The 72089-nt window shown below is 33.1% G+C and overlaps 2 protein-coding genes and 1 pseudogene across 2 annotated transcripts; 1 reads left to right on the top strand and 2 right to left on the bottom strand.

Annotated features, from left to right (window-relative positions):
- Nucleotides 1-41751: 41751 nt before the first annotated feature.
- LOC114170134 (agamous-like MADS-box protein AGL61) lies at nt 41752-42285 on the bottom strand. Its single transcript, XM_028055617.1, has one exon. The coding sequence runs from the start codon at nt 42283-42285 to the stop codon at nt 41752-41754; it is 534 nt and encodes a 177-aa protein (XP_027911418.1).
- Nucleotides 42286-49445: 7160 nt separating this feature from the next.
- MSRB1 (methionine sulfoxide reductase B 1) lies at nt 49446-57058 on the top strand. Its single transcript, XM_028053405.2, has 5 exons — nt 49446-49754; nt 50362-50473; nt 56268-56333; nt 56421-56618; nt 56710-57058. Exons 1-5 carry the CDS (start codon nt 49556-49558, stop codon nt 56738-56740), a joined length of 606 nt encoding a protein of 201 aa, XP_027909206.1. The 5' UTR covers nt 49446-49555; the 3' UTR covers nt 56741-57058.
- An 8314-nt stretch (nt 57059-65372) lies between these two features.
- On the bottom strand, nt 65373-71531 carry LOC146880935 (uncharacterized; annotated as a pseudogene).
- Between the last annotated feature and the right edge of the window lie 558 nt (nt 71532-72089).

Raw genomic sequence — 72089 nt, 5'->3', positions numbered from 1 at the left:
TCATGTGATCTCCAATAAGAAGCTACATGAATCCTAGATTTTTAAAGAAAAACTGTGACTGTTATGATTTAAAAAATAAAAACTGTGACAGTATGATTTGAATCCGTATAGGGCAGAGAATTGTGTTGCATGTCCTTGAATCGCGCCTAAAGCACATGGTATCTCTACGTAGAAATGGTATCTGTCACAAGCTAAACCATCACGTTCTCAAAGAACAAGTCATATTCATAATCTTTTCTTCGTCGGAACATGGATTGCAAGTATAAAATTTTCAAACCAGAATATATTTTTAAGAATGCTGTTTGTCCTTTTCTCTGCATTATTTTCCTCAACAATGATTGCAGAGCGAAGAAAAGTAGCTAAACTCCATGCGCAAGGAAAAAGAAGCTAAAGCAATTAGTGCTCTCTGATACGATTCACATGACAGCATTTATTTTTCTGTGATATTAATGATTGTATCATCTTCTGTTAGTTTTGATTATATTTGCTCCTTTTTCTTCACTTCTCAGTCAACAATACGCACAATAGTGGAAGATGTTATTTATTGCAAAAATGGGAACTCACATGCCACATGCTAAGTTTCTCTTTTGCAGATCCTACAACTAGTCTCTTTCTTTCTATCTATATCTCTCTATGTGTCTATGTGTATGAATGAGATCAATCTTATTAAAATATAGAGTTGAATAATTTGAGCAATAATTTTTCTCTCTCTGAATATTTATAATTATGAGTTAACTAGAATCTAGTAGTTAAACTGAAACAGTTTCACATTTATTAGCTCATTTATTTGTGTTGACTGTTAACTTTATGTAATGACTCACAACTACCTAATTAATATGTATTGGAAGGGTTTGAATAAAAGTCTATGTTGTTGTGTAGAAATTTTCACTGTTATTTATTTTATAAATTAATTCAAATTATGACCTCGTTTCATGTTGTTTTTTTCATCCCCATTAAATTTTGACATGATTAACAAGAGTTTATTAGCCACATTGTAAAGAACTAGAAATTTTGTGAGTGTTTTTGCATATAAATTGTTTTGTTTTATGTATGTCATTCATATAGGTGGTTTTTGTGCTAATGGGTTGTACTTTGTTCACCGTACATAAAAAAAAAAAAAAACTGGTAAGAATGTGTAGTTTATGTGAAGGGTGAGTGACTCAATATGAAAATGAAGTTTGGGCTTTGACTATCTTACAGAAAGAGTGAAAAATAAATTTTTAAGGGCATAAAAAATTAAGTCACTATTTTTTTTTTTAAATTTTATGATTAGTATATAAAAGTAGGGTTAAATATGTTTTTGATCCCTTAATTTTTAGTGAATTTTGGAATTAGTCCATTTTGAAATTTTGAACCAATTTAGTCCTTCATCTTTCGAAATACGTGGATTTAGTCCTTTTAATCAAATTTTGTCAGGTTTATTTGATGTTTCGTACGCATTTTAAGATTGTACTTGAGTTGTTTATACTGTTTGACACATTTTTATTTTAATGTTAAGTCAAATACTATTATGAAACACACTTAAAATGTCAAATAAACTTAACAAAATTTGATTAAAAAGACTGAATCCACGTATTTCGAAAGATGAATGATTAAATTGGTCCAAAGTTTTGAAATGGACTAATTCTAAAATTCACTGAAAGTTAAGGGATCAAAAACATATTTAACCCATAAAAGTATGTGTTGTTTGGATTTATGCGAGTAAATTGTCTTAACAAAATATAGATTGAATTGACATCATCAACATACATTTTATCCAAATATAAAAATAGAATAATTTGTGTAACGACCTATTTCCAAGCAGAACTTAAGACCTAATCATTTTCAGAAAGTAGTCAGGTCAGAAGACGAGCTGCTCATCAAGTAACAAGGCCATGAGACAAGCTACTCATAAACTTCATATAACCAATGCCCGTGTATAATCACAACACACCTTACATCAATATTAGCCAATGTTCGTGCATAAAATTATCACTAGAGAAACTCATCCTAGCAATCACAATCTACCCAACCAGGAGCTACAATGTGTCACAATCATCCACTTTCAAATTTGACAAACCAGGAGCTTTCACGTCATCTTCTTCTTTCTCAAGCAAACATGCAAACACAACAGCCTTCACTGCACAACCACCAAAATAATGCAGTCACAAATTGTGACTAAAATAGCCACCAATTTCAATTGATCTCAATTAGCCACCGAAACAGCGACCAAATGTCTTCTTAGTGAAATTAGTTCGTATAACGACTGAAATAACGACTGAAAACATTAGTGACAAAGATTCAATCGCTAAATCGATGGCTATGAAAAGTAAAATAAATTGTTCGATTTAATCGCTGAATTAGAATGATTTTGTAGCAACTGAATTTGTTTTGTTGGCTGAATAACGACTGAGGAAATTTCGATGGCAAATTAGCGACCGAATAAGTTTCGGTAGCTATATTATTTTTGAATGCAAAAAACTAAAACTTCTCTCTATGAAAATAGAAAGACACTAAAACACAAAGACTTAAAAATGCAACATTTCACTTCCCTCCTTTATAAAGAGAAACATAACATTTCATTTCCCTCCTTCGAAAACTTAAGTGCAGAAAACACAAAGGCTCAACATCGTCCCTCTTCTTGGTCGCCATCACAGTGGTCGCTATCAACATGGTTGTCGTCACCATGGTCGCTTCTTCATCGTGGTCCCCCTCTCATCGTCATTAGGCTTCTTCGAGACAACTATTCATTGCCTCTTTTTGGTTGCCTTCTTCACTATAGTGTTCCACTCGTCGTCGTTGGCACACTTCTCGTTATGGTCAGGCTTTGATAAGTAACACTCTACCTGGTTATCACCATCGTTGGTATTGACATGTAACTTAAATTTTCGTTTTTGAATGGTTAATTTGGTTGAATTTTGATTTAATTTTGTTTTTTGTTTTTGGTTAGTTGCTTTTCGTTTTTTGTGTCTATAATCTAAGGTTAATTTTACTTGATCCCTGTAACATCCCATCAGGATATTACGGATTTATAAATAAAATAAAAGAAATAATTAAATACAGCGCATTTAATAATACATCATTTTCCCAAAACGCGGGAAAATTTAAAATTTATTAAAGGAACAAGTAAAGTTCATAATCATCCGTTCCAAAACTAAAAGAACAATGTTATAAAATCACCCATCAGGGTTTACAACTGTTTTCAAAAGCAATAAATAAACATAAGAAATTCCCCAAGTCGAACCCCTCTCCGCGACTAAGCTTCACTTGAGCCACCTGCATCAACAACATCTGCTCCCGTGTACCGCATACACAATCATCGCCAAACACACGCAGATAGGGTGAGCCTAACAGATAAAACATATACATAAAGTTACAGATATATATATATATATATATATATATATATATATATATATATATATATATATATGCATATAACCATATGTAACTATACATAACTTAAACATCTCACATTGTTCCATTCTTTAATTCTTACCATCTGACCCCCAATCAGATTATTCGTGTTCTACATCGTCTAATGAATTACTTCAAGGTGACTTGCTGCCATACCTATTAGCCACAACCAATAGAGCACATGCGGGAAAACATGCTACGGATCATACATCGTAACGCCAGGTAGAGTTCCCATATACGAACATAGTCTGTATCGTCCCAAGACTACCAAACTCGTCAGCCAACAACTGAGGAGGACAATCTATCTGGACCCATCCGTACTGGTCTCACACTAGCAACACTCACCAACCCGAGCCACAACTCAAGGGTTCCTCGTGTTCATCCGCCATCCCGAGCCACAACTCAAGGGATGTTATTCCGAGCCACAACTCAAGGAATACCACGTGCTTAACCCTTATCCTGAGCCACAACTCAAGGAACACTAGCAATCCCACCTTTAAAGCACCACTAGACGCCTTGTAGATCACAAGGACGAAACCACAATTCCAAGCTGCAGCAGTATAAATCGCCTGGCGGGGGACATGTGTCGCTAGGCACTGCCAGCTCCCAGACCGCCTGGCGAGTGTCGCGTACCGCCAAGTGCACAGCGCCTTAAAAATTCATCTCGCTGTAGGTACCGCCTGGCGGTATTAACCTCACCGCCAGGCACCCACATAACAGTGGCTCACTGTTGGATAGATATCGCCTGGCGCCACAGACCCGACCGCCAGGCGCTGCGCTATCAGGTACTCTCTGATTCCCTCTCTACCGCCTGGCGGAGCCGTTCCCTCTCGCCGGGCGCTGTATCAGTACAACAATCACTTCTGGTTTATGTTCTCTATCTCAGATTTTTCTCAAATACTAATAGGTTTCTGGTACTAAATGTAAAGCTTACGATATAATCATACTATATTATTTCTCAATAATTCAGCCAACAACAATGTACGTTAACCATCTATGTCCTCAATCCCAACAATCCCTATTCTAAAACTTTATTATGAGTCGTACCTGAAACCCCAAGCTTAACAGAGTTGCTAATACCGATTTAAGTATTCTGTTCATCACTCTAAGCACTAACAGTTCACTACTTAATACCTTGCTCACAGGTTCTCTTTTCAAGGCTTACATATATGTTATACCAACGCATCCTCCCATGCCCCTAACATATTAAATTCTTATACTTGCTATAACAATCAACTCAGCCATCAAAACCATACCTTCTGATTAACCCAGACTTAAGCTTTCTCCTGGTTATTGACAATTCTTGTGTTCAAATATTCATATGACCTATCCCAACATGCTTGACCGCAATGTAAATAGAACAACTCATGACCTATTAGTTTCACGACCCCAATTTCCTCCCAATGAACTAATTCTTTCCAAATCAACTACCCAACCCCTCCACATTCATTTCGTCAACGCAGCATGGTAACTTCCGCGTCGGCGCCTGGCGGCAAGCTACGTGCCGCCAAGCGGTACACTCCATCTGCCAACTCCAGGTTATTTTCCAGAACCCGTGCCCCTACCACTTATCCTACTTTGCTAATTCTCTTCATTCTCCATTCAGATTCCAACCACATTCAGAGTAACCCCAAAACCTAGCCACATTAATCATCAATTTCTACTGCAATTCATAACATTTCGCATTGAATCATACCACAGGATACCACAACGTTCAATCAAACAGGGATTTCATAGCACTTCATCATATTGGCACTCGACCCTATGGATTTCTACAATATAATGACTCAATTCATCAATCATTCGGTGGAACTACATTTTTCCCCGATCAGAATCATTCCAAAACACACAGAACACCAAAATCGAGCCAATTCCACTCGCGTCGCTTGGCGGGTATTCATCACCGCCAGACAGTTCATCGAAAAACCCAGGAACTGGGTTGCAGGTTTATGGCGCCTGGCGGTACCGGGATTCACTGCCAGGCGGTTCCTCAGGGAACCTAGAATTTCACTACACTGCCACATATGCCGCCTGGTGGCTATGAACAGCCCGCCAGGCGGTTTCTGGAAATTTTCCAGAAACGTGCAATTCCACAAAAATTTAACATATATACACTCCCAATGGTTCATGCTTCCATACAGAATAAGTAAATACATAAAAAGAAGCTGGTTCAGCTCCCCTAACCTGGTTTTCCTTCGCTTAAAGCTTGATGATTAGAATTTCTCCCTACGCCAATGGTCTCCTTAGCCTTCTCACAATTCAGTCCCAAAAATCCCTCTCAAACCTCACTAACTCTCAGATTTTCGTGCTCTCTCTCTGGGTATATTTTCCAGCTTGCCAAACCTTAGCTATTAACCTAGTTTTACCTTTTAAAGTGTGCCTAAAAACTAGCTAAATGCCTTAGAACGAAAATTTACTATTAAGTGGTGTTTAATGTCATTTACCAATTCATTATGGCTATTTTCCAGCCACCCCTCTGCCATACCACTAGGGTTTCCTTTCAACCTTTTTATATTCAAGCCAAATCCAAAAATGCCAAAAATAATGTTTAATGTAAGTTCTCTAAGGCTTGAACCCATAACCATGTAATTTCCAAATCAATATCAAACCATTTAACCAATTCATATTTCATGCTAGCAATCATAATTCAATTATCATATTATACCAAAACATGATTACATAGATTTAAATAATAAAACAATAACATCCAAAAGTTAGCATACATAGGACTCAAACGCAAGTCCTCTCACACAATCAAAGTACTCTCAACCACATGAGCTAGCACTTTTCCACATCATACCAACCATAATTTAATGTCATAATTATTTCCCCACCCGCAATTTATTAATTAATTATTTATTTAATTAATTAAATCCTACGGGTCTTACAATCCCTAAAACATTAGCATGCCTTTCAAAACAATAAGGAAAGGGAAATGATTATTGTTGGAACGCGCATACAACATACACTATGCCATAATTGTCAATAGATAGCATTTTTTTTTTGCTAATAGATAGTGCTTTTCAAGCGTTGTCTATTGGAGCGATGTCTATTAGTAGACAACGCTTATAAAAAAGCGCTATCTAATGACACTTTATAGACAACATTTGGCTCAACAAGCACTGTCTATGTATCCTCAAGAAGGTGTTATCTATCAATGCTCTTATAGATATCATTTGATTCAACAAGCGTTATCTATGTGTCTCTTATAATTTATTTATTTTTTCGTTTATTCTTGCCTATTTTATGGAGGTTTGAAACCTCCTTTATTTGCATTTTTTTTTATAATTACCCACCTGCATTTATAATTTCTTAATTTAATTAAGAAAAATTATAATAAAAAATAAATAAAATATATAAATTAGTACACAAAAATTAACCATAAATTAGTACACAAAAATTAACCATAATTAATTTTATTGATGATTTAAGATAAAATACATCAATTACAAACTACAATGTAAATATATAAAAAATACATAATGTTGAAAATATATAACTATAATCATTGTTCTACACACTCCTTAAATGATCCTAAACATGTCTTCATCAAACCTATCATCTCTTATGCACAAATCAAAATCATCGGCCCACCCAATGACATGGTGATCATCTCAAACATGTCTTCATTAGACCTATCATCTCCTATGCACATAATAAAATCAAGGTACATTTCCTTTTAAACTCGCATGGCAGAAAGTATTCGTTTGGCCATTGGTCCCTTGCTCACACCTTACATGCATCACCATATGTACTTGTTAGAGGCTACAAGTAAAACAGTAAAATGATACAAAACACTTGGAATTTCTCAAAAACAGAACCACAAAGCGAAAAGTGAACCAAGAGTGGATCTACATTCACTATGTTTCCTTTTATGTTACTTAACAATAATAGGTGAAACAAATTCAATAGACTAACTAGTATATGAAGTTGTATGGAAATAATAAAATGCAAGAGACCAACAATATCTTCTATAATAATTAAGGACATAAGAGAGTATAATTAAACCAAAACTCATAGAAAAAATGACAAGATTAATTCAAATTATAGCCTCTTTCATGTTGTTTTTTTCATCCCCATTGAATTTTGACATGATTAACAAGAGTTTATTAGCCACATTGTAAAGAAATAGAAATTTTTGGAGTGTTTTTGCATATAAATTGTTTTGTTTTATGTATGTAATTCATATAGGTGGTTTTTGTTCTAATGGGTTGTACTTTGTTCACCGTACATAAAAAAAATGGTAAGAATGTGTAGTTTATGTGAAGGGTGAGTGACTCAATATGAAAATGAAGTTTGGGCTTTGACTATCTTACAGAAAGAGTGAAAAATAAAATTTTAAGGGCATAAAAAATTAAGTCACTATATTTTTTAAAAAAATAATTATGATTAGTATATAAAAGTATGTATTTTTTAATTTTATGATTCGTATATAAAAGTATGTATTGTTTGGATTTATGCAAGTAAATTGACATCATGAACATACATTTTATCTAAATATAAAAATAGAATAATTTGTGTATCAGCCTATTTTCAAGCATAACTTAAGACCTAATCATTTTCAGAAAGCAGTCAGGTCAGAAGACGAGCTGCTCATCAAGTAACAAGGCCAGGAGACGAGCTACTTATAAACTTCATATACCCTGCACCAATACTAACCAATGCCTGTGTATGATCATAACACACTTTACATCAATATTAGCCAATGTTCGTGTATGAAATTATCGCTAGAGAAACTTATCCTAGCAACAACAGTCTACCCAACCAGGAGCTACAATGTGTCACAATCATCCACTTTCAAATTTGACAAACCAGGAGCTTTCACATCATCTTCTTCTTTCTCAAGCATATCTGCACACACAACAGCTTCATCGTGCAACCACCAAAATAATGCAGTCACAAATTGTGACTAAAATAGTCACCAATTTCAATCGATCTCAATTAGCCACCGAAACAACAACCAAATGTCTTGTTAGTGAAATTAGTTTGTATAGCGATTGAAATAATGACCGAAAACATTAGTGACAAAGATTCAGTCGCTAAATCGGTGGCTATGAAAAGTAAAATAAATTGTTCGATTTAACTGCTGAATTAAAATGATTTTGTAGCAACTGAATTTGTTTTGTTGGTTCAATAACGACTGAAGAAATTTTGGTGGCTAATTAGCGATCGAATATGTTTCGGTAACTATATTATTTTTGAATGCAAAAAACTAAAACCTATCTCTATGAAAATAGAAAGACACTAAAACGCAAAAACTTAAAAATGCAACATTTCACTTCCCTCTTTTATAAAAACGCAAAACCCCCTCTCATTGTCATTAGGCTTCTTCGAGGCAACTATTCATTACCTCTTTATGGTTGCCTTCTTCATTGTAGTGTTCTGCTCGTCGTTGTTGGCGCACTTCTCGTTATGGTCAGGCTTTGATAAGTAACACTTTACCTAGTTATCGTCATCGTTACATGTAACTTAAATTTTGCTTTTTGAATGGTTAATTTGGTTGAATTTCGATTTAATTTTGTATTTTGTTTTTGGTTAGTTTCTTTCCCCTTTTTGTGTCTATAATCTAAGGTTAATTTTACTTTATCCCTACAACATTAACATGCCTTTCAAAACAATAAGGAAAGGAAAATGGTTGTTGCTGGAACGCGCATACAACATAGTTTCCGTTCAAACAAGACCCTAAGAGAATCTCTTAACATTCGTCACCAATCTATTGACGTTCAAGTAAAAAAACACTTTTCCTTAATTGATTACTTAGATTAGACAAAATATCAAGATGCAAATACATGCAACTTGCTAGTTTGAGTAATAATAGATTATTCAATTATACTTTATGTTGATATAAATGGCATAGATTTTAGATTGATGTGGTTGTCTTAGAGTTTAGTTTAGACGTTCTCTATTTTTTTTTTTGCCTCTTGATTTACACGTGCTAGCTTTTCCTTGTGCCTTAAGTTGAGTTATCTTTTCCATTTCTTTATCTTTGCTCTTATATAAAGGAGTTTTATCTCCCATTTGTATTAATCCAACTTTAATCAATACAATACCTTTTCACCTTTATAGATTCTCTTTATGTTCTCTGTTGCTTCCATCTATTATCATCTTCTTTTTCTCCTGTTCGAATATCATTATGGAAGATCATGATCCCGAACATGGTATAAGAGCTCTTCAATTGAAGAGCTCTATTGTACCTAGTTCACTCTGATCTTTTATCTTGGCTCTTGTTCTTTTATTGTTTCTTTCTTTGTTCGTTTTTTTTTCTTCCCCTTTTTTTCTTTCTTTCTTTATCTTGGCTAAAGAATAAAAGAACGAGAAAGCTTTTTTATTAAGTGATAGTTTTCTTTACTTACATCTTGGGAAGAGTTATGTTGTTGTTCTCGTATCTCCCGTGTTGGATCCCAACAATTATCATTCTTGGAACAGATTTGTACTCACTACGTTAAGCGCTAAGAACAAATTACAGTTCGTTGATGTATCTGCCATTGAACTTGAGAAGACTGATCCCACGTATGATGCCTAGAAAAGATGCAATAATATGGTCGTATAATGGATTATGCATATGATTTCTCCACAGATCAGACAAAGCATTTGATGGATGGAGAATGCTGAATATATTTGGAAGAATATAAGAACATGCTTCTTTCAAGGAGATCTTCTTCGTATATCAGATCTTCAAGTGGATGCGGCATAGTTAAGGCAAGGAGATAGCACTGTAAGGGAGTATTTTACAAAATTAAGAATCATTTGGGATGACTGGAAAACTTTCAACCAAATCCCATTTGTAGTTGTAAAGGTTCTTGCAAAGTTTCTAATTCAATTGTTCACAGAAAAACTAAAGATCGTGCAATATAATTTTTGAGGGGATTGAATGATCAATATGGAAATATTAAGTCGCATGTGTTGTTAATGGATCCCTTCCCATCTATTTTGGAAAAAAAATTGTACATTATGCAACAAGAGAGGCAACTAATAGGGAGTAATGTGGTGCTAACCAATATTGATACCAAAATTGTTGTCATTGTTAACACCACTACCTCAACCTACAATTCTTGTGGAAAGAATGGTCATGTTGAATCAACGTGCTACAAAAAGAATGAATTTCCAAATAACAAAGGGAGTAAGCGCATGTGTACTCAATAAGGAAGAGTTGGTCATACTATGGATGTGTGCTACAAGAAGCACGAATTTCCTCTGGTTCATAGGTTGTTCAACGCTAAAACCAAAAGTAATGATCTCAAGAATGATGAAGAAGATCAAGAGGTTAGGCTTACACGACAACAATATCAAATTTTAATGTCGCTAATCAAACTTGGAAATGAAGTTGACGTTTCTAAAAAAACTATTCACATTGGCAATATTTCATCAAATATTATTTGTCCAGGTAATAATTTTCCTAATAGCATATTTAGGCATACCAATAGTTGGATTTCGAAATCAGGGGCCACTGATCATGTTAGTGTAAGCCTTAAGCATTTTGATTCATATGAGAAAATAATTAACATTAAAGTCAACCTACCCAGTGTTTTATGTGTGGCTGCTACCCACAAAGGAATTGTAAAACTAATAAGTGAAATTACTCTGCATAATATTCTCCTCATACGTGATTTTCATTATAATCTGATCTCTAATTCCAAGCTCATTCATGATTTGAAGTTGCATGTTATTTTTACTAATGCTGGTTGTTTTATTCAGGATCAAATGAATAACAAGATTGGTTCAGTTAGATTTCATGAAGGCTTATACGTTCTTTCTAATTGTAAAAATTTTGTTAGTTTTGTTTCAAGTGATAAGGATAATAATGTTTGGCATAAAAGACTTGGCCAGTTGTCTGATAAGAGGCTTGATATCCTGCAAAGTCAATACAATTACATAGATTCTAGAAAAGAACATTGTGGTGTTTGCCACATGTGAAAGCAAAAGAAACTTTCATTCTCGAATAATGAATCTTTTGCAGATAAATGTTTTGATATCATTCATGTGGATATCTCAGTCCATCACCCACACCTTCTTTTCATGGTCATCGCTATTTTTTAACTATCGTAAATGATTCAAGTAGATTCACTTAGGTTTATCTTATGTGTAACAAATTTGAAACAAGAATGCACTTAATCAATTTTGTTAACTATGCTAAGAACCAGTTTTAGACCAAAATCAAAATCATTACAAGTGATAATGGTCATGAATTTAAGATGAATGATTTCTTTAACTTTAAAGGAATAGTTTGCCAGACTAGTTGTGCGGAAACCCTAGAACAAAATGGAATAGCTGAAAGAAAACACCAACACTTATTAAATGTCACTAGAGCTTTAATTTTCCAATCAAAGATTTCTACGTGTTTTTGGTCATATGCGATTGTTCATGTTGTTTTTCTTATCAATGTTACCCTTACTCATTTTCTCAAAAATTGTATTCCTTACGAAAAGCTATACAATAATTCATTTAATTTTAGAAGTCTTAAAGATTTTGGCTGCTTGTGTTACAAGCAAACTATATATCTGGTAAGAGATCTAACTTTGAGCCACATGCCAGATCTGGAATCTGCCTTTGTTTTCCTCCTCACACAAAAGGTTATATTGTTTTTTTATCTGAAAATCCATGCTATTAAAGTTTCTCGTAATGTTTTATTCTATGAGGATGTATTTCCTAATTGTTACAACATTAATCATACCACCACTAATGCTAATATTTGTCTCTCTATTAATGAGCCATGTAATTCTGTTTTTGATTCTGGTGATCATATTGAAAATTATGACAAATATGAACAACCTAATAACAATATTTCTACTAAACAAACCATCTATTCTGAAATACCTCAAAGGAAGTTCACTAGAACTAAGAACATTCCTACACATCTTAAGGATTACCATACAAATTTAGCTTGTATAAAGACAACTAAATACCCTATCCAATCATATATATCTTTGTCTACACTGTCAACTCGTTTTAAGAATGTTACTATTAGCATTGACAACAATCATAAGCCTAAAACATACAAAGAATTTGTTCAAGATATCAACCGGAAGAATGCCATGGATGAAGAACTAACAGCCGTTAACCATAACAAAACATGAACCATTGTTGATCTTCCAGCTAATAACAATATTGTGGGATGCAAATGAATTTACAAATTAAAGCACAAAGTTGACGGATCTATAAAAAGATAAAAAGCGCGCTTGGTAGCAAAGGGATTCACACAACTTGAAGGTTTAGATTTCCATGACACATTTGCACCAATTGCGAAGATTGCCACAATACGTTTTATTCTTGCCATTACTATTATTAGAAATTGGAAGTTGACTGAATTGGATGTCAAACAATGCTTTTCTACACGAGGAGCTAAATGAAACCATTGTTATAGATATTCCCCTTGGACTACCCAATACAAAGCCCATACAAGTTTGTCTTTTGTATAAATCTCTATGGTTTGTGCCAAGCTAGCCCTCAATGGTATGCTCAACTTACCTCATTCCTTCTAAAACATAATTTCAAATCATCTTTTGTTGATCATTCATTATTTATACACAATATGGAAGGCAAAATTGCTGACTCAAAAGGTTGCATAGACACCTATAGGTCTATCAAGGGTATTTTGAAATCGCTGAGCAAAAATATGACTCGTCCAACGAGTTACAAGTCTATGAGCGTCGATTCAAAAACTTGTTAGTGAAAAACCAACACGGCAAGTGCACCGGTCACACATAGCAAGTATTAAGTATTTCATTGTTCTCTCCCAAGGGACATGTGCAACATATGACAACTCTCGCAATTCACGACTCAATTAGACACAAAGTTCACAAAAACACTAAGAAACTCTTTTTGTATTTTATCAAATAATTGGTGTGCAACAAGAAATTAACAGTGTATTTACAATTTGTAAAGATTAGACTTCAACCACTTCATTCTCATACATTCTAAATGATCCCAATTCCATATTCATGTTAAAATCAATTCACAAGAAAACTCAAATCTTATTCCTAGAGCTTGTGAGCCTATGATCACTTATCAAGTTTCAATTCCTTGAATCCTCAACAAGTGAAATCATGCATTAGTTTCAAGAGTCTAAGATTACTAATGAACCAAGTTCTGTTCCTAGATACAAGCATCCATTAGGTATTTATAAGGTCTAGATTCTAAAGATTTTTTCCAACACCTCAAGAATCATAAATCAAGCATGGGAACAATCCACATCAAGCGCACACACACACACACACACAAACACACACACACACACACACATATATACATATATTATATATATATATATATATATATATATATATATATATTAACAATGTAGTTTTACATAAGAATTTAATGTTTTACATCTAATCTCAACAAATAGAAATTGCTCTGCATGGTGGAGAACCTAGGGTTTTACAAAATTGAAGAATATGGAAGAAATTAGAACCATAAAGTAGAAACAATCCATCTCCCAAGGTTCTTGAATACTGCTCTATGCTCCAATTGCGCCTCTCATTCGCATCTCCATCTCCAATTTTGTAGCCCATCATCCTCTCCAACCTAAAAGGGGTAAAACCTCCATGGATGAAGAAGGAAACCTAAGAAGGATAAGGGATAGTTTCCCAACACCCCTAATAGCCTCCTAGAGCCTCTCCCAAGCACCCAAGGTGTTTTTATTCGTGAAAAATGAGGAATCCCCAAAAACACTCGTAGAAACATGATTAAATAACCATATTCACGTATAGGGGTTGATATTCTCGGCCAGCGAGGCCTAAAATCGACGCTCTCCGACATGTAACTTGTTGGGCGAGCCATATTTTCGCCCAACGACTCAAATACTGCAATTTTGGTTTGTCATTTTAGCCTAGCGAGCCACCAACTTACCCAACGAGTCATCCTGGTGCCCAATTGTCGTTTTTTGGCCTTCCAGGGGTGGTTCAAGGAAGTATATACCTATAGGTGAGTCATTTCTCCATGTGTTGCAGTGTTGTGCTTGATTTTAGCGCCCCTCGATATGGGTATTTGTCTAAAAGTCAATCTTTCTTGTCCAATCATGCTTCCTTGAGTTTCAGCTTATTTTCCTCCACCAGAATAGCTTCCTATTGTTTTATTTGACACACTCATAATAGAGATTAGAAGTAAAAAAGCATAAAACAACTAAAATACAAAACAATGCAAAAATAACATAAACTTGAGGATTAAACAAGATAAAAACTATGGATGAGTTGATTTTATTCGTGAAACTTAACACCAATAAAAGGTAGAAAACAACGTTATCACTTGGAAACATCAATTGGAGATCAAAGAAGCAGAATACCATATCCAGAAGTTCTTTTGAATCTGGGTATCGGGCCTTATCTCAAACTGTTTGTGAGTTCTAGTGGTTTGTCTATCTTATGCTATGATTTTCTGTGACAATGCTTCAACAATAAAAATAGCTAACAATTTATTTTCCATGAGCATACAAAGTACTTGGAGATAGATTGTCACACCATTAGAGAGAAGATTCAACAAGGATTAGTGAATCTACTTCCGGTCAAGACCAATCACCAACCTTCTAACATCCTTACAAAGGTTCTCCCTCCTGGTTTATTCTTAAAACTCAACTCCAAGCTTGGCATATACAACTTGTATTGCCAGCTTACAAGGATTTTAATTAGAGTTTAGTGTAGAAGTTCTCTGTTTTTTTCTTTGCCTCTTGCTTTACACGTGCCACCTTTTCCTTGTGTATGACGTAGAGTTAATTTTTTTGTTTCTTTATCTTTGCTCTTATATAAAGGAGTTTTATCTCCCCTCTGTATCAATTCAACTTTAATCAATACAATACATTTTCACCTTCACAGATTCTCTTTTTGTTCTCTGTTGCTTCCATATGTTATCATCATCTTGTTCTTCTATTCGAATATCATCATGGAAGATCATGATCCCTAACAGGATGTGAAATTATTTTACGGATTTATTCATTCCTCACTAATTAAGTTATGCCATGTACTACATTTCCTTCTCCTTTTTCTTGGTCTATACTCTATAGGAGGCAAGCTATGTGAACTTCTCTAGATATCAACAATTTTTTACACTATGCTTACTACATTATCTAGTTATAGAGCCAATCTAATTTTCTAATTTGAAGAACGATAGTATTCTGCAATTGCTACAGAGGCACATATATTTTGGCTTTAAGAATTAGAGGGCGTCCTTATTTGAAAAATAGAAATCATGATTAAGTAGAATAACAAATAACAAAGTGGGAGCAAGCTATTTAGTAATGAGTACTACGAATAAAACAGTACCAAATTATTGATGGGAAGGAAATGATTCTATGTATTTTGGATCTGTGATATGCTTTTGAACATTGTTAACGATCTCTTTGTTTGACCAAGGGTATTGTTATCAATTATTTTAATTTGTAGGTTTTGTATTGTTATCAGTTTTTATATGCTTGCCCTGTTTTATAGTCATAAATAGAAGTGGTTTTTCAATAGGATATGAGGAGATATCGTTAATGTTGTGACTTTTCTGTTTCATCCTTTAATCATATGAATGGTTGGTACTAGGGGTAGGCAAAAAATCTAATTTTTTTCATCCGATCTACTTTTGCTCTGATCCAATCCATTTAAAATCCATTTTAATGGATCTGAATTTTAATCTAATCTACATTTTATATATTTTATGGATTGATATCCATTATCTAAATGAAGATTTTCAAATATGGATAATCCAAAAAATCCAAACTAAACTTTCAATTTAAATTTTTAGTTGGGTTAGGCTAAAGGTTGAGATGGACTAGACTAAATCTAGACTCGGACCGGTTGTGCCTGACGACATGTACGGACCGGGTAGCCCCGACAACCCTAAAAGGCTGGGCGGGCCCAAAGACATGAACGGGCTAGGCAAGTCCGATGACTCAGACGAGTCGGTCAGGCCTGACGACCCTAATGGGTCGAGCGAGCCCGACTACTTGGACGAAGCTGATGACTTAGACACACTAAGCCAACCCGATGATGCAGACAGGCGGAGTCGGCCTAACGACTTGGACGGGCCGTGCCCGACGACCCAGACAGGTTGAGTCGGCCCGACGACCCTGATGAGCCAGGCGAGTCTTGTAACATCCCAGTCGGATATTACTAATTTAAATAATTAAAATAGGGATATAAGTATAAAATCGCATTTATGATAATTCCTTTTCCTAAAACGCGGGAAATTTTAAAACTTTATTTCAACGTGCCAATTATAAAATCCATACGGCGTTCAATTATTACAAAGATTAATTGTTCATAATATTCATTACAAAATAGTTCATGAAGAAAACTAGTAAAAACTCCCATAGCTAACCCCACTCTGAATCTAAGCACCCACGTGCTCACATGCATCCACAATTTGCTCCCATGTAACAAGTTACATGATCATCACGAAACACACACAAATAGAATGAGCTCAAATACAAGAAAGATAAATACAACATAAGTAATAAAGCAATTCAAACTATGACCCAGGTTAGCACCCCAATCCTCAATCCTCAACTCCCAAACCTTATGTTGGACGCATCTTGATTCTACACCCTTTGATGAGTACACTGATCGATCTTTGTTGCACGAGTGTCTACTCGCCCCTCCGACTACAGGTCACCACCTAATAGTCCACATGTGGGAATAAATTGCCACGGCCATAATCCGTGACACCAAGTGGGGTTCCCCAAAACAAACTGCAGTCTGTAGTTGTCCCCAAACTACCAAACTCAATCAGTTACACTGAAGAAGGCAATCTTCCGGAACCTCGACGTACGAGTCATGATCTCGCACAGTCCACTGGACTTCCAAAATCATCAGGCTACAACCTCGAGTGGCCACGTGTTACCCTAATACAAGTAGCACTCGTAACTAGGCCCCCAGCAAAGCATCGTCTCATGACCTCCATCCAAAACGGTACAGGAATCCTCCTCGCGATCCAACTCTGCACCCAAAACTGCCTGGTGCACCTTTCACATGGCTAGGCGGAACTTGGATCCAGACCGCTTGGCAGACACCTCACGCTACTAGGCGCCATACGCTTTCCAAAGCCTCTACCAGATGTTTTCTGCTTGGCGGGATCACATTTTTTGCTAAGCGCTATCCGTTCCAAGCTTCTCTGGTTTTCGGCACACTAGCGTCACTGCTACTGGTTTTTTGGCACTTTGAAGCAAGTTCCAAAGAACCCCAAGCACTATACATACAATCCATAACATGAAATATGCTTATCCAATCATAATCACATGACTGGATCATAGTCCAACACAATCCTAAACAACCAAACAATATACAAAAGCAGAAAGAATATATCATCATTGATCCAAAATATTGCACGGACAATAAAACAATAATAATGATAATAATAAAAATAACAACAATAGCAACAACAACAACAACAATAATAATAATAATAATAATAATAATAAAACAAAACAATAAAAATAAAAAACAAATAATGAAAACAATAATAAAATAAAATAAAATGAAATAATAATAATAAAACAATAATATTAATAAGTTAAAACAATAATAACAAAATAATAATAATAATAAAATAAAGCAATAATAATAAAACAATAATACTAATAAGATAAAATAAATAATAATAAAATAAAGAAATGATAATGATAATAAAATCATAAATAAAATAAAACCAATGATAATAATAACAATAATAATAAAATAATAGTAAAATAAAAAAATAAAATAAAAGAATAATATTAATAAAGATAATTATAAATTAAGTTAAATGAAAATAATAATAATAATAGTAAAAATAATAAAAAATAAAAATAGTAATAAAAATAATAATAATATAAATAATTATAATAATTATAATAATAATAAAAAAAATTTAAAAATAAAAATAATAATAATAAAATAAGATGAAACAATAATAATAAAACAGTAATATTAATAAAATAATAATAATAAAATAATAACAATGATAAAATAACACAATAATAATAAAACAATAATGATAATAAAATCATCAATAAAAAAAATAATAATAATAAAATAATAGTAAAATAAAATAAAATAATAATACTAATAAAAATAATTATAAAATAAAATAAAATGAAATTAATAATAATAATAATAAATAATATAAATAAAAAATGATAATATAAATAAATAATAATATAAATGATAATAATAATAATATTAAATAATAATAATAATATAAAAAATTATAATTATAATAATAATACGACACTATAAAAAAATAATAATAATAAATAAAATAAAAAAAAAATAATAATAATATAGTAATACTAATAAGATAAAACATAATAATAAAATAAAGCAATAATAATAAAACAATAATAATGATGATAAAATCATCGTTAAAATAAAATAATGATATAATAATAAAAATAATAAAATAATAATAATAATAATAATAATAATAATAATAATAAAATAATAAAAATAATAGTAATATAATAATAGTAAATAATAATCATAAGTGTGTTGTATATAGAAGAAAAACTTTAAACATCACGTCAAGGCATTAAGAAGAATCATAATAATTATAGCAACGATGAGTTCACAAAGACAACTTCATACAATGGAAACCACAAGCACACACATACTCTCTCTAAAAGCACATACAACAAACATCAATAAGTTAAACGATACAAGAATTTGGTTCAGGAGAAGACTTTCATGCATCAATATATATAACGCAATTGCACATAATATCATTAAAACAGGAAATGACAACTTCCCTAACCAAAAGCATCCTTCAAAACACACTTTATCCCTCTTAGTGATCCCTTAATTGTGGTTTATTGCAAGAAACGAAAATGCATTGAAATGGGGTTTAATTGTCATTCAATAACCATTATGAGATGGTCTTCCAGCCCTTCCATGTTTCTTGACATTTCACGCGCACCATGCCTTATAACCTCTTTATCCCACAACCATGCTTGTATGCAAAATAACTAAATAATAAAAATAACCCACAAATGAAATTCACAAGACTCAAACCCAAGTCCTCCCCACACTATCAACATGCTCTACCACTTCAACTACCATTATTCCTTGTCTTTTCTCTCCACATTAAATAACTTAGGGATTCCCGCTATCACATTTATTAAATAAATACTTATTAATTTATTTAATTTTCCCGGGTCTTACAAGTCTGACGACCCAGACGGGCCTACGACTAGGACAGGCTAAGTCGGCTTGGTGACCCGGACAGGTTGAGTCGGCCCGATGACCCAAATAGGCTGAGTCGGCCCGACGACCCAGATAGGTTGAGTCGACCTGACAACTTGGACGGGCTGGGCAGGCTTGGGAACCCTAACGGGCCAAGCGGGCTCGACAACCCAACCGTGTCGATTTGGGCCAGTACGATGACTTGACTGTGTCGGGTTGGCAGGACAAGTTAGACAGACCGGGTCGACTCGACGACTTGGACGGGTTGGCTTGGCCCGACCTGACAACCTGGGGGTCCTAAACCTGTGTACCCTGAGCCGATGACGGAAAGTTTAATAATACATTTTAAAAAATAATATTGTTTTTCATTTTTATGAAGAAAGCCCATGGACGAGCCTTAACCCACAAGGCTTTTGTGTGGTTTTTGGTCTTGTGAGCTTCTTTAATGAGGGACTTTTTTGTCCTGTGGGCTTTTTTGTCCCTATCCCACGTGGGTCAGGATCTAATCTTGTGGACTGGGTCAAATTGACACCTCTAGCCAAATTGTATCGTGTCGGCCCTAAAGATACAAGTTTTTTAAAATTCAATTTAATTTCTTTTATAAAATATGGATTATGGATTTTGAACTTGATCCAAATATTTGGATTGAATTTAGATCTTGATCCAAATATTTGGATTGAATTTAAATCTTGATTCAAATATTTGGATTTTTAAATCTTGATCCAAATATTTAGATCTAGATTTTAAAAAAATCCAAACTAATTTTGCTGAAAAAATAGATTCAGATCGAAAATATGATCCAATTATTTGAATCTAAAATCAATGTAGATTAGATCATTAAAAATTGACTACCCGCATTTGGTGTATAATATTCGGTCCAAATTGTTTAGGGTATTTAGATAGAACGTGTTCATCTCAATTGATCTCGGATGCATTGTAAGTTCCTCTAGTTGATAATGATAATTTCATGATGAACATGCAGGAAAATGGACAGTATTTGGCTCAGCGTGCACTATGATGTTCTGGCCAAGAGTATTTATCTGACTTTCAAATGGAACAATTTTTTTCTTTCGTATATCATGTAATATTTATCTTTTTTTTATTTTAATTTTCATTGCACTGATTATTGCTTAATTACCATTATATTTAAATATTTACTCTGGAATTGAAATTATGGACTATACAATAAACCACCTCCAATGAGATTGAATTTTCATTTGAAATTTAAAATCAAAGGAATTGAAATTATGGACTATACAATAACCATCTCCAAATTATATTCCAAAAGCACGACAACTGTTAATTTAGTGGCTAAGAGTGTTTGTGATAAATTTTACCTATTTAATAACCAATATCAATATCGTTGATGGCTAAAATGTTTTTTTTTTTCGTTTGGCTAAATTTTAGACTATTTACTTTTTATTTTTTCCATTGTCTAATTTTTGGTTTTTAGTGATCTATTCTTTTTAATTAACTCAATTTTAATATACTTTCAAAATAAGTATATAGAACATAATTTCTTTAGTAATCTTTCCTTTTTAATTAACTCGATCTTAATATATTTTTATAATAATTATAAAGAATATATGCTATTAAAATTATATGTAAATAATTTAAATACATTTTTGTTATAACAATAACCAAAATGTTAATATTTAACTTTATAAAATAAAATACTGATATTAAATGTTATTATTTAATTTTATTAAATAAAATACTGATATTAAACTGTAATTATATTTTTAAAAACTTAAATTAATATAATAAATATATTATATCTCTTACAAATACTAGATTGAATACACTTATGGTCATGAGTATAACATGATATATATTTAATAAAATATGTGTGAGATATCTAAATACATTTATGGTCACAAGCATAGCATGAGATATATTTAATAAAATATGTGTATGAGATATTTTAATACATTTATGATCACAAGCATAGCATGAGTTAATGAAATATATAGGTCTTTCATGTTAAGAATAGATAACTCACGTTGTTATTATCACCATACACCGACATGAGATCTTTTAAAAAAAATATTTTCTATATTTGTTTTTTTGTCAAGTATTTATTCATTTATAAATATTTTTAACACTTATTCCAACTCTTAAAATTTATATTATTCATTCTCTTAATTTTTTTTAGTTGAGGAATGGAGGTTAATATTTATCTAAGATATTATAATTTTATTAATAATTAAAAATTATTTTATGAACAAATATTTTAGATAGTTATTTGAGTACACAGATAAACATACTACTCAAAAATTTTAAATTTTTATTTAAAAATAATTGTAAGAAATAGTTGTTGTAAATTTTGTAAAGTAAAACTGCAGCATCTCACAATGTGTAGAGACTACATTGCTACTCAGAATCAGCTAAACCTGATAAAGTTGTATACAATACGAGATACACGCAATCTTGACAGAGTGCAACAACGTCTGCACCTCCTCTTCTTGGATTCTTTTGTTTCTTGATTGACAGAGTATTTATACTTCTCATCTAAGTAAATCCCACATAAAAACTTTCCACCGTGACCCTAATCTCATCTCTTACCCATTACTCAATTTACTTAAGTGATTGCCTAATGAATTGGAGTGTCTTTTTACCCATGCAAATGCTAATTTTTATGAGGCTGAAATGTATATTTATTATTATTTATAATAAATTTATAGATATTAAAATTTGATTAATTTTATTTAATAATAAAAAATATTATGAATATTAAATATATATATATATATATATATATATATATATACATCTAAATTATCATTGAATTCTTTTAGAATGATTTGAAATAATTTAATTAACACTACAAGCAAAATCCTATAGGTAACACATCTTACTGACAAAAATAATCAATTATTATAGAAACCAATTTATATATTAATTTTAGTGATAATAAATAATTAATTATAATACAATGATAAATATAGATATTAAATTACGAAATTAAAAATTATTGGTTACTAAAATAATTACTATTATAAAAAAAATCATAATTGAGTTATAAGTTTGGTCTCCAAAATGAGCTACTAAGGTTTTGAATTTTGGCTATAAAAAAATTTATCTATAAATTAGTCTCTAATTAATCAATTTTATTTCTCAAAAACTTCATTTATATATACTAGTAAAAAGACATACGCATGTGTTCACTTTTTTTAATTTTAAAATAAATAAAATAATTTTTAAGTTTTATTTAAAAATATTTTTTTATTTATTTTGTAAAAATTTATTTTCATCAAAATACTTATTTTAGTTTAAAAATAATTAGTTTAAAAGAAAAATTAAATGAACGAAACATTAAATCTAATAAAACGATTACTTAATGGGTAAAAATGACAAAATAGTTGTTTTAATGTGAAGAAAAGATAATTTATTAAAAGATAAAATTGAGGACAGAAATGTATACACCAAAATAAGAATATATATATATATATATATATATATATATATATATATATATATATATAATTTACCTACATACTTTACTTCATAAATAATTTTAATTATATAATAAGATTTAATAAAACAATCATAGTCAACAAATAACATTTTTAATTATTTTACGTATACAGAGAAAGGAATATCGTATTTGTTTTTTATATTAGATATTAAAAACAATTAACATTATTGTAAAAAATATTTTGAGCATAATAATTTAATATTTAGAAGTTATAAAATGGGTTTGAAGAGTTTTGGAAAAAGGGTGGAAGAGGTTATACACTCGATTCCTCCCACTAATAAAATAATAACAACTAATATTTGTCAATAAAAAAACATGTAATTTCTGTAACACTCCATTTATTTAATAAAATTAAATAAATGATATGTCATACTGAAAAAGATAAGAAGCGAGAATAAAAGAGTATGACGTCACTTATACAGATATCCCAAACTTAAAGGACGAATAAAAGTGGCACACCACGATGCCAGGTACCAAGTAAAGCAAGAGAGTGATAAATACTTAAGCAATTCCATAGGGAAAACAATACATGGGCCTTAGCCCGAAATGAAGAGCCCAAAGACAGAAGTCAATTCAAAGACATAGCAGCGGAACCATCGCCTCCTTGTTGAGCACGGGTGTTCCTCGCATCTGCTCACATCAACAAGTTGATGATCATCGCAAAAGAGAGTACCACACAGCAGAACACACAACAATAAAAGTTGATGATCAACGATTCACCCAAGCATACTATGACTCTCAAACCAATACACTAAGACTCGACTCGACTCATCTGGTCGGATTCAGCGGATGCTTGCACTTGTGGTGGATACCTCTGCTCACCTCCGAGCTATGTGTTACAAGTGTTACAATGAATCAATTCCCCCACACACAAGGTTAGCCCTTAATGAGTTTCAGGCCTCCTGCTACTCTCACCACTGCTACTCTCACCACAAGAGTCAGTCCGCTCTAAGTGAGACTAACTGACTCCTTAGAGTATCAGGATGCAACCTTACCTTGAATCCTTACCAGACCATACAGATGGGGCACCACCATAGACACCCACTAACAAGAGCCATGGAATTACGTCCCGACCACTGAAGCACCACCCTGAAGCCTCACCTAGAGACTCCAAGGGATTACGTACCAACATATACAGACAGCCAAGAAATAAACACATATATCATGCATAGAAACTTCATACTAACATCCATAACCAACACTCATTTATCACATGTTGAACCAGTACCAACTCGTTATTACCAACCCTGAGAAAAGTGTCTCCTCCCATACCATTACCATGCCACTGGGTTACCAATCCTCAATGTTCATTGTTGTTCATGCCAAATTTGTGACCACATATATATCCAACCCCTCATGTATAATTCACATAAAGATCATGCCAAACTCACAATTTACCACATGTAAACCTCCCCAAATCATGTATACTCATCCCCATCATGCCATCATACAGTAATCCCCTTAATTACACGCCAAACATCCAAAAACGAAAAGAAGTGCCAAACTAGGTCACACTCTCGCTCAGCCTCTCGCTCAGGCCAAGGAGTCTCGCTCAGGCGAGCTCTCTTCGCCTAGGCGAGGGTTCGAAACACTGGAACAGTGGCCTCTGCGCTATCTCGCTTAGGCGAGACCCTCCTTGCCTGGGCGAGATGCTCGCTCGCTCAAATTGAGCTGGTCGCCTGGGCGACCCTTCGCGCAAAAATACCTGGGCGAGCCCCTGCTCATCTCGCCTAGGCGAAGCAAGCTTGCTTGGGCGAGATTATCAGTCCTCACCCAGTGTTCACTCGCATAACAGACCCAAACCAAGCCAAACAACGCAATAATACATTTCACCAACTCAGAATAGTATATAGATCATTAAATCACACGAAAAATAAATAAGCAAACATGGATGTCAACGATTTCACAAAAACCCTAACTTCCCGTACCTGGAAAGAGGTTATACGAGGCTTCAACACTGAACCACGGAGCACAGCAGCTTGATAGATAGACTTAGAAACTGGAAGAACAGTGGGACAATAGAAGAACAAAGTTATTATGGAACCCTAAATGGAGGAATACGAAAAATGAGCTTTAGGGAGTAAAGGTATGAGATTGAGAATCACTTACATGGAGCAGAAAATAATACTGAGCTTTGAGCGGACTTGTTCGAGGCGAGGAAGCAAAACCTTAGCAGAGTTCTTTTGGCGTAGTTGAGAGAGACGGCTGTAATTCTGTGAATGAGTGAGAGTGAGAGTGTTAGGACAAATTAGGGTTTGGTTTTATCCTCTGGGCCAGCCTTAGGCCCATAAGATTTGAAATGGCCCTTTAAAGTAAGGCATAAATATAAGTGGGCTTTACAATTTCAATTACGACAAAAAGTTTCTTTATGTGTTTCAGATGTTCCCTCACTCTTCTTTCTTTGGTTAAATTACTCTTTTGATCATTGTTTTTGTCAAGAAATATCATATTGGTCTTTCAGTTTTTTTTTGTCTTAATTTGGTCATATTTTTTTAAAAGATGATTCAGTTTGTTGTTAGTTTTGACTAACGGTGTTAAAGTCAATGTCACGTGTCAATTTGTGATTTATTTATTTTTTTAATGTTTTTTTAATTTTCTTACACATGTCACTTCACAATTGTGCCACGTGGACAAAGTCTTAATTTGGTCCTTATATTTGTTTTCAGTTGTAATTTAGTTCCAATTTTTGTAAAAATGAAGCAATATTGTCCCTATTTAAATTGAGACAATTTACTTTTTATATAAATCTTATGTTGATATTCTTACTAAAATTAACATATTTTTATTAAATTTATTTAAATAGTTTTAAATTAACTTAAAAATATATGCGAAATACATGTTTGAAATCATGTTACTTAGAGTTTGAATGTGATTATAAACGAAACACAAATCATGCAACAACAAAAATACATGAACAAATTAAAATTAATAAGTTGAATAATATAGTTCTCAAGATTGAAGTAAAGCTCTTCCAACAAGTGAGATGAGTGATCTAACAGATAAAGGAGATGTCAGAATAGTCATTAGAGGCTTTTGGGGAGTTTGGGCCTTGTGCTTTAAAGATGTTTTGCCATGCACCTATGACCTAAAACGTTTTCCAAATTTTTCATTTCACCTGTAGCAAATGGAGTAGAGACTAAACCTGCATTTCTTAACCTTATTCTTCACAATTTATTTTTCCAGAAAATATCACAAATATCCCTAAGCTCACCTTGAAATATTTTATGAAGTTTGGCTAAACAAAGGGATTGGACTAAGGGGGATTTGAATCCTTGACTAACACTTAAAAGACACAATTAGCCAATACTGAAAATGGCTAAACAAGTCAAGGATTTGAACCAGAAACACAAATTGCCAATACTGAAGCTGGCCAATTAATTTTCTAGTACTGAATTTGGCCAATCAATTTGCCAATATTGAAGTTGGCCAAGTAGTCAAAGAATGAAAGGTATGACAGAGGAGGGGGATGCTTATGCCTCTCAATTTAAAGATGATAATTTCTTTGACAAGGTGGTTCGGTCTAGGAGTTAAACAGAAGATCTTGATGTAAAGGAAGATTGAAACCACCAACTCCTTTTAAATTTTTGCGTATTTTAATTTCTATCTTTAATTGCAGTTTTTAATTTCTGTCTTTGCTTTTAATTAGTGCATAAGTATATACATAGACATTTTGGGCAACTAACATCATTTGAAAATGCATACAAATTTTTTCTTGACTTTTGGTTGGAACAAGAACTATGAGAATAATTAGATTTTGGATATGCGGAAGAGTAGGAAAAACTTTGGGAATCCTATGCTAGTGGGATCATAGTTTAAAAAATCAACATGGATGAGTGCACCTAACTATTGAGAACAACAATCAAACACTAAATTGAGAGCTGAGTGAAAACACCTCGAGGTGTCACTAGTTTTGTTTCAATTCTCTGAAAATTGTCAAACACGTGAAAAAACATGGAAATAATTAAGACATGTTCTTTGTTTAATATAGCCAATTAGCCTACATCGAATTGAATATTAATATCCTTTTTTGAACCTTAACCTTACAATGCACACCTTAGCCCACAAAAGGAAATATCCCACCTTTTCTCATTTATAAGAAGGACAAAAACAACATGTGTGCTGGAATAAAAGGCAAGGATGAATGCTAATTGAAGAAACTGCTCAAGAAAAATGCAGTCCAAAGGAATGAGAAAAATAACTTTGGTGCAAAACACAAAGACGAAAAGAAAAAAAAACTGCATCAGAATTGAAATCCATAAAAAAAGGGCAGTAAAATAAAGCTAAGATAGATAAGGCTAAAGGACTCGTGATATGTATTTGTTGTTTTAACTCTTTTTATCAGTGACTCTTGCTTGTCTTGTAAAACAAAGTTCTTTCACAGTCTAGCCAAGTTACAAGCTCAAGAAAGACCTTAGTGATCCATGCTTATCGTGTGTAGATAGTGCTTCAATATGAGATACAAAATCAAGTGAAAGCTTGCAAGGTTGTTTGGAGTGTAAAGATACTTAAGTTGGGGAGTGCATTTAGTATAAACCAGATTGAAAAACATTAGTGAAAATTGATGTTGGTTCCAAAACTATGAACTCCTATGCATTGGTATTTGTTCAAGAATGGATGGATTCTTTTGTTATTTCCTTACTTGCATTCAACACGTTGAAACTAATTCTTTGACAACCTATGAAACTCATTATTTTGCCATTCTGTCTTGTTCTACTTTTCTTGAGGGCAAAAAAAAGAGATAAAATGGGATGTGGTGATAAGTGTCAAGAATAAGTAAATTTTCCATTTGAAATTGACACTTATCATGTATTAAATGATTTTATTTATGTATGAAACAAACCTCCTTATGCTTAAGATACAGAATGAGGTATTAAGAGTTAGAGTTTTATGAATTGTAATGATATTTTGTTGTTTTGTAGTGAATATAAGAGAAAATATCAAGTATGTAGCTGAGCCATAATCACTGGTGTTGAGCCATGGAAGTAAAAAAAAAAACAACATATTTTGACTTTTTGGTTGAGCCCAACAAATTGGAGCTTAGCCTCATGAGGAAACCTTCTTTGCAAGGAAATTTTAAGCACAAATCCATAAGGTTGAGCAACCAAGAAAACCCTCATAAGAAAGAAAGGTTAAGTGCTAAGTACCAGAACAAGGGACTTAGTTGAGAAGGAACCCAACTTGTGAAGACCTCATGTTTTCATTCTAGGCATGAGTGAAGTGTTAGAAATGTAGCAGTAAGAGAATAGGATTTGTGAGGCTCGAGGGAGATGCTCTTAGTGTAAATCCTATGTGTAAATGTGGCTGGAATTCCATTGTAATATTCTATGAGTAGCTAAACTCCCTTGTGTCTAGGTTTGATATAATCAATTCTGAGTCTATACACTTCTACTTGGGGGTATTTATCTTTGCTTTCATTCAATTATTTATGGTTTGATTTATGCTTAATGATGACTTGATCAATCATTTATTTAACTGGTTTGGATTGAGTTGGGAAACTAGGCTCAAACTATGGTCCAATCAAATCATCATACCTCTAATAGTGCTTTCGTGGTACCTAGAGGGGATGTTGTGAAAGCAAGGATTCCTTCAACGAATCTTGCACATTAAAGCAGTGATTCATCTACTAGGAGTTGAGGAATTGCACTAGGTTTGAAGTCCTTGGGTTTAAGTAATTCTGGGATGAATCTAGATCTACATAGAAAGAGTACTCCCAGGACATTGAATGAGTTGCATAGTAAGTAAACAAGATGGTAGTGGTGTAGTAGAAGGTGAGATGATGTCAAATCATAGTCCCTACTCCATGCAATCTATATAATTACTACTATCTATATTTACATATACTCTTTTTTATTCCAAAAACCCAAAGTTAACTATCAATATACTTGTTAAATCATGTAGATACGACACTTGTTGATAATACTATGCACTTGTTGGGAAATGGTTATTAAGAAACAATCATCATCTATTAAGTAATATATATATATATATATATATATATATATATATATATATATATATATATATATATATATATATATATATATATATATATATATATATATATATATATACTACACACATTTTTTTATTGTTTGGCTTGTCATGAAATTCATTTGCATCTCCAAAATATTTTTGGTCTTATCATAACTTTTATGCAATTATGTTCAAATGATGTATCTCAATTAAATATTTTTATATTTCACATGTGAATATTTCTATTATTTTTTAATATTTTTATTTATTGTACATTTTCTTTTCATATGAGTGTAACGTCCCATTTAATTATTAAACGAAATTAAAGGAAACGTCACGCGATAAAAGCATAGTATCGTAGTCTTGGAGTCCTTGACACAACCCCTACAACCTGGGCACACCATGATGCCAACATAAACTAGATACAATTCTAACAAAGAGTGTAGAGTAAGAAAGCATAAGACGATACAGGGGTCGTAGCCCTAAAGACTAGCCCTATCTTTGGTCCACATAGCACGCCGCCTTCGCCTGTATTTCCAAAACCATACCATAACCGTTAAGACCGATTATCCAATCCAAAAAATATTACAAAAACCAGATCTAGCCGGACGCATGTCATCATGGGTCGTGGAACTGTCAGAATTCAACATCCATTATGAACCCCACGGCCCCATCAAAGCCTAGTGTCTTTTAGACTTCGTCAACGACCTACAACAAACACCCATTGAGGACCAGTGGACGCTTCATGTAGACGGCTCCTCAAATCCAAGGGGTGTCGGCCCCGACATCGTCTTAGAAGGCCCCAACGACATCCTCATCGAAAAATCCCTTCACTTTGCTTTCAGAACGTCAAATAACCAAGTCGAATACGAAGCCATCCTCGCCAGCCTTTCCCTAGCCCGTCAAGTCGGCGTCAAGAAGTTAACGTGCAAAACCGACTCCAAACTCACTGTAGGTCATCTAAATGACGAGTTTCAGATCAAAGACCCCATCCTTCTACAATATTACCATCTGGTCCGTGCAGTTATTCAATCTGCTTTCGAACAAGTCCACGTCGAACACATCCCTAGAACCGACAACGTCAAGGCCGACATCCTTTCCAAATGGGCCAACACCAAGCTCAAAAATCGTAATTGATCCCTACTATAGCAAACACTATCCACACCTTCCATCACACACACTTGCCAAAACTTAACCCACACCCCGGATAACAACGTCACCCGCTCCCAAACCCAAAACTGGACCACCCCCTACATTCAATACCTCAAAACCGGTAACCCCCCCCCCTCTTCGACGCGGACAAAACTTGGCTGGCTAAAGCCGTCAGGTACACCATGATAGGCGATGACCTCTACAAACGCGGATACGGTCAACCCCTACTTAAGTGTATCACAGCAGAGCAAGCCCAATATATCATCAAAGAGCTACATGAAGGAATTTGTGGCTATCACTCCGGTGCACGCACCATGGCTACAAGAGTTCTCAAAGCCGGATACTTCTGGCCCACTATAGAAGCAGACTGCCAGTATCATGTCAGGAAGTGCAAGCCATGTCAGAAACATGGCAACCTTATTCATCAGAAACAGGAACAACTACATCACATACTATCCCCATGGCCATTCGCTAAATGGGGAATGGACATCCTCGGCCCCTTCTCACCCGGCAAGGGGCAAGTAAAATTCCTAATTGTAGCCATCGATTATTTTACCAAATGGATCGAAGCCAAGCCGTTAACCACTATCACGGCCCAGCAAGTCCAGCAATTCGTGTGGAAGGACATTATATGCAGATATGGTGTACCACATACCATTATCACAGACAATGGCCGACAATTCATCAACAAGGAATTAGCCAAATTCTACAGCGGCCTAGGCATCAAGCACATCACAAGCTCTGTAGAACATCCACAAACCAATGGGCAAGCAAAGGCAGCAAATAAAGTCATCCTCGTAGAGCTGCGCAAGAGGTTGGATACCGTCAAAGGCCGATGGCCTGAAGAGTTAATAGAAGTACTATGGGCTTACAGATGCACCCCCCAATCATCAACAAACGAATCCTCATTCAGCTTAGTCTACGGCGCAGACGCCATGATACCAGTAGAAATTACCGAACCATCCCTGCGCTGAGAACTATACGACCCAACCCACAACCACCAAAACATGGCCTTACATCTCGACCTCCTACCCGAACTCAGAGAAAAAGCCCAGATACGCAACCTAGCTGCCAAACAACGAGCTGCCAGGAAATACAATGCAAATCTACACCCACGATCATTTGTCGTCGGGGATCTAGTATGGAGAATGGCCAGCAGTGCTAGAAAGAAGGATGGCAAGTTCTCCGCCAATTGGGACGACCCATACCGCATACGAGAAGATGCAAGAGGAGGAGCTTATCGCCTAGAACAATTGTCTGGGGAAGAGATTCCCAACACATGGAATATATCCCACCTCAAGTTCTACTTCAGCTGAATGTGTGTTGTAATCGAACCAATACTTGTAATCCCGGGTGTACTCTTTTTCCTCACTTGGTCTTTTTTCCCTAAGGAGGGTTTTAGCCAAAGAGGTTTTAACGAGGCACCCCTATTCGATAAATAAAAAGAAGGGTTCCCTACTTTATGACTCTATGTTTTTACTCGTGGTTAATTCATTTAAGTTCCCCACCCTTACCCCAAGTAAGCGGCCTGGGTCGAACACCCTTAACTCGTTGTTAATTCGTTTAAGTTCGCCACCCTTACCCCAAATAAGCGGCCTGGGTCGAACACCCTTAACATACAAAATCATCGCGTCACACATACATACATATCATTGAAACTCAGCATACACATAACATACAGAACATTAATAGCATTAAACATAAACGCAAGTGTACCAACGAAACATAATGTACCGGCTATTACAGACATAGGCTCAAATATTTTCAAATCAATTAAAACTAAGATCCTATTCTGCTGCCTCAGGTGCCACCTCTTCGGCATCACCCGCTTTCTTCTCGTCCTCTACCGCTTTCTCCTGCACCTCCTCATTCCCACTCTCATCCTCCTGGACCAAATTCCCATCAATAACATCCTTATTTACATCAAACCTCGAGTTCGTCACGTCCACATCTTGATGGAAAAAAGCCGTCTGCCGCAAACCCTTCTCAAAACCATTGATGTGCTCCTGTATGATGTTGTTCTTCAGATCATCAAGCTCACCGACAGCTCCATCATACTTGTCCTTCAAATCATCATAGTCCTCCTCCAACTCCCCTATACGTTTGTTCAGCTTTTCCTCAGAGTCCAAGCAACGCACCCTCCACGTTGCCAACCTTTTCCTCTCTGCTTCCCAACCTTCTTTTGCCTTTTCCAATGCAGCCTTCTCCTCCTCCAGTTTATCCACCTTACCCTGCAACTCCCCCACCTCCTTCACTTCCCTCCTATAAAGCGACCCCACACGTCGGCTTAGAACTAAAGCCTTGCTCCCAAACTCGACCATTGTTCTCACAATGTGCTTCGTGTCCATGTTGTCAATAGAATTTACAACGGTATCCGGGAGGGTGATTGAAATATCCTTCCTCACGGATATCTCCGGCAACTCAATCAACCCGGCTTCCGGCCCCTTCTCCCCACTAGCTGACCCCGCCCCGCTAGCCGTTCCAAGCAGAGCCGACCTTATCTTCTTCACATCTTTTCCCTTCCCAGGTCGAGGCGGAAGCTCAGTCTTCCTTTTCGTCCCGCCGTGCACGTGCACCTCTACCACCGATTCTTGTAAGTTGGGAACATCAGCTTTCCCAGCCGCCTTGGCCTTAGCGGCCATTTCCTTCCTCAACGTTTGAAAGAGCGCCAGATTCTTCTTTCCAGACTACGCCATATGCCCAACAATGATACATCACAACTCGGATCAAAACAACTTAGTATTATTAACACAACTTAAGTAATAAACAGATACCTTCGATATCTACTATCGGGTGCACCGAATTATAAACCCTAACTAGGCCCTTAGTGGGCAACTTATCGACAAACTTCAACAAGGTCTCCACAACCTCCTTATCACCAACCGACAATTCATCCATCCCCATGTCCATATACCGAGAAGGATTGTTTGTCCAACTCAAAGGGAACTTGGGACTTCCGTCTGCATTCAAAAAATAAGCTTTTCCTCCTTCCTTGACGATGACCTTGAAGTACCCATCTTTGAAATGCTTGAAAGACTGGGAGAAAGCATCCAGTCTGCTGATGCTGGGGCGACTAATCAAAGAGAGCCAAGTAGCCGGCCGCCGAGGTCTGGTGTCGTAAAAATATAAGAAAGCATAGGGAGTGGGCTCCAAATATAAGGACTCGCACAGAATGCGGAAAGCCTGCAAGTAGGCCCAACTATTAGGATGTAGCTAGGTAGGTGCCACATTCAACGCCCGCAACACACCCATAGTGAAATCGTCTAAGGGCAGTCGCACATGAAGCTGAGAAAAGTGGCACATATACATGTAGAAGAACTTCTCGGTAGCCCCCTCCTACCCATGGCATACCCGGTCAACGGCACTCACCCTCTCTAGCGAAACAATGTCTCCATTGACATCCTTGGAGATGACGGGTGTGCAGTTCAGCCAAGAGTTCAACAGACGAGACCATCTGAATAAAGATGATTGATTACGAACATCAGCAGCAACCCACCCATAGCCGCCTTTCGCCGGCCAGTTGCTCTCCTCCAACTCTTCGGGGGGATCCTCTCGAACCTCCCTCACAACCTCCATTGGCATCCCGCTCGTAACAACTCCAGAACTCATACCCTCTCCGCCAAGTTGTCTATCCTTACTTCTATATGACTCGGTACTTTCATTACTACTAGACGTAGACACGCTACCACTACTAGACATACTTGGTTTCATTTTTTACGAGAAGATGTCGGTCGAAATTGAGGACTAGTCGGACAGTTTTACGCGCACAAGATCTCTGAATTCAGAACTCTCACAAATGAAACAAGTAACCCCTCATCTGTTTGCAAACCCATATTTATAGTCCATGATCCCAAACGACGAAACTCTTCCCGCCAAAATAATACCCCAGACCAATCGACACCATCATTGCAAAGGATATGACACTTCAAAACGACGGCGCCAAAACTTTTTCGATTTGACCACTGACGCCTCTTCACCTACCCTCTAACGGTTACCACTTTTTAGCCTTAACATTGTTCACCACACTTAAAGGCTGGGGGACTGGTGTATCACACCTAGCCGGTTCCGCTAGCATACCAACACAACCAACACATATCACCCTTGACCGACAACTCATATCGGACAAGACTGGGGGACTGGTGTACCACACCTAGCCAAACTCGACCAAATAAGTAGACAATGTGTATATCAAGGTAGCCAAGTTCCCAGCCTAGGCCGAGTTAGCCTAAACTTGTACCGGTTTTAATCTAAACTAAACATCTAAAGGAACAACCTGCATCTCATATCACCAACATAAGCCATCAAGACAAGTAGCTGGCCTAGACTGACTACTCCAACATATCCGGTAAGATTAGAGCCTAGGCCGACCACTCCAATGAACTCAGCATAATAGAAGCCCCCGCGTTCAATAAACCTTAAGGGCCTGGGTTAGGGCCTAGGCCCATTCACAACCCAAGTTAGAGCCCAAGTCAAGGCCTAGCCCATGAGATGGTCAGACATCATTAATGCTCTATAAATACACGTGGACCCCAGCAATTAAAGGTACGCATTCATTAATCACTGATTTGACTCCCTGAGAGCTTTGACTTACTTGAGCTTTGGAGACTCTTCTGCAGGTAACCCCTCCTGGGTTTAAGCTGACATGTATCGACCAGGAAGAGGCCAACCGAAGAGATAGCGGACTACATGGTAAGGTGACGCCTGTGCCTAACTTATCTTATTTGTTCTCTGTAGGAACAGATATGAAACTCATTGTAAATAAGTTTTTCTAATTTCATCTCTTTCCTTGGCAATTCCCAATGTTTAATTTCAAAGAATTAATATAAAACATTCCGCCTATAATTCAAAATAATTAATATGAAACTTCCCATATAATTCTTTGAATATTAATGGTTCTCTAATTCAACAATTGAAATGGTTATCTAATTCAACAATTGAATTCTTAGTATCATGCTTGAAAATATGCGAAGAAGTAAATTTGTATTGTTTTCATCTTCAAGGGTATCTTTCCTTTTATCACTTTAAATAAAATGAATCTATTATTTTATTTTTCATCAGTATACCTATCTAAAAAAATTAAGCCTAACAAGTAATTTATCAAAATCTAATCAAAAATTGAGAGATGTAATTATTAAAAAAAATATAATAATCAAGTCACATTTAAGAAATGGTTATGAAAAAACATATAGTACGTAACTTTTCATTTTATATTCATAAGAAAATAAATATACCAAAAACTTATAAGATGAAAAAGAAAACTAAATATCAAACTAAGATTTATATCATGAGAAAGGAAAGAGTTACTTTTTTTTTTATCTTAAAAGAGAACGGATGAGAACCGAAAGCAAAGAGAATGAATTTATGTTTAACTTTCTATTTCTTTTTTTAAAATAAAAAACAAAAAAGATATAAGAGTAAAAAATGAATACAATACAATGAAAAACTTAAAATGAGAAAGAAAAAAAAAGTATTTCAATAAATTTTATTATTTGGTATTATGTTTAATTTTTTATTTTATTATTTATGAATATTAAATATTATTTTATAGAAAAAATTAAAATCAATCTAAAAAATATTTTTAGAAAAATTTAAAAAATCTCGGGACCGTGACAAGAGGGGCTTCTAAGGTCCGCCAGTGGTTCCGCCGTATTACCATCCCTACATATGATACACACTAAAATTGTCTTTTTTTTTTTCTTTTTTATATTCATAACTTGGTAATTGAAAGATAAATTTTAAGGTATTTAAAAATTTGGTCTTATACTAGCTTAATTTAATTTAATACACATATCTTTCTACATCATTCGTCAAAAAATCAATATCAAAAGATGTCGCTAAATGTTCTTTTTATTCTTTTCGTAGTAGTATTCCTTTAATCCTTCAAAACGATAACTTAATATGGCAACTTTATTCTGAAAATTATAATTATTTTACAACACATCGTGTGTTAATTGGATGGATTTTTTGTAAATCTCACCTTAGATAAACTATATAAATAGGATTAGAATAATACAAATTAATGTATATTAGTTGAGTAATAAATCATGAAAGAAAAAATTGAATTTACACAAGAAATAAAACATTATTAATATATGCATATGTTAATACTAGATTTGACTTATATATTCAAGCCTTTCAAAAGAATTGAAATAAGGAGCTATCCACCAACAAAAAATGTTGGGAAGAAGTTAAGTTCTAAGGCATGACCTAAAGTTGAGCAAGTGTGAAATGAGACATGAATTTTGGTCTTGATCATTGTCCTCAAGTATGAAAAGAATTTGTATGTTCCCAAGAAGCAACTTCCTAAGCCACTTTTGGCTAAGGCTTCAACAACTTCAACAACTGATAAGGATGTTTATCAGAAACATTTGATGATGTCATTTGTTGTAGATGTCTCATGCTTGCAACCAATGAGTTCAAATATGTAAAAACTTAGAGAAGTTTAAAATGACACAACACCACAAGTTGTTCTTCCATAAACAGTAAAGGAAAGAAGTTTGGCAAATCCTAAAACCAAGTAGGATCACACATTCTTCAAATAATTGACACCATTAACACAAAGATTGGACTTTTCTTTAGAAGATATTGAGTTATCCACCACTTTGATCCTACACTTTGCCCTATAACATACCTAATCCTGTTATCTATAGTTATGAATACTAATGAAAGTAAAATCATTTTTTTAAAATTCTATTACCAATCTTATCTTTGTAAACACAACTAATGTTTTTTAATTATTTTATTATATCTTTGAAAACTTCCTATATAATAAATAAAAATTATCGCAAAGTGTTAATTATGTAATTATAGTATTATGAATTTTAGTAACAATGTTCATTTATTATAATTACTTTTTTACATTGATTTTCTATCTCTAATAATTAATAATGGAGCTTTATTGATTTTATTATAAATAAAAAATTCTATATCTGATTTATTATCTGAAATTTCTGGTGCATGGTTGTAATATTATAAAACTTAATAAAAAAATGTTTATTTTTAAGAGTATTTTGGTATTTATACTTTTCTAACTTAAAATATTTACTTTAGTAATATTTTTTAATTTTAATAATTATTATAATTTTTTACTTTAATTATGTTTTTACTTTTTATTCTCTTATAAAAGGTAAATACATATGCGTGTTACGTAGATATTTCCAGTAGTGCATTATAACATGAATGGTAAGGACCTTTTTTACTATTAGAATAAATATTTTGTTTACAGATTTATTTTAAGAGATTGAATTATTTTAGTATTTTAAACAAAATAGTTATTATCTATAACAATATATAAAGATGATTCTCTCTTTTATGTCCGTATTTCATAATATCAATTCTACCATTTACAATATAATTATTTATTAAATTTTTTAAAATTAATAGTTATTTTTACTTATTTTCTATAAAATTGTTTATCTTTTCTTTTTATTTTATTCATCAACAATTAATTTCTCTATTCATTTCACTTTATTTTTAAATTTCTCTATTTATTTTACTTTATTTTTAATAAATATAAATTTATTTTATATATTAACTTAATAACATTTATAAATTTATTTTATATATTAATTTAATAACATTGCACTATTATCATCTACTAACATATCATCATTCACATTTAAAAGATAGTACTTACGTAATACGCCATTAGTGATAATAATAACTACTTGCGATAAAGTCGCTTAAGTTTTTTATTAGTTTATTTGTTTGTTTTATTCCTTTAATACGCTCAATATGTTTGCTTTTTATGTTTTATGTGCTTGATGCCTTTTGCATTTTATACTTTGAAATTTAATTCGTGTATATTTTGTTTTATTTACGTTGTTTGGTTATTATTTTATTTTTTTATATTAGAATAATCAAATATATCACACCTGCGAATTACTGTTAAAAGATGATCATATCTCAACATTAGCTGTTGTCATGTTTTGGGCCAAGACAAATAACTGGGTTTGCAAATAAAATTTAAAACATTTCTTCCTGCACTTCCATTTTTTCTTCCAGGACCCCTATAAAATTTACTATTCCCATTTTATCCCTGCAGCAAGCTCCACCATCTTCCTCTAAGTGCTATGGCAATGCTCACAGTTGCATGTAATAAAGCTAACAAAGAACGAACAATGCAACAATACCACAAGTCAAAAACACATAGAAAAATAACAAATGATAATTCAAGTGGAATTTTATTGTTCAAGAAAGTCAAGGTTCAACAATAATGGGTATATAAGGTTATAAAATAACATCAGCAAGATGTAAATTCCATTAGAGTATGGACCTGGAAAAGATGAAGGAATATTCAAGAAAGGACAGAGAATAGCAGAGAGACACTCAAAAGTAGGAGGAAAAGGCACGTATCATATCACACATATTTCATTATGCCACAAAATCTTTGAATATACTATTCCTTTTTGTTTTTCCTCAAATTTCTCCTTTGTCCACCCAGTAAGGGGTCCTCCTCCATGTGTCCCAAAGGCCTAACTAATTCTCCTTCTTTTTCCAACTCATCACCGTATGTTAGAATACTTCCCCAATTGAAAGGAACCTTGTCCTCAAGGTTGAAATTTGGAAATTGGGCTCTGATCTCAGCAACATCCTCCCAAGTCGTTGTTTGTTCATCCAAGAAATTCCATTGTATTAAGACTTGTGGAATCAATTGAGTGTTGCACATGATATTGCGAAAAGCCACAACTCTTAATGGTTGAATTGTTGGCCCTAATGCAGTAGTAAGCAGTGACAATGGTAAATATTGTTGGGAAGGTTGACCAATGAATTTCTTGAGTAAAGAAATGTGAAATAATGGATGAATTTTGGCCGTAGGTGGAAGCTTGAGTTTGCAAGTAATTGTTCCAGTCTCTTGAAGTACCTCAAAGGGGCCAAAGTAGTGCATTCCCAACTTTTGATTCTTCCGGAAAGCCACTAAAGTTTGACAATATGGCTGCAATTTGACTAAAATAAGGTCACCCACTGTGATTTGTAATTCTCGGCGATGTTTATTAGCTTGAACCTTCATATATTGTTAAGCCCGAGATAAATTCTCCTTAAGTTGGTGTAAGAAAGCATCACGATTTTGGAGGATATCCTTAACCGAAAGGGGGTCTTCTGCATGTGTTTCATATCTTGTAAGAGCAAGAGGGTCTTTGGCATACGAAGCCTTAAATGGAGCCATTCCAATGTTGTGGTGAAAGGAGATATTATACCAATATTGAGCCTAGGGAAGCATAGAGTACCAACTCTTAGGATTCTCAAACACAAGGCATTGAAGATACATCTCTAGAGTTTTATTTAATGCTTCGGTTTGTCCATCAAATTGTGGATGATAGGAAGAACTCATTGCAAGAATAGTGTCTTGATCTTTGAAAAGATGTTGCCCAAAGGAGCTTATAAAGACTTTATCATAGTCTAAAACGATAGATCTTGGGATACCATAGAGTTTGACAATGTTATAGACAAAAGTCTTTGCTAGCATTATACTAGTATAATAAGATTTCATAGGGATGAAGTGCCCAAATTTAGAGAGTTTATCAACCACCACTAGAATAGTTGAGAACCATGAGAGGAAGGTAAATTGGTGATGAAATCCATGGAGATATCATCCCAATTATGGTTAGGAATTTGCAAAGGTTGAAGTAAGTCGGCGGGTAACGCATGATCTTTGGCTTGTTGACAGATTTGACATTCGCGTACAAAGCTATGAATGTGTTGTTGCATACCGGGCCAAGAAAATTGGACACTGATTCTAGCTATAGTCCTAGCTACTCCTACATGAACCCCGGTTTTGGAGGAATGAAACTCCAATAAAACTTCGCGAATGAGGTCCTCTTGATGGGGTAACATAATTCGTCCTTTCCAAAACAACAAGCCATCCTTCACATCATATTATTGAAACTTGTTTTGGTGTGCTACACATTTATGATATAAAGGCTTCAATATATTAAGGGTGCAGACCATGCCAACATAAAGCTACGTGATAAGGCATCTGTAGCAACATTGTCACGACCTGGTTTAAACTGAATTGTGAAATCAAAGCCCATAAAGTTAGGTACCATTGTTGTTGCTCCAGTGTTTTCAGTTGTTGTTCTAACAAATCTTTAGGACTTTCTTGGTTAGTTTTGATGACAAACTTGTGACCAAGTAAGTAATGCCGAAACTTAGCTAGTGCCTTAATGATCGCATAAACAACATGAAAACCATATATATCCCATACATTAATCATGTTACACTAGGAACATGCTTGCACCTTTTCTGCCAAACATTTCACCAAGATGAAAAATTCTAACATTATTTGGGTTTTGGTTCCGCAATTCGTTTACAAAAATTTTGAAACTATCGATCATCAAGACACTTATTTCTCTTATAGGATTGTTTACAAAAATAGAGGAATATTTATGTCCTTATTGCAAAAACTACTTTGACAACTCGACACTTTCTTGTTTAACTTGTTTTCCAGAACATTCCAAGAAACAAATGATTTTGATCCCTTTAACCTTCTCAAGTTTCCAACAAGATGATTCTGCAAAGAAAAGGTAAAAGCACAAAAGACATATGCAGAATCCACAACAAGCACTTGAATATCTCTTCGGTCTATCACCACTACTAAAAAAACTCATATTTCTTGTTAATTTTGTTTTGAAATTTTTATGGTAGGAAATACTTATAAATTTTGTTATGAAAAAATTTATGCAAGAAATTGCTACCAATTTTTTTGCAAAATATTTTGTATAAAATACTTTTCGTAACAAATTTTGTAGGAAATACTTGCGAATTTTATAATTTTCTAAGAAAATAATTACCTACGAAAGAATTACTTGCCAATTATAATTTTTGGAAAAAATAACAAGAAAATATCTTTGCTTGCAAATATTTTTAACAAATTTACAAGAAAACTCTCATATATATATATATATATATATATATATATATATGAAAATTTTTAGTAGTGTACCTCCTATTTATTTACTAACAACTTAAAATCATAGACAAACTTACACATGATATATATATATATATATATATATATATATATATATATATATATATATATATATATATATATATATATATATATATATATATATATATATATATATATATATATATATATATATATATATATCAAATTTTATATTTTGCTTAAATTCAATAACGGTGTTCAAAATTAACAACTTTTATTTTGGTTTTGACTATCGTTTTTCTCAATGAGTAGATAACTAAAGTTTTGGGATATTGTAATTTTGTTATCCATGAGTTCTAATATCAAAATCAGAGGTACATGCTTTAAGAGATTTCGGAACATTTTACTAACATCAATGTACCCAATTATGCTTGATTCACTAACAAAGTATTTTGGAAAAAATTAAGCAAAATCTACAAACCCATTAATCAACATAGTATAAGACAACAAAAGTGATCGAAAGAAGCAAGAAAATTATTTAACATATTATTTTTAGTTTCAACAAAAATAAGTCTAAATAATACTTTTTCACCTTGATTTGATTCAGACAAGTTTGGTTTCAATCTAATTTATTGATACAGACCATTAGACAATAAAAAACAACCTTATCTTCCCCTTATCGGATGAATATACAACAATAAAATATTAGGGTTTGCATGATATATACATCACAGAAATTTGTCACTTATATTCTCGTTTCTTGTTGTAACAGGAAATTCTACTCCTTCCTGTGACAAGAGTATCATGGTTTCTGCAGCCTCGATCTCACTTTTAACTTTTGAATTGATATCAGAAAGAGAAGTGTGAAATTTTCGAAGTTCAGAGAGTTGGGTCCCTCTGCCATGATCGATAGCTTCATCAAGCATTGAACTTTTACTTTCTTCCTCAGCCAACTGTCTCATCACATCGAGAAGTTGCAGATTGAAGTGGTGATTCCTATAAACATCAAAAGAGGGTCCTCTTTGGAGTTGGTTTGATCTGAGATCTTGCTGAAGAAATTCAGTAGCAACAACATGAACTCCTGGGTGGGAAAACGAGTAGGGTTTGTTCCCCGGAGAGAACACGACAATGGCAATCTTTGCACCACACATGATGGACAACTCATTCGCTTTCTTGAACAACCCTGTTCGACGCTTTGAAAACGTTATTTGTCTCCTGTTGGGGTTCTTCACTCTCACAATCTCAATTTTCCGACGACCCATGATTCCTTTACCTCAACTTGCATTGAAAGATAGAAGAAAAAAAAAACAACACTGTAATTAGGGTTTGTTGCGAAGGTTGAGTTTGTCACCTACCTTCACAACCCTCTTTATATACACACACGAACAGGTTTTTCAATCGTTATCAACTTGTTTCATTAATATATATAGGAAGAATTTAATGTTCTTCTAATTTTACAAAAGGTTTAATTATATTCTAATTTTATTTCATTGAAACTATAATACGAAAAATTATGAATTTATTGCAAAACATTGAATCTAGATCATATCTTTTTATTGGATTCATCGTTTTAAAGAAAGAGTTTTGACGTTTGCCATTGGTGCAAACTCTTGTCACTTCTAAATACTATTTTTTTTTTGTTCTAAAATAACCTACATTTTGCAAATTGTTTTTAATTTCTAATAATCATGCATTTAAAAACGTTGCGTAAGATCTAATTGTAAACCATAATGTTAGATCATTTAAAACCTGGTTTTGTTAGAAATGAATGTATAGTCTCCCAACCAAATTTAGATTCTTTATTTTTGGTACTACTTGTTTTTTTTCTTCTAATTTATAGATCGTATTGACTATATATCATCACTTTAAAATTATATTTTTTATTCGTTTTCTAATATTTTAAAACGATTATGAATGATATAATTTTAGTAAAGTTTTAAGGAAATAACAATTTAATCAAATTTAATTTAATTTAAACAAAATAATATTACTTCCCTAATTATTTTGAAAAAAATATATTAAATGGTATTAATCTTTAAGCCATTGTAGAACAATACCAATTGGATTTGTTCTAATTGGTTGGATTTGTTTAATTTCAGTTAAGGAAAATCTATATTAGCATTTGCATCTCATTTTTTAAAGAAATCATATCACTTTTGGTAAACATTACTAAAAGAGTTAGTTTCGTAACCATTTTTATTACAATGGAAATATATGAATTATCAAGTTTATATATATATATATATATATATATATATATATATATATATATATATATATATATAATTTTTCCTGCAAATTTGTTAAAAAATATTTGTAAAAAAAGACTTTTTTCTGCTATTTTTGTTAAGAATTTTAATTGACACTTTCGTAGGTAATTATTACTTATAAAATGATAAAATTTGTAAGTATTTCTTACCGACCTTATTGTGAAAAGTTTTTTATACAATATATTTTGCAAACAAATTGGCAATTATTTCCTTAAAAAAAAATTCATAACAAAATTTACAAATATTTTCTACAAAAAATATTCAAAAATAATTGACAGAAAATATGGATTTTTTGAGTAGTGAATATTATATGAGCTTTCTGGTAGACTTTTTAAAAAACATATGTAGCACCGAAAATGTAAAAAAATGCCAATTTATTCAAATTGAAATAGTTTTATTTAAAAAGTAGTATTAAGAAAACTAGTGAATCGAAACTGATTAATCATTTATTAAACCTTTTTAAGAAAAAATTAAGATCTTTTCATATATTTTGTAACACGTCACCTTCCACTTTTGTTTCATTACAACTAGAAAAAAAAATTGTACTTTCCATGGAAAGTTTACAATCTATATTTTATATTTTGAGTGTAGATTTAATTTTCCACACAAATATGTTTATGTAGTTGTATAGTTGATGGACGGTGCATTAATAAATGTAAAAATCTAATTGCTAAATGTTATATATATATATATATATATATATATATATATATATATATATATATATATATATATGATTTCTTTACTAACTTTAACGTCAATTATATTAGATGGAGCTGCCTTGTTTTGATCGCTCCGTATTAAATTGGATTAATTTGTTTCACATAAGAATTGTGATTAGTTTTATTGCAAAACTCTGGTATTGCTTAGGATTTGAAACATTTGTTATTCTTTTGGATTTTCAAAAGTCACGTTATACTTGTAATATAAAACCCATTACTTTCTGGAGTTTAAAACTGCTGCTATTTTTTCAATTATTTACACAAAAATAATTCACGTTTATGGTGATAAAAATAACTTTCTTAAAAAAAGCAGTTGATTTTACAATTTATTCTCAATAACTTTGAATTTTTGTAATCTTTTGTGTTTCTAATTATTTTGAAAAGTTGAAACAATAAAAAAATACTTTTAAAGAAAAAAAATACTAAAACATGATTAGATAATTCTCTAAAAATGGTATCAAACATTTTAATGCCATCAAAACACTTACGGTTACAAATTAAACATGTTACAATCAAGAGGGAAGACTTAACCTCAATGAAAAAGAAGAAAAAAAGAAAATGTTTATATTACAACAAAATTATTTATACAAGTTAATCCAATTTAGTTCTGATGTCTCTAACCTCTCTTCTACAAGTAAGAAAAATCCAAATTTACAGGATAAAGATCTGTTGCATAGTGATCTTACTTTGGCTTTAAATCACAGTAAAGAATTGATTCTGGTTTGCATTCATGAAGATAGTTCATGCTCCTGCCAATAACAAATTATTAAGATAACTTGCATAAACAATGTAATTGAATTTCCAATAAACTTGTAATCAATTAGTATACGAAAGCTAAGAAAATGACTTTAGGAGCTTTTTAAATAATTAATAGGCCGAAAGTTGTACATAAAATATATTGTGGGTAACTAGAATCCAATTTAATGGTACCAAAATTAAGAAACTTGAATTCTGATTGAAATTGTGGTTGTGTACAGTAAAGGTAGATATGATAAGGGGAAAATGGTTTGCTTTGATTTCAAGACTCTCTTTCTACCCCTTTTCTTGTGTGATCTACATTGTTCCACTTTAAATATAGTGCTGCAAAGATAAACAAATAAGTTATGTTGCAGACAAGTGTTCCCTGTAATGTATTATAAAAGCTTTATGCCTAAAGATTATGGTTTGTAGATTATTATAGAAAAGAATGCAAAACGTTGGATACCTATTATTCTGAACTAATAGCTTCCAACAACTATGGTTACTCAGCCATGAAAGAATCTTGAGTTTGAAGAAGCATCTTGGCTACCAATTTTCTTTGATGACAAAAAAGCGGAAAAGCAAAGAAAAAGGAACAAAGAGATTATTTTCAAAATAGGTTTACCAATATATATATATATATATATATATATATATATATATATATATATATATATATATATATGCTTTAAAAAATGAGGTCAAGAATACAAAAGGACAAGTTACAAATTAGGATAACCGATTGTCTCAAAAATAATTTCTAAAACACTTTTTTGCAATGATAATCAATTATCCTAAGATAATCTATTATTCCAAAACTTTTTTTAAAACTTGATTAGTATTAAATGTTAATCGATTATCACATAACGTTCTCTAAAAAATAAAACTTCCTAGAAGATCATGTGCAAGCAGACTATTTGTGACTTTTTAAGACTTTTTAAAATATTCACATACACACACATATATATATATATATATATATATATATATATATATAATACTGTATGCATCTTATATTCACATTGTTTAGTACATCTTATATTTTCTACACCAGAAGAGGAAGAAATATTATTTATTTATAGTTTCCCCTCATATATTGGTTTTCAAACAAGTGGAGGGAAAAAATTATGGATAGGGTTCACTTGGGCTGTTAGGGTAAATATAAGGTAACTCTGGTTTGTCCTTCGATGACAATCGACACGTTTGGGAGGAGAGAGAAAAGTAATAGTAGAGTTTCTCGTTCCCTGAAATGTTACAGAATTATTCATTGCATTGGTTTGCCATGCATTTCCCGAGAAAATAGCCACAATGTCAGCGAAGAAGGGATCAAACATTTAGGGAGCAGCCATCTATGATAAGGTTATAAACTTTTGTTTTTCACACACAATCATAAAATAGGGAAGTGAGACAAATATCACAAAAAATACAGCATATCATAATAAGATAAAATGAAATAAAAATTCTCCCAAATCCATAAAACTGGATTTTATTATACTTTATGAAGATATTGATTAATTTTGTAGTGACTAGTCAGGATAAATGAGCTCATGACCAACAAAATAACTCAAGAACATCTCATATTGAGTAATAGTAACTCGTTTAAATCTCCAAGGTCATACCTCCAACTAAAATAATCAAATATTTATTTATCAAATTTTATTTCAATATTAAACAATATAATTATATAAATAAATAAATAGATAGATAGGATCAATGAATAATTAAAATAAATAAAGATAAATAAAAAGAACTCGTACGTAACTGAAGAAAAATATAAATAAGTAAATATGAATTGAGTAAATATGACTAATGCATAACTGGAGATGATTATAAATAAATAAATAGGAACGAGAACTAAATATAAAATAGAATGAGGTTAGGGACACCTCACTTATAGAGATAAAAATAATTAAGAATAGATAAAAATAATCAAAGAAAAAAAATGATAAATGTCTTCTCCCCTTACCTTATTTATTGTGGAAATTATACCAATGTTATACCGAGACTTTGATGATATATAAAATTTTTCCTCTTTCTTCCTTCTCATACACACACAACTTCTTCTTCTGTTTGTCTTTTTTTTGTTCTCAATGTCTCTCTTCTCTTCCCCATTTCATTTACGTCATCCTATTTATACTATCATATGTAATCATTGCTTTAGTTTAAATTAAACTCAATTTCTTTTGGTTTTGCTTCGTTTGAAAGGAATTACTCGTTCCTGGATTTTTTTTTCTCTTTACATTGAAATGATAGAATCTCATTTAATGTTACTTTATCCTTTCATTCCTTTTTTTTATTTAATAATAGCTTCTCTGACTTATATACTTGTTACTTTTTTTTTCTTTTGCTTTAATGTACAATAGAAAATACCTTGGTTTTAAGTTCCTATACGGTAATAGTGATTTTAATATTAATTCAATTGTATAAAATCTTATAACTATTTTAATTTGAAAATATATATTTTATATATGAGTGATTTTTAAAAAAATCTAATTAATCTTATTAGGATTTATTTTAAATTGTGCATAATAATTCTAACATTATATGAAAAAATAATTTTAGTTAAATATAATTTCCTAACATAAAATATTCTTACTAAAACAATATATATCTCTTTTATTTTTATTTTATTTTTGGATGTTACAACTAACATATAACTAGAAAAACAATAAATAGTGACTAAAAATTTGATCACTAAATGACTAAAATTGGTCAGTGATTTAAATAGTGATCGATTTAATGACTAAAAGATTCGATGACTAATACGTTGGTCACTGATCATAGTGATCGAAAATAATGACTGAACTTATGATCGAATTTTTGACCAAAATAGTGACTAATTTAGTGATCAAATCGATGTTTGATTTCGTCACCAATACATCTCTAATTTAGTGACCGATTTTTCAGTCACTACATTAGTCACTAATGATATTATTATTATTATTATTTAATTTTAATAATTTCAAATATAGGTTTTATTAAGTTTTATAAACAAGGAAAATAGCACCATAAAGATACACTTTAGTAAAAATTGGAATTAGTCCATCTTTAAAATTTTGGACCAATTTAGTACTATATATTTTGAGATGAGTGGATTATTTGAACCAAATTTTGTTAAGTTTATTTTACGTTTCAAATGCATTTCATGATAGTATTTAAGTTGTTTACATTATTTAATACATCAAATAAACTTAACAAATATTGGTTAAAAGTACTAAATCCACACATTTCTAAAGATGAGAGACTAAATTGATCTAAAATTTCGAATAATGACTAATTTCAGTTTTCACTAAAAGTTAAGGGACAAAAAAAATATTTAACCCAAATATATTCATGATATAATGATATAAAACATCTTTATCAATTAAGAGTAGAAGACGTTAAAGCATAAATTAATATAATAGCAAAACATTAGCATTAGAAATTACAAAAAATTATTCAGTGAACTAGAACTTCATTTATTCATAATTTTATTTATTATTTATTATTACTAACAGAAGAAAAAAAAATACACATAAATTTTTAGACTTACTTGAGACTGATTTAATTATAACCATTATAACATTAGTTCATAAAAAATATTTTCTATATTATCTTTAATGTTATAAATGAGTAATCAAATAATACTAATAATAACAAAAATAAGAATTATATGATAATTATTAGAACAATAATAATACATATATATTAATAATATCAATCAAATCCAATAATTCTAAAAAAAAATACAGAGTATGAAAAGAAATATAAATATCCTTTTAAATATCATATCATTGTTTTAAAATATAGAATATAAAGAAAAAGATAAAACATTTTTTCTATATAAACTCTGGTGTTTATTCCTATGTTTATAAATATAAGAGATATTTATAGAAAACTACGAATACATATGTGTTATCGCGCCTATATATCCGTATCTTTTAAATATGAATGATAGTATGTTAGTAGGTATAATGTTATTAAGTTAATATATAAAATAAAATTATATTTATTAAAAATGAAGTAAAATGTTAAAAATAAAGTGAAATAAATAGAGAAATTAATGTTGATGAATAAAAAAAAGTAAAAAAGATAAACAATTATAAAAAATAGACAAAAATAATCGTTAATTTTAAAAAAAATTAATAAATAATTATATTGTAAAGGGTAAATTTGATATTATGAAATATGGACAAAAAACAGAGAATTTTTGTAAATAAAGAGACTTAAAAATAAATTATAATAGATCTTCTTAAATAAAATATTAATTTGTAGTAAAATTATAGTCTTAATCATAAATATTATTTATTATAAAACTAAAAATGCATAAAAATATTAATAATCGTAATATAATATTTTAATTATATATTTTTAAATTATATTAATTTATTCATAACATCTTGAAAATTAACGCATCAGTTACGTTCTGTTCTGGAAATTCTGGTTCAAAATCTACCTGTTATGAAAATTTTGAAAAAAATTATTCTGAATATATTCAAAATCCAGAATCACTTGTTAGAAATTTCGAGAGTAGAATCAGTAATTATGAGGTGCAGGAAGAAAAGCCACTTGCTCCCAAACTTTGCGGCACCTAAATCTCCACGCGGCGAGCACGTGGTTCTCAGTTCTCAACCACACAGAAATATGAATCTTCGAGAATTTTCTTTTACACGGACAAAATAAACTCTTACGAAATTGAGGCATCAAATTCCATAGATTCAATGTTTAGTAACGTGGCACCAAATCGAACCACTAACAGTACCATGATGTTATGTATTTGTTTAAGGAGGGTCATTAACTCGGTGTGTTGGAGTGGTTTATGAATGATGGCTTCTCAAAGTTTGAGTTTACCAACAACACACATTACTTGCAATCGGATAATTCAGAAGCTCGATTCCAAGGTTTTGTTGTGGCCTTCACCTGTTCATACCAAACCCACAAGAATTTCTTCCTCGATTCGGGCAATGGGTTCTTCTGCTTCTTCCCAGTCACAGCACGCAGACAACATTCAATCTGAAGCAGGTATAGATTGCATGGTCAAGTGGGTTTTCTTCAATTTTTCTATTTGTTGATTTCATTTGAGGTCTGAGTTTTCAAAGAGAAAACTGTGTTGAAAATGTGAATTTTGCTGGGTGAAATCAAGAATCCCAGTTGATAATGCGATAGTTCTTACTGGGTGTTGCGTAGAGTTTGGATAGTCACAAAGATGAAAATAATAAGTATGGTTTATTTTTATTTGAGGTATGGTCTATTTTTATTGAGGGGATTTAGGGATAGTGTAACACTGATAGGAGTGTCACATTGAATCTGATGAATTATTTAACCAGGAACTTAACCTTTGAGAATCTCCTATCTAATGATTGAATGGAGTAGTCTTTTGAGTTTCACTCTCCCCTATTGCCTTAAGTCTTAATAGTTGGTGCTTTTATTGAAAGTTGGGTACCAAAAAGGCTACTTATAAATTAGATTAAGGCTTAAATTGAATACTAAGTTAGTGCACATATATCTTGTCTAAATCACCATGTTTTCATACATCGCAACCACTATGGTTCACTAAGTTGAAAAACACATTGCATACGTCTTAACAATAATTGTGAATGGCCTAATAGTCTCTTTCTGAACCTTGCAGGAACTGGCACTATTGACTATAAATCTTTGAGTGATGAAGAGTGGAAGAAGCGGCTCACAAAAGACCAATTCTATATTACTCGTCAGAAGGGAACTGAAAGAGCCTTCACTGGGTATGTTCTTGAACTAGTATGAGGAATTAAGGGCACTGTGCTTCCAAGTCATGCTTAGCTGTTCACACAAGCATTTGAAAAATTGCTTTGCAATATTCAAAATGAGTTTGCCAGACCTTTTTTGACTTGCTTCTTACTCTGAATTACCGAGTCCTATTTATTTTGGTGCCAATTTAATTAATTGGGGTTTGTTTTTCTATGTTCTGTTTAAACCATCTTATTTTACTGGACAGAACATAACGTTACATAGTTGGTTGAGAAATTGAGTGTTTTTGGTTTGAAACAGCTTTCTAGTTTCCGCTAATTCGCATTATTGGAATCATATTTAAGATAGAAAGGTCAAAATTAAAAAGTTCAATGGTCTCATCTTTGGGTTTAGAAAGATGCAATTAGAAGATTATCTATCTTTATGAGAAGAGATGGTATCATCTTGTATTTGGAAACAAACAATAGGGTTGAAGGATGAAGATTTGGCACTTATTCATTGTAATCCCTCAAAGTCATTTGCTTGATATTGTTCCATAATGTTGCTTTACACTTGTCAAAGAAACATTTAGGGTGAATTAAAGAAGTACACATATCATCAAAATAAAGTAACAAAATGACTAGATTTATATCTCTTGAGGAAACAATAATGACCGACATTACACTTTTGGAATATTTCTAGCATCACACTGTCTTGGTGGTTGTTTCAAGCAATTCAGAGTCTTACTCAATCTATGCACCAAATTCTCCTTCCCTTTCCTTGAGAAACCTTGAAGTTGGTTCACATATTTCCTGTCTAAATCACCATCCGTGAAGAAATATTGTTTCCATGTCCAATTTCATGGAAGCTTCACAATGCCTAAGATAGACCTGATGGTTTTTTGCTTCAAACCTAAAGCAAATATTTTATTATAATCAAATCCTTCCTTTTTCTGAAATCTTTTGACAACTAGGCGGGCTTAATACCTCTCAAAGCCATCATTTTTCTCCATATCCAATAAATCCATTTGTTGTAAAGTATCTTCTTTCCCATAGATAACAGGGCTAGTTCCCATGTTTGATTAAAGATCGGCAACTTTAAATCATCTTTCATAGCAAGCTCCCAGTTTATATTATCTTCTTACGCAAATGATAGACCCCAAATGTTAGAGTCAATAAACTTGAGTTCTTTTTCCATTTTTGTGGTTCTTCCATTTGTCTGAAAGTTAATTCCTTTATGCTTTCCAAATATACAATCTTCAATGTCAATTTCAATTAATTCAAGTCCTAGTATTTTCCCATCTGAATGCTATAGATTATAATTTTCATTATTTCTTGCAACTACAATGTATTGATGTGCCCTTGTCATCTAAATGTTGGGTGTCAGTGTAATCGAACAAGTACTTGGAATTAAATAGAAGATGAAAAATTAAAGGAACAAAATAGATAATAGGAAAAAAATGTAATTTTATTAAAATAAATAAAATTACACACAACACCCTCTCTTGAAAATAGGAAAAACAAATACAAAGGGAACCTTAAAGGAGAAACTAATTTTCTCTCTTGATTTTTCGCTGAAGCATTATTAAAGCAATAGGAAAGAAAAGGAAGAAAGTTTTGGGATGAGTTCCTTAGAAAACAATGAGCTCCTTTTTATAATATGAAAAGTAAGCTCCAAGGTAAGTTACCACCGATGTGGGACTTATCTTGAGAAGCCCTTATTGGTGGAAACTTACCTTGGAACTTACTTTTCACCTTATAAAAGGAGTCCAATGTTTCCTTAGCAACTCATCCCAAAAGTCTCTTTCTTTTATTTCCTTTTGCTTAGTATTAGAGAGAAAAATTAATGAGAGAAAATTAGTTTCTCTTTCAAGGTTCTCCTTGTACTTGTTTTTCTTATTTCCATGAGGGAGGATGTTATTGTTTTCTTCTTGGAGCCAAAGAGAATGGTATGTAATTTTATTTCTTTTAATAAAATTACATTCTTTTCTATTATCTATTTTGTTCCTTTCATTTTCATCTTCTATTTTGTTGTGAGTACTATGATTACTCTATTTGAGGAGATGGTTCATCCTGGTGCGGCTTGAAAGCCTTCCATTTCAAGAAAGCATGTCCTATTGTAGAATAATAGTACAAAGGAATCATTGCTAGTGAGATACTCGGGCTTGAGAGGGAGGTGTTCCAATGTGGAGAGACTCAGACTTGAGGGTGAGATTGTTAAGAATTGAAAGTAAGTTGAAGTCTCACATTGAGTAAAAATGAGTTAGATAACCAATATATAAGTAGGTTTTACAAAATCCATTACCTTAAGGTTTTAGGTTGAAAGTAGTGTCATGGTCTCTTGTATGGGTTTGTTCATTACTCATTGGTACCGAATCTCCTGTGTCTCCTCTTGGAAAAACCTCACATCAAAGATTACCACTCTTATTATCATGAACAATTGTCATTGCACCCTTTGAAGTCTTCCAATCACTGTTATGGAAGAATGTTGTTTAGCCACCACTATAGTTATATCCTATGGTTAAATTTCTTCCTCTTGGCATTCTGCAAAGTTGAAGAGATTGAGGATTCACCTAACTCTCTCTATTGATCTCTTTATTGGTAAACACATACATTGTCAAATTAACAACTGCTTGCATCATCCGATGAATGGTGTTTGCAACTGAAGGTTTCTCATACATTCTAGAAAGAGCCACCACAGGACTCACTATGGATGTTTCTTTCCCAATGTTGAAAGCATCATCATTGCGGGATAATGTCAAACGAGTAACTTTGAGGGCTTGCTTATTAAGAAGAGCCCAATCTTCATCCTTCATACCCTATTATTTGTTTTCTAAGAGAGGTTGATACAATTTCTATTGTTGATACATATAATCCGCCTCTTCCAAAAGTCAAGTCTGCAGTTTCAAATTTCTCAATTTTCACCTTTCCATATTCTGCAACCATTATCCTCTCTCAAATATGATTGATTCCCTTTGTGTCGTTGATATTAATAAACAATAATAACAACCAAAGCTTTGATACCACTTATTGAAAAACAATGCAACTATAATAAGATTTATGAGGAAAAAATGTGAATGGTCACACATAATTGATAAAGGAATTTAGCTAGTTATGCCTACGTCTTCAGGTTACTGTCAACCTTTAATTGAAAGAGAAAACTATAAAATAAATATTTACAAAGCATTCAACTCAACTCAGTTTCGCCTAGAGAATATAAAATAGTATTTTAGCTTAATAAGTATTTTCTATCAAACACTATTTCTCTTGCTATAGGAATTATTTTTATACTAGTTATAACTATCGTATTTGTACATGCACAAATAGTTTCTGCCCCGCTCATCTAATTTTTTGTATTTTTATCCAATCCCTTAAATTTTGTTGGCTTTTATTCTTTTTCTCTCAATAAAAGAATGCTGGTTCATTCATGATTTTAGTTGTATGACTAAGTCCTACAATATTCTAGTAGTAGGCTCAAATATGGGTGAAATTAAAGCTTGAAGATGCCGCTATCAAATGAATTTTTCATGAACGACTTTGGTCTAGTGAAAAAGATCATTGGAATGTAAATCATAAGACAAATAAAGAGGCAATTTTGCAATTATCTCAAGCAGATTACACCAATTTTGTTTTGCAAAAATTTAACATGGGAGATGTCAAGCTATTAAAGCACCTATGGCTAGTCAATTTTTTCCCATCCAAGGATTAATCACCTTAGACAGAAGAAGAAAAAGAATTCATGAAAGTTTGATGTTACAATGGTTTGTACGAAGTCAGATATTGGCCATGCAGTGGAAGTTGTAAGCAGGTTTATGTCAAAATGTAGGTGAAGCTCACTAGGAAGCAATCAAGGGGATCTTGAGGTAGCTATGAGGCATCGGAAAGAATTGTTTGTACTTTAGTAAAGGAGAATCAACATTACAAGGCTATTTAGATGTAGACTTTGGAAGTGAAGTTGATTATGAAGTACTACTGATAACATTTGCAATATTGGTATTACAATTGTTGGCTGGATAGCAAATATGTAAAAAATCATTGCTTTATCTATGTAGAGGCTGAGTATATTGCAGTAGCAAGAGACCTTAAAGAGTTTATATGACTTCAAGAATTGTCAATAGAGTTTGGATTCATCTGGTACAAAAGTGTTGTGCATAGTAATAGTCATACTGCAATGTATATGGCAAAAAGTTCAACATTTCATTTTACAAAAAACTACATTGAATTCTTGATTGATCATAATGCTGAGTATAGATGATCGAAGGAGAAAGAAACTTTTTCTGAAAAAATTTGTGCAGGATTCATGGGCTATAAGAAGGGCCTCCACATCTGTGATAGGTGGTGTTTCAAACTTGCTTTCGATAATCGAAATCACTAGAGCATAATCTAGAGAAAGACCTTCAAGAGCCGCGACTATGTTCTAGTGGTTTAACAAGACACTTGATACCAGCGAGTTCATCAGCAATGGATTTTATGGTTCCCAAGAACTTGCACATGGTTTTGTTCTCAAGGGAGTTTGCTAGGAGATCAGGGCACAGCTGTCACGCACGAGCCTTGGTCTGAGTGTAGAAATGGTTATGAATTTGTTCCCATACTTGATGGGAGTGAACGGCCACAAGGACGCGTGACAGAATTGACTTGGAGAGAGTTGATTGTAACCAAGAAAGCAAGAATTGGTCTTGAACTTCCCACTCCTCATAAGCTGGATTGACAATTCCAGCAGCACGATCTTCGTCATTAAGAAACCTTAGAGGGATAATGGGTTAACTACAAAAGATGAAGACGATGTGATTTGATAACAGGCTGAACTTGTTGTTTCCACTGAAGGTAGTTGATATCATCCAGCTTTTCTGCTATAGAATTGGGGAAAAACTGGGAAGGGTAGGAGCTTGGACTGATCATTGTGGATCAATTTCCGGCCCTTCAATACATATTAGAAATGATTATGGGAGAGAAAGGTAATCATAAATCTGACACTGCATTCTTTATTTTCATATCAACAAAGAGTACAAAGAAGGTATATATAGGCCTAAGATCCTATACTGCTGCATCTTAAAACAGAAAAAGAGAGGAAAACAGAAAACTAACATCCAGTTGAATAACTGAATGTTTTTACATCTCACTAATACTTCAACAGATTTTTCCTTGAGGATGAAGTGCTAACATTGAGAAAGATCCAAGGAAGAATCCATAAGCTACGTTAACAAAGGTGGTGCTATTAACAAACTGCAGTGTATTCAGCTTCAGTTGGCTTGTTAGAATGACAATCTGGAGAAGGTTGTTGCATTGATCAGACAGGTTGAAACTAGCCTTAAAGTGGGAGATTGTTGGACTAGGTCATACAGCTAAAATAATGAATAAAGTAATATATTTTTTTTTTTTTTACTTAAAGAAGAAGGAAAGCCAATAGAATCAAAGGGATTGCATAAAATTAAGAAAATTAGATGAGCAGAACAAGATCTATATGTGCATGTATAAATATTATAATTATAACTACTATAAAATAATTACAATAGCAAGGAAAAGATTATGTTTTTTTTGTTGTAGGTGAGCAGCGAGTTGAGTATTTTGTAAACAACTATTTTATAATTTTCCTTTTTTCAAAAATAAGGTTTGTAACAATTTGGAGATGTAGACATAATTGCCTAAACTCTCGATATCAATTTTGTGTGATTATTTTACATTTGTTTTGATTTTTAGAAATCTTATTATAGGAAATTTATGTAATTTTCTGGCACGAGAACAGATGGTTAGATGCATAGCTAGAATTTTATTCTCATGTCATTGCTGTATTTAATCAACTCTTTTTTTTTTTTTTTTAAATTCATTTTAGGGAGTACTGGAATACTAAAACCTCAGGGATTTACCACTGCATATGTTGTGACACACCATTATTCGAGTAAGTGATTTTATATCCATACAGAAATCCTAATGTCATATTTTCTTTCAGTGGCCTCAATCATCAAATTCCCTTTTTCCTTTACAGATCATCTACTAAGTTTAATAGTGGAACTGGGTGGCCATCCTATTACGAGCCTCTGGGCAACAATGTGAAATCAAAATTGGATTTGTCAATTATTTTCATGCCTCGCCAGGAGGTTCTTTGTGCTACTTGTGATGCGCATCTTGGACATGTGTTTGATGATGGTCCTCCTCCCACAGGAAAACGTTACTGTATCAACAGGTAAGTAATCACTTGAACTGTGTTTCCTTTTCAATCTTACATATTTCACCTTTGTCCAAGAATTTATGATTTTGTTCTTGAATTCCTGCAGTGCCGCCCTTAAGTTCAAACCAAGGGAGTAGATAGTGAAACTGCCATTCAGAAGATGCAATAATGTAAGAGATTGTGACTGTTGAGAAATTGTAAATGATCTATATCTCATATTTTGTGCTCTTGTTCTTACTTAGGGAGGGCAATGAAAATTGTCCTGCACTTGTGATGTATAAAACACAGTATTTAGAATGTAGAAGCACGATTACTATAGTGAAGACTCAAATTCTCATACTAATGAACTTCTTGAAGTGTCAGCATGAACTTACCATTGTTTTCTGACACTGTTATAGTTTTTACTCCAGAGGATACAATCTGTTAGAGAATTTCCAATTTGATTCTTGGTTTTACTCTTTCTGGGTTTTAATCATTTTCTTTCTAGTATTTTATTTTCCTCAAAAGGATGAAATGAAAAGTCAAAATAATCATGTTTGAATGACAAAAGTATAATTTAGAAGCATAGGTGATCCATATCATTACCATATAAAGTAGATATTATTTTGTGTGGGAAAATGGTATTCATTTACTGATTGTTAAGTTAGTTAGCCAACTGAGCTGGACTCTAAAAGTACCCTAAGGATTCAAGTATAATATTAAGCTATAAAATTGTGGTTTTTTTGGCTAGTGAGCCTTTAGGCAATTCCACTAGACCTCATACTTTATTGGTTGTCCATTGATTTCAACTCTTCTTTCATAAACTTCAACCATTTTTCTGAATTGTCACTTTTCATGGCTTGTCTAAATGAGAATGGACCCTAATCAATACTCAATTCACATTTATGTTCAAGTGAATATACAATAAATCACTTGAAATAGCTGGTCTTCTTTGTATTTCTGTCCTCCTTGGTGCTATTTCATGTGCTTCTTCTATCACTTGTTCATTAGTGACTTGCACATTATTTGTTGGTTCATTAACCATATACTCATCTTATAGGTGGTTTGGTTATCATTTTATTGTCTTTGTTGTTATTTGATTGTAATAAACTAGGGGAACAAAATCCTTACAAAAAACATAAGGCGAAGAAGATTCACCATGAGTTTTTACAAAATCCACCACCTTTCGTGATTTTCTCACTCCCCTACTAAATTGGTTATTTTCAATGAATTGAGCATTATGAGATTCAATTGTTCTTGTACTATGCTTTGGACGATAGAATTTCTATCCTTTTCATACTTTTCATGATAGCCAATGAAGAAATCACCAACGGGTCTTGTATCAAGCTTTTTTCCATATGGGTTATACACCCTTCTGCTGGATAACCCTATGCTGGACAACCCTAAACATGGAGATGTCTTAAACTTAGTTTTTTTAAAGTTTAGAGTTCATAAAGAGTCTTAGGAACTACTTTATTAGAAACCCTCTTAAGTAGATATGCAATTGTCTTTAAGGCATGCATCTACAAAGATAAAGGTATAATGCATCTACATAGATATGGGTACAATAATTTAACATAGACCTAAACATATCTGTTAAAGTACGATTCTTCTTTTTTAACAACACTATATTGTTGAGGCATAATGTATTATGCATATATGCATATACTTTCGAAGAACTTTGCAAATGAACCTGTACATCGTTCACTTTCAATGAATTTTCCATGAAATTAACCACTTCTATCATATTTTAGAACCTTCACTTTTCTATCTAATTGTAAACGAAGTTTTTTAGGATGTTTGAGATTTTTCATGCAGAAAATACAAATAACGTGAAAAATAATTTATAAAGATGATAAAATATTTTTCATCACTCCAAGGTGAAATGCCAAAGGATTCACAAATATTAATGTGTATTAATCTTATAAGTTTATTGCTTCTTGTAACAGAATTCTTGAATATTTGTTTGGATTGCGTTATATTAATGCAATCCAGGAGGTAAAATGTCATTTTTTATTAACATTTTTTTTTTAGATATGTGACCTAATCTTTTGATACCACAATAAACATAATTATTATCACATAATTATTATCACGCATATTAAACATATTCATTTCCATAAACTATTAAACAAATATAACATATTTAACATTAAACAAATATTCTATAAACTTAATATCAAGATTGAAACAATATAAATAATATATTAAATAAAGAAAAAAACACTATGTCCAATCTTAAAATAATCCTAAATTATCTAGCTTTGTAACATGAATTAAATTTCTAGCACATCCAGGTGTATAAAGACATCATTCTATCCGAGATTAATCTATATGTCCTAATGTCCTTTATCTTTGTTTTCACTGTGTTGTCCAAAAGGAGAAACTTTTCATTTCCACTTATGGTTTAGATCGAAAAGTATCCTTATAAAGTATTTTGATCATAAATCATAACTAATCATGCTAAAATAAATCAAGTTGATTATAAAAAGAAAATCGTGTTAGTATATTTTGAGTTCGAGATCTCACACTCATTTTTATCAATCTTTTAATAATGATATATACATAATTTGAGTTGAAATTCTTAGACTCATCGCATAGTCATATTTTAAGTATTTAGGACTGTTAAACTCTGTCATTATACTTTAAGAGTCATAACGGTCTTATGCCTATGCAGTGTTAGGCAATAAGTATAAACACATGCTACACCACCTTCTTGGTGTAGAAGTATAGTCAAAAGAACAATCGAGAATAGAGTGTGAAACCTGTCTCGTTCAGGCGAGAGTCGCTCGCCTAAGCGAGGAGGCGTGGAAGCTTTGGGACGCTGTTGTAGTTTAGCCTAGGCGAGGGGTTGTCTCGTTCAGACGAGGCAGGGCTTGCTTAAGCGAGCCTGCGAAAATCTCCTAGTTTGTTTGATATTTTTATCTATATATAAAAAAATATAATTTCAAACTAAAAGACTTTCCGAAATCTATATAATATCAATAATATTAAAAAAATATTTCCAATATAATATTTAGAAACTGATTTATCACCCTAACAAATATTATCAGTGTATATTTAAAGAATGTAATTTGAATATGTTCTAATAGATCGGTTATTTTTTAAAATAATGACGCAATTATTTTAAAATTTAAATATTTTTATTTTATCTTTATTAATATTAATATTAATATATATATATATATATATATATATATATATTTCAAAATAAATATATTGATGTATCGAATTATGTTTGATATACGATACATAGCAACGTATTAAATATTAATTCTTTAATTTTCCCTATAATTGAATTATTATATAGAAAAGATATTTTTGTATTTATGTACTTTTTTTTGTTATTAAATTTATATGCTTAATAAACACAGCATATTAACGGTTTATTTTTTTTTAATAAATACGTCTATTAATTTTTTACTTTTATTCATCACAGTCAATACATAAATATACATATTTCAATTAAATCAGTTTTAGTATGTTAGGATATTCCTGATTTTTGAAAATATAAGAAATATAAAAAATATTCTATATGGATAAACTTTTTATTTTAGCTTTTTAATGTATATAAAAAAATATTAAATATTAACCATATGTAAATTTTAATTTCCTAAAGTTAAATAATAAATAATATATTTTTATCTATATATAAAAAAATATTTATTAAAAACTAAAAGACTTTCCAAAATCTATAATATCAATAATATTAAACAAATATTCTCAACATAATGTAATCTTTTGTTTTGTTATGTAAAAGCAATTATGTCTAAAAGTTAATTACTCTTTAACGTCTATAATTAAATTATGAAATTTACAACTTCAACAACGAGAGTATGAATGAAAAGAGTCCCTTAATGCTAAGGCGTTGAGATTTTATGATATGTTAGCATATGCCTATTAACCCATTTTATAATTCCAACTATGTACGCGTGATATTATATGTGATATTATATTAGGAGACGATGATAATGTAATATTTTTAAATTAATATATGAAATAAAATTATATTTATTAAAAATAAAATAAAATATATCATACGAGAAAATAATTGTTGATAAATAGAGAGAAAGAGAAGAAGCAAAGTTAGACGATTTTTTAATAAAACTTGTAAAAGTAACGGTCAATTTTTAAAAAATATAATAAATAATTATATGTTAAAGGATAAAATTGATAATTGATATTTTGAAATGTTGACACAAAAAAGAGAATCCTTTTTATATTGTTATAGATGAACCATTGGCATACAACCGTAAAGTGTTTAGATCATGTCATACAAATTTTAGTTTTCTTTTAGGTTTTTTTTTTGTGTTGATTGTTACATTCACCTCTTTTGTTGTTTTTAACGTGTGAGCCACCTCTATTCTTTGCCGGTTGAAAAATCTCATTTCTAAAATCCTAGATTGTTTTTTTCAAATCGAAGAAAGTAAAGCTCTAATTTGTAATCTCGATTTCTATCTCTTTGTCTTTGTTGTCAAATGCCTCTGTTAATAATGAAGGTTAGTATATTTTTGTTTTTTCACGCTTGCAATTTAGGGTTTTTGTTCTTGATTTGGCTAATTTGTTTGAAATTGGTGTTATTATTTAATTGTATTAGTTTTCGTTTTTGTGTCTATAATCCATTGCTCTAGTAATAGTTAATTGCATGTGTGTGTAGTGCCACTGTAGTGTAGCCACGCAAAGTAGTCACATTACCACTCTAAGGCACTTGCTGCAGAACACATAGTTCATGTAGTTAACACTAGGGATGGTAAAATGGGCTAGTTCGGCCCATTTTGGCCCGGTCTATCTTTGTCCTGTAAAAAACGAGTCGGGTTGGACTGGCCCGTCAAAAAGAAATGGGCTAATAATCATAATCTGTCCCATATTGGACAGGCTAACGGATTAGATCGGATTGGTCCGTCTATTTTTTTTTCTTTTTTTAAAATTTTTTTTAAACTTTTTTAATTAGTTTTTAATTTTTTTTATTTTTAAAATTTGTTTATACATACATATAAATTATTTTTTAAAGCATATTTAATCAAATAAAATATGTTTTAGACTTTTAATTGATTAGTTAATGTTTTTAATTAGATAAATTAAAATAATTATTAAATTTACGTATTAAATTATTCAATTATAACTAATAATCGAAACTTAATTTATAGGTGTTAATGATATAAATTACAATACTATTATATATTTACACATTTAAAAAATATAATATAAAAAATTAATCTTTTTAATTACTTTTATTTTATTTTTATTTTTTTAAAATGGGCCAACGAGTGGACTAGCCCGTACTTTGGCCCGTCAAGTTGATGGGTTGGACGGAACAGGTCAGAATGGGTTGGACGGGTTGAAATCTTCAACCCAACCCGTCCTTTTTAACACAAGCTAACGGACTGGCCCGTTGGGCCCAACCCGTCTCGCCACCCCTAGCTAAGACACCCCATTTAAAAGGTAAAACACAGAAAAACAAGAAGTTGTGCCTTTTGTAAAATAGAACATTTGGCTTTATGTTTTGTTTTGCTCTCTCTACTAAGATTTTCTACATGGTATACAATTAGTACTAGATAGATTATTCTACAATTAGAATGATGGTGGAGTTAACAAATGTTGGGTTTATATTTCATATGTTTTGGTTATAGTCATTGAGACATTATGATTCTAGATTATATAACATTGGTCTTGCACATATAAGACATTTGATACCACTTTTAACCCAAAACCTCAAGGCAATAGTGTTATGGGTCTTTATTCTTATATAGTTCTTAACTTTGTCTATTTTATACAATGTGAGACTTTGACTCACACTTAGATTATTCCTAACAGAAGTTAAGTATAGCCACTTTTATGTAATTTTCTGCAAGTGTTTTCTGCTCCAATTTAACAAGTGTATGCATGTGTTTGCTTCTAACTGTTGGTCAATGTTTTTGTATTTGTCTCACTACCCATGATTTTGCAAAAATTAGAGTGTGTACCTCGAGCCACATGCTATTCAAGTTAAAAAATCCCTTAAGGTTAGTTGCATAGGAGAAGTTGTTTTGGTCCTTGAATGTGGAAACTACCATGATGATACTTGTTTAAGGAGATGATATTTGCTCTGTAAGGATTTAACATAGGAGTGGTCTTTGTATATAACCACAATTTAATATTGATATTTTTTTTTTATAAATGACAATTTGAAATTTATTGTTTAAAATTATTTATTTCAAATTTAAATATTCATTTAAGTTAAAGCGAAAACTAAAATAAGATTTATTTAATATAAAATTATTCATTCTGAAAACACATTATACATGAAGTTGTTGTAGTAGCTGACAAATCACGAACCAAAAAAACTTCCTGAGGCGTGTAGATTCACTGTCCTTAAGGACTTATCCGCGGTGTATTGCGCAAGCCCCCCAAGATATAACAGGAACTTCTCAGAATTTCCAAGGATCTCAGAACTAGCAAAGTAACTCTTAAAAAAGAGTAAATAAATAAATTCAGAATGAGAGAAGAGATATAAGAGAGAAAGCAGGAGAGAACTAGAGAGAATGAATGAGATTATGAAAGTGTGTGTTTGAGGGAGGAGAGTGATGCTCTATTTATAGATGGTGGATGAGGGCATAAATGGGCCAAAATCCATAGCCTGCGAAGGAAAAAAATATCCCAACATTTAAAAAGATATGGTTGCAACAGTGCACCATATTTGCATCCGAAAGTCATGTTCTCGTCGTTGCAACTGACAGCTTTTGCAATATTCATATTATTATATATAACAATCCCCCATATATTGCAAAAGATAAGAGATAGAAAGAAGAAAAGAGAAAATTCTGGGTTTCATATAATATGTAATGCATCAGAACTGGTATAACAAACTATATGAACCAGTCTTAGATTGGGAAACTTAACCCACATTGTAGTTGGTATAGCAAGCTATATGAACCAAGGACACTTGATGTGTGTTAGCGGTTCATCAATCACAATACACCCCCACAATTCTTTGTTGTTATCGCTGTGTTGCGCTTACTAGGCCATGCGCGTGCCCAGTGTTCATGAGTGCTTTAGAAATCATGCCAATATCTCATACAAGCAGCCCCACATGACACTCATATAGGTGATTTCATCAAGTGTATGCTACAAATCATACACCACCCGTAAGGGATATGAAAATCATTAAAACTTTGTTTAAACTAAAATTCTTACACCACAGAGAATTTTAATCACAAAGTTTAACCTCTAAAAATGTAGTCTCTAGCACTTTCACACACACCATAGGAATGAACATAATTGATTTAAAATCAATTTAGTACTATCAGAACTAACAAGTGACTTGTTTTTACCCATATGAACCTTATTCATGGGATCTCCAATCACAAAGGTTGGGTTGCCATCACTTGTTTGTTTGCAAGTGGCTCAAGTCCCATTCCCCTCGATGTTTCTAATATCATGTTTCTTTCCAAGGGTTTAGTTAGAGGATCTGCTAGATTTTGTTCTGACCTCACATAATCATTGGAAATAATTCCACTCTTTAGCAGTTGCTTAACCAAATTATGTCTCAATTGAATATGTTTGTTCTTCCCATTGTAGTTCTTATTTTTAGCTATAGTTATGGCCGATTGGCAATCACAATGAATTGAAACAGATGGGGTTGGTTTCATTCCTAGAGAAATGTTTGCTAAGAAGTTTTTCAACCACTCAACCTCACTACCACGCATTTCGAGAGCAACAAACTCAGATTCCATTGTTGATCTTGCAATAATTGTTTGCCTGGCTGATCTCCATGTAATCGCACCACCCCCAAGTGTGAATACATAACCACTAGTGGATTTTGTCTCATCTGAATCAAAGATCCAGTTAGCAGCACTATACCCTTCTAATACAGCGGGAAATCCACTATATTCAATGGCATAATCCATTGAACCTCGTAAGTATTTCATAAGTCTTGCAAGTGCATCCCAATGTTCCTGGTTAGGACACTGGTGTATCTACTCAGTCTACCTACTGCATAAGCTGTAACATCCCGTCAGGATATTACGAATTTAATAAAATAAAACAAAGTAATTAATTACACTGCATTTAATAATACCTCATTTCCCAAAAACACGGGAAATTAAAACTTTATTAAATCACCAAAACGCCCATAAATACAAAACTGCAAGTTTAGTCAAAATAGGCCATGAACCTTTACAACATATTTCAAATAAAATAAAGAAAACATAAATATAAAGATCCCATGATAATCCCCTCTCTGCAGCTAAGCCTCACCAGCTCCACCTGTAACATCACCTGCTCACGTGTACCGCATATACGATCATCGCCAAACACAGGCAGATAGGGTGAGCTAAAAGATAAAACATAAATGTATACCAAACACATATACATATGTATAAATGATAAAATACATCAATAACACAATCTTGTCTCTTATTCCGCAAGGCCACAACCATATATAATATCCTTTTATTTCCCACAGAACTTACTCCATTTCTATCACATAGCCACAACCATGTATACCGATGCACCTCGCAGAAGACTCATTACCTTCCTTCCACATGGCCACAATCATGTTAGCAGTGTTTTATATCTTCTATTAAGTATCTCAAGGGGCCTTGCTGCCAGACCTATCGTCCACAACCGATAGATCACGTTCGGGAACCATGCTACAGATCACACACTGTAGAACCTGGCCGAATACTCAAATCTGTCTGTGTATGCCTGCACAGTCAGGTTCCCTTGCTGGAATGTGAGGAATTCTGCGTCTCTCTCGTGCTTGGCACTATCTGGAAAATACTTCTCCAGAAATCTTGCCCTGAAGGAAGTCTAGGTAACCTCCTCACTCCGGGTCTGCATGAGCTGCTGCATGCCTGCCCACCAGTATTCTGCGTCAGCTACCAGCAGGAATGAGACGAATGAGAGCTTATGAGCATTTGTGCAATCGATCACTTGGCAGATTTTCTCACACTCTCTGAGCCAAGCATCGACCTCATCCGGAGAGGATTTGCCCGCAAATTTTGAGGGCTTATGTCTCATAAAGTCCTCCATTGACACTGGGCGTGTGGGTGCTACCACGGCTCTAGGTTGCGCTGCAATGGGCTGCATCGCATCGACCATCCGATGTATCGCCTGCGCGATCTCATCATCCCCAGCATTATTCCTCCTCCGCCTATTTGCCATAGCCTGAGCACGCCACATATAACTGTTCACACCAAACAGATTTGGTTAAGACTTTATACCAAAAGTTAATTAACAAACAATGATCAAAATGATCTCACAAGCACACACTGTAAGCTCACTCCCCATAGACCCCAAAAATCTTTTGAAAACCATTGCTCTGATACCAAATGTAACATCCCGTCAGGATATTACGAATTTAATAAAATAAAACAAAGTAATTAATTACACTGCATTTAATAATACCTCATTTCCCAAAAACACAGGAAATTAAAACTTTATTAAATCACTGAAACGCCCATAAATACAAAACTGCAAGTTTAGTCAAAATAGGCCATGAACCTTTACAACTTATTTCAAATAAAATAAAGAAAACATAAATATAAAGATCCCATGATAATCCCCTCTCCGCAACTAAGCCTCACCAGCTTCACCTGCGACATCACCTGCTCATGTGTACCGCGTACACGATCATCGCCAAACACAAGCAGATAGGGTAAAAGATAAAACATAAATGTATACCAAACACATATACATATGTATAAACGATAAAATACATCAATAACACAATCTCGTCTCTTATTCCACAAGGCCACAATCATATACAATATCCTTTTATTTCCCACAGAACTTACTCCATTTCTATCACATGGCCACAACCATGTATACCGATGCACCTCGCAGAAGACTCGTTACCTTCCTTCCACATGGCCACAATCATGTTAGCAGTGTTCTATATCTTCTATTAAGTATCTCAAGGGGCCTTGCTGCCACACCTATCGTCCACAACCGATAGATCACGTGCGGGAACCATGTTACGGATCACACACCGTAACGCCAGGTGAAGTTCCCAATTACGAACATAGTTTGTAACGTCCCAGGACTACCAAACTCGTCAACAAAACACTAAGGAGGGCAATCCATCTGGACCCATCCGTACTGGCCACAACCAGCACACTCACACCGGCAACACTCATCAACCCGAGCCACAACTCACAGGTTCCTCGTATTCATTCGCTATCCCGAGCCACAACTCAAGGGAAGTCATTCCGAGCCACAACCCACGGAATGCCACGTGCTTAACCCTATCCTGGGCCACAACCCAAGGATACGTTCCGGGCCACGACCCATGGAACACCAGCAAGCCCACCATTAAGATACCCTAGAAGCATGATAGTTCACACATCCCCAAGTCCACCACCAATCTGTTTATTACTACATAATCATTTGCATTTGAACACATAACCCTACCATCCTTTGTTAATCTTCAAACCTTTTCCTAAGCACTCCAGTCCATCTCGCTTAAGCTAGATTACCTCGCCTAAGCGAGCACCATGCTCAGAACCAGCCTCGAACTCTCGCTTAGGTGAGTTACACTCGCTTGGGCGAGTTCACATTTCGCCCAAAAATCAAACCTCTCGCCTGAGCTATGAGTCAAGCCAACAACAAAACATTCTTCGCGTTCTCGCTTAGGCGAGAGCCTCTCGCCTGAGCGAGACATTCTTTCGGTCAAAAAGATTGGGATTCCTGCCTGAGCGGGATGTCAAACCAAATCACCAACCCTCTCGAATCCTCGCTTAGGCGAGACTCTCTCGCCTAAGCGAGATGACCTCTTGCCCAAACCCAAAATTCCCCCGCCTAAGCGATAACCTCGAGCAGGAAAAGATACGAGTCCCTGCATATCTCGCCTAGGCGAGCTTGGCTCGCCTGAGCAAGAATTGCAGGCTCTGGTACTGTTTAACGCACACAAGCACTGCACCAGAGACCCAACACACTCCCAAAACATACCAATTCAGTTTGACAACATTGCACCAACAAAACAACATAATTTAGACGCAATAGAGACTCCTAACCCCAATTTCGCACCATAATAACATACACAACACAGAATACCCATCATGTTCATGAAATTAGGTACAATTCTCAATAAAACAGTACCCAATCACCTAACCCCAAATTCACCCCATGACCAATACGAAATCCATGGCAATAGGTCATCAATCTCATACAATCAAACCAAAACTTAATAATACGGGTTCAGCTCCCCTAACCTGAATTTTTCCTTGCTTAAAACTTGACTTTAGGAGGTTCCTTTGATCTCCACTCTTAGTGGCCCCTTTTCTGCTAGATTTTCTCCACCCTTTCATATTCAGCCCACAATTGATTTTTAAGTAAAAAGAGTTAAATCTGACTCACCAAGGTTCAAACCCATGACCTTACCAATGCCAAATCAAAGCTAAACCACCAAGCCAATTCATGTTTCATGCCAATTCACACACTTTTACAACCATGTTATCACCCAACACGGCCATGTATAATTTTAAAAATAACAATAAGTCAACCAACACACCAATAGCACACATAGGACTCGAATCCAAGTCCTCACACATAATAAAAGTACTCTCAACCACTTGACCTAGTACTTTTCCACATCATACCTATTAGAATTTAATGTCATCAATACACTACCTACCTGCATTTATTAATTAATTATTTAATTAATTAAATTCTGCGAATCTTACATAAGCAATATCAGGTCTTGAAAAGCTCTTTAAGTGCAGTAAGCTCCCAATTATCTGGGCATACTGAGGTTGAGAAACAGATTCTCCTCTATTTTTCATTAATTTGGAGTTAGCATCATAAGGGCTACTCATTGGTTTGAACTCATAATAACCAAATTTCCTAAGAAGTTTCTCAATGTATTGTTCTTGGGATAGTAATATACTATCTCCCTTCCTTATGATTCTAACACCTAAAATCACATTGGCTTCACCCATGTCTTTCATTTCAAAATTAGATCCTAGAAACAATTTAGTTCTAGAAACTATACCAATGCATGTACCAAATATTAACATGTCATCCACACACAAACATATAATGACACATTCACCATTTTCAGATTTAGAATACACACATTTATCAGCATCATTAGGTAAGAAACCATCACATAGTAAGACACTATCTAGTTTTTCATGCCACTTTTTAGGTGCTTGTTTTAACCCATACAAAGATTTTAAAAGCTTGCATACCTTATTTTCTTGACCAGGGACAACACACCCCTTAGGTTGAGTCATATAGATTTCCTCCTCTAAATCACCATTTAGAAAAGCAGTCTTAACATCCATTTGATGTATCATTAGCTTATGGGTAGCTGCTAAGGCTAACAAAACTCAGATTGAGGAAATCCTAGTCACAAGGGCAAAGGTGTCAAAGTAATCTATGTTGGATTTTTGAGTAAAACCTTTTGCTACTAACCTTGCTTTATACTTATCTATGTATCCATATGGGTGATATTTTTTCTTAAATATCCACTTACAACCAATGGGTTTTGCTCCTTTAGGCAAATCTACTAAGGTCCAAGTATTATTTTTCTGAATTGATTCAATTTCAATCCTAATGGCCTTATCCCACTGTTTTGCATCAGGAACTCTAGTAGCCTCTAAAAAGCTTGTTGGATCATTTTCAACTAGATAGGTATAAAAGTCATCTCCAAAAGAAGTTTCCTTCCTTTGTCTTTTACTTCTTCTCAAAACTTTACACATGGCATCACTATTATTATCTATAGACTGTTCAGGTGTCTCACTAACCTTTAAAGGAAATATATGTTCAAAGAACTCAACATTTTTTGTCTCCACAATAGTATTATGTTCAATTACATCACTTTTAAGAACAAGAAACCTATAGGCAGCACTATGTTCGGCATAGCCTAAAAACATACAATCAGAGATTTTAGAGCCTATTTTTCTTTTCTTAGGATCGGGTAATATTACCTTAGCTAGGCACCCCCACACTCTAAGATATTTAAGATTAGGTTGATAACCTCTCCACAACTTATAAGGTGTTTTACCAGTTTTCTTATGAGGTGTCCTATTTTGTAAAAAAATGCAGTAAGAAGGGCTTCTCCCCAAAGGTTATCAGGTGCGCTAGAACTAATAAGCATGACATTCATCATTTTCTTAAGAGTTCTATTCTTTCTCTCAGCTACTCCATTAGACTCAGGTGAATATGGTGGGGTTACTTCATGGATGATACCTTCTCTAACACAATATTCATTAAACAGAACATATTCACCACCTCTATCTGATATAATCCTTTTAATTTTCTTATTCAATTGATTTTCTACTTCTGCTTTATATTTTGAAAACACATCGAGAGCTTCATCTTTATGCTTGATTAAGTACACTTTAGTGTATCTAGAATAATCATCTATAAAGGTTACAAAATAATTTTTACCACTTCTAGACATAGTTTGTTTTAAGTCGGCTAGATCAGAATGAATTAACCCTAATAATTCAGATTGACGTTCTATAGGATAACAAGTTTTCTTTGTTATTTTAGATTTTACACATATATCACATTTACCACTTTGTTTATCATGCATATTAATTAATCCTAGTCGTTGCAATTTCATAACATACGAAGAATTCACATGTCCTAATCTAGCATGCCACATATCATACGAGTCAACGATATAAACAAAAGAAGATTCATTAATAATTTCTGAAATATTGAGTACAAAGAGACCTTGATCACAATATCCCTTCCTCACGAAAACATTATTTTTTGTCATTACAATCTTGTCAGATTCAAATGCCACTTTAACCCCAACTTTTCCCAATAGACCTACAGATATTAGATTAACTCTAATAGAGGACACATGCAACACATCACGCAAGGCCAGAGTCTTCCCCGGTGTGAGTTTCAGAAGAACCTTTCCTTTCCCAAGGACAAGAGTTGTCCTAGAGTCACCAAGATAGACGTGTTCTTCTCCTTCCCCTATACTGGTATAGGAGGTAAAAGCACTTCTGTTTGCACAGATGTGCCTGGTAGCACCAGAGTCTACCACCCACTTACTCACATTGGTCATCAAATTTACTTGTGAAACGACCGCAACTATAGTATCTTCCCCTTGAGCTATATTTGCCCTAGGAGGATTGTTGTTTCTTGCTTTACGCCTGCACTGAGGTGCATGATGGCCAAACTTCCCACATACGAAGCAATTTCCTTTTTTCTTAAAGGTGGGGTTAGATCCTTTGGGACGAAAGTTTCGAAAATTACTTTTCTTATTGTGATCAGGTTTATTCTCGTACCTTTTTGGTGCAGGTTTTTCTTTTACAATGTTAGCTTTTGTCGATAATGCTTTGGCCCTTGCAGTAGCACAATCCTGCTTCTTCGTATCTTCGGCTATGATGTGTGTAATGAGCTCTTGAAGCGACATCTTCTTGTGTCTGTGTTTCAGTTGTTGTTTATAGTCAGTCCAAGATGACGGTAGTTTCTCGATCAGGAGTTCTGAAACAAAGTCATCAGGAAGGATTATGTTCTCTGCTTTGATATCTTCAAGCAACTTGTGATATTCGTTAATTGGATCTTAATGTCCTTATCTTCAATCATCTCCCAACGGTAGTAGTTTCCTATGATGAATCTTTGTCTAACTACGTCTTCAACAGTATATTTGAGGATCAATAAATCCTAAATTTCTTTCGCTTCCTTTTATGAACAGTACACATCGAACAAATCATTAGACAATGCACTAAGTAAAGTGTGTCGGCATACCTTATTTGCATGAATCCAGTCTTCAACTTGTTTTGAAGGGATATTGGAGTTGGGCTTTGAGGATGTGAGAGCAGTGGCAACTCCATACATGTCTAAAAGGGTAGACACACGTTCTTGCCAACGTCAGAAGTTCTGTCCAGAGAATACCTCGATTTTTGACACATCCGGAAAAAGTTTCGCAAAGACTGTCTGAGCTCTAGAAATAGTATTTGGATTTTTCGTAGAGGATGTGTTGTTGTTATTGTTGTCAGCCATAAGTCCTTAAGATTGTTGTAGTAGTTGACAAATCACGAACCAAAAAAACTTCCCGAGGCGTGTAGATTCACTGCCCTTAAAGACTTATTCGTGGTGTATTGCGCAAGCCCCCTAGGATATAACAGGAACTTCTCGGAATTTCCAAGGATCTCAGAACTAGCAAAATAACTATTAAAAAAGAGTAAATAAATAAACCTAGAATGAGAGAAGAGATATAAGAGAGAAAGGAGGAGAGAACTAGAGAGAATGAATGAGAGTATGAAAGTGTGTGTTTGAAGGAGGAGAATGATACTGTATTTATAGATGGTGGATGGGGGCATATATGGGCCAAAATCCATGGCCTGTAAAGGAAAAAAATATCCCAACGTTTAAAAAGATATGGTTGCAACAGTGCACCATATTTGCATCCGAAAGTCACGTTCTAGTCGTTGCAACTGAGAGCTTTTGCAATATTCATATTATTATATATAATAGTTGTTAGGGTTGAATGCGATGTGTGTATTTATCTTTTTATTAATATTTTTTTTAGGAATATTTTGAATTTGAATGATTCAAATT

Source organism: Vigna unguiculata, chromosome 11 (assembly GCF_037176805.1).
Source record: "Vigna unguiculata cultivar grain cowpea cultivar isolate G323 ecotype 2 chromosome 11, ASM3717680v1, whole genome shotgun sequence".
Lineage (NCBI taxonomy): Eukaryota > Viridiplantae > Streptophyta > Magnoliopsida > Fabales > Fabaceae > Vigna > Vigna unguiculata.
The sequence above is the reverse complement of the archived record's forward strand: the minus strand, read 5'-3'. Positions and strand labels throughout refer to the sequence as shown.

What these genes read in the sequence shown, in the direction of transcription:
- LOC114170134 (XM_028055617.1), bottom strand. Translation starts at nt 42,285, where the DNA reads ATGGGTCGTCGGAAAATTGAGATTGTGAGAGTGAAGAACCCCAACAGG.
- MSRB1 (XM_028053405.2), top strand. Translation starts at nt 49,556, where the DNA reads ATGATGGCTTCTCAAAGTTTGAGTTTACCAACAACACACATTACTTGC. An exon ending in CAACATTCAATCTGAAGCAG is followed by an intron (nt 49,755 to 50,361) that starts GTATAGATTGCA and finishes TGAACCTTGCAG; the next exon opens with GAACTGGCACTATTGACTAT. An exon ending in ACTGAAAGAGCCTTCACTGG is followed by an intron (nt 50,474 to 56,267) that starts GTATGTTCTTGA and finishes AATTCATTTTAG; the next exon opens with GGAGTACTGGAATACTAAAA.